This window comes from Leopardus geoffroyi, chromosome B2 (genome assembly GCF_018350155.1).
Source record: "Leopardus geoffroyi isolate Oge1 chromosome B2, O.geoffroyi_Oge1_pat1.0, whole genome shotgun sequence".
Classification (NCBI taxonomy): Eukaryota; Metazoa; Chordata; class Mammalia; order Carnivora; family Felidae; genus Leopardus; species Leopardus geoffroyi.
Genome location: NC_059332.1, coordinates 21,753,767 through 21,825,855, shown reverse-complemented (window position 1 = coordinate 21,825,855; position 72,089 = coordinate 21,753,767). Strand labels below are relative to the sequence as shown.

General features: G+C 43.8%; 1 long non-coding RNA gene across 1 annotated transcript; it reads right to left on the bottom strand.

Annotated features, from left to right (window-relative positions):
* Nucleotides 1-21,763: 21,763 nt before the first annotated feature.
* On the bottom strand, nt 21,764-71,022 carry LOC123608073. Its single transcript, XR_006717073.1, has 4 exons — nt 70,832-71,022; nt 47,386-47,581; nt 23,779-23,835; nt 21,764-22,395 (listed from the first exon to the last, which is right to left on the bottom strand). It is a non-coding gene; the product is annotated as an uncharacterized LOC123608073 (long non-coding RNA).
* Nucleotides 71,023-72,089: the final 1,067 nt, after the last annotated feature.

Below are 72,089 nucleotides of genomic sequence, written 5' to 3'. Positions count from 1 at the left end.
CCCACAAATCTCACAAAGCCATGGCCCACCCATCAGGGAGGGGTGTTCCCACAGAAACTGCAGCCTATGACCCAATTTAAAAGAAGAAAAAGAAGAAGAAATTTTGTGGGAAAAGCAAGAATGATGGAAAGACCTGTTATTTTTTCTTTCTAACTAAAAGGAATAAGCTTAAAGCATGTTAGCCTTGGATAATCGTCACTAATACGAGTTTAAAGGAAAACAATGGTACTATTTTAATAGCAGATGACAACATTGAAAACCAGGCAAAAATTAGGGAGCAAACTAAAACAGTAGGACCTGGTTACCTATTATGAAAATATAATGTAAAGAATAATATTAGGTGGAATTATTTGAATATATTAAGGAAATGCTATATAAATCTAAGCTTTTATAGTTTATATGTAATATATAGCTTACAGAAATTGTCTTTAGTGTCTAGACTCATATAAATATAAGCAGATTTGATATCTTGGTAATAATAGTAATACATACCTCAATAATTCCTTTTACACCCAGTTTTAAGCCCCAATATCTCCGCAATTATAGTCATCTAATCTCTCCTATGTTTGTATCTCCATCTGACAAATTCATTAGAGACATAATTTCCCCTGTGTGATTCTGGGGGCTGTTGTAAGGATCTGATGAAATAATAGATGTGGGAACACTACAAAAGTTAAGAGTACCATAAAAATGATTATTCTAAAAGCAAAAACAGTTCATTATACTAGGCTTCTTACCAGGGGGACTGAGAAAACATTGATTTTCACAGGAAGAAGAAAATCTATACTGACCACGTTAAAGACCTACCACACCGGATTTCTCACCCATTCCCCCAGTGTGGATCATCTGTTCAGGAGGCTTTAAGGGGACATCGTGGTGTCAAATACATCGTAAAGTTCGTATTTAATGTACAAAACCTTTCCTTTGCAGCACATTGGACGAGGGTGGGAGAGAGTTAACCAAAGAGAACTGAAAATCACTCTGTAGCCTCTGCTATTATATGCACAAAGTTTCCTGCAAGTAGCAGCCAAGTTCCCGGAGAAGAAAACAAGTGTGTGTATGTGTGTGCGTGCCTGTGTGTGTTTGGCTTCATCATCATAAAGCCCTTAGGTATCCTGTGCCTTCATATCCTTCCCACCCTCCGAAAAGGGACAAAGCATCCACATTTCTGAGTGCAGGTCTCAGAAATCTTTGGGCTTCTGTCTGCAGTTCTGCCCAGTTATTAAACGGAAGAGTGGGGGAAGGCTGTAGAACCCCATTCCCCTGGCACCCGGGGCAGCTCGGCCTGAAGCAGGTGTGGCAGCGACACAGGTGGTTTGTTTTTCAGGGTCAGGTTGGCACATTTCTAGCCCAGGGCTCTGGGTAAATGTTTAGATTTCATTGTCAGTAGCATGGCGTTCAACTCCACAGCGTCAAAGGCAGGCCCCTGCATGCCACCCTCCTACATCCTTTGTCTCCTTGCCTGGCCTGGTGGGAAGTCAAGAGGTGAGAGAAGAGGAGAGAAAGAAAAGGGAGGGGTGGGGCGGGGCGGGGATGTTTTGCAGCGCCTCCAACTCTCCCCAAGAACCACTTTTCAGGCCCATCAAATTCCTTCCCCTTCTCTCTCCTGTGGGCTCGCCCTGCCCCAGCACTGGGAATCAGGCTTGTTTACACAGCTCATTATGCGCTCTTTGCAGTTGCTATAGCAACCACCAGGGGTCAGTTTATAGAAGGAGAGGAAGTTCACTTTTGGGGAGTTAGCTTTCCAGCTCCTGTGCAAAGCGCAGCTGAAAACAAAAGACCCAGACACCCATGGAGGAAACACATTGAAAAGTTTCCTATGAGCAGAAGCATCATTCGGAGCATAAAACTTCACTCAGCAATGCTTTCCTGCTGAAAGGGCTGTTCTAGAACAGCTGATAGGAGAGTGAAGGTCTCCCTGCATCTCCACATTTTCCTCTCCCGCCCTCCTCCCACCCCTTTTCCGTGTCTTAATCGCCCGTAGGCAGTCCTTAGTAGCTGGGAGAGCAAGAGCAGCGACTAGGGTTCATTTAGAGTAGTAAGTTTCATTAATATAATGTATTAACTGAGAATTAGGAAGATCTTTGGAAACTGTTACTACTCCCATCGTTCTCATGGGGAGGGAGGCAGCGCGCCACTGGAACAGAATACCTATCTCAAGGTCCAAACCAAACAAAATGGAGCCCCTCCAGCTATAGGGAGCGGGTTGGGAAAACCCCCAGGATGCCTTTTGACTAAAGGCTTTCCAGCTCACACCTGACTAGTTAAACTGATTTAGCAAATAAAAAATACAGGACGCCCAATTAAATTTGATTTTCAAATAAACAGTGAATGGATTTTTGTATAAATCCATTCCCCACAGTATTTGGGACACCCATATAGTAAATCTAACCAAATCCAACCCTACCCTAACCTTCTTCCTCACTATCACTGCCTCCAAAAAAAGTACAACAGATGAGTTCTCTCAAAAGCAAATCAAGTGCCAGGTGTGTCCATTTAGAATGATCTGCCCTTGGATTATCTTGCTGATCTTTAAAAAAAAAAAAAAAAAAGAAAGAGAAAGAAAAAAATGAAAGAAAGAGATTGTTTGCATATATGCAAGCAGTAAACCAGAGGCAAGTCAACCTACTAACAGGCAGATGAGTTTATTACCTTCCCAGATCCAAACAGCAGCATAAATGGCCTGATGGCTAAATAGAAAAGAATTCAGTACTGGGTATCTACTTTTACTTTTTTACCAATAGTCAAAATCAGCTTTCTAAAGAATAATGATTTTCATTTCCTTGGCAGGAAAAACATTTTTAAGGTGCTTTTTTTTTTTTTTTTTTTTTTTTTTTTGTAAATAACATCTGTTTCTGAGTGTTATATTGGGAAGTTTGAGTGGAGCAAAGCCCAGTAGAGCTGGTATACTGTCGCCCTCTGTTTGGTTCTTTGTGGTTTTGGTGCCTGTATGCACATGTCCATGGGGAGAAAATGAGGTTTGTATTTATCAAACTCACACTCCTCACAGCATGCCTTTGCTAAGAAGACTGTGTGCCTTCACCAAGGGAAGGCTGGCTCAATGAAGGTTCTGCTGAGTCTTGCAGAACTTCTGGAAAACCTAGACCACTAGTGGAATGCTATAACTCATGGCACCTTTACATCTGTTGTTTTTTGGTTTTTGTTTTAAGTTTATTTGTTTATTTACTTATTTTGAGAGAGAGAAAAAGAGCGTGTGCACGATTTGGGGAGGAACAGAGAGAGAGTGAGAGAGAGAGAAACCCAAGCAGGCTCCACACTGTTAGTGAGAGCCCAACACGGGGCTTGAACCCACCAACCATGAGGTCATGACCTGAGCGGAAACCAAGAGTTGGAGCCTAACTGACTGAGCCACCCAGGCGTCCCACCCCTGTTTACATCTGTTTTGACCCTAAATTCAAAAACCTAAAATTTAGGGCAAATAAATCACGACACATAAGCTTTTGTGAAAACAAAAGCAAATCATAGAAATGATACATTTGGTAAGGCCCCAGCCAACTCAGACTACAAAGGTTCCCACAGCTCTAAACTGAAACACGTAATTAAAGGAAAACTGTCAAGATAAACATCATGTACAATAAAAATGTTCTCACCTGTTGCTAACTCTGAAACTCTCAATACACTTTTCACCAAGAAAAAAACAATGTTATTTTAGAAGCCGATGCTTCAAGTCTAAAGCTTGAGTTCTAATCGTGTCTCTTTACTTCTGAATATGACCCTATGAAAGTCTGTGGCCAGTCTATGACTCAGTTTCCTCACAGGCAAAATGCAAATACCGGATCATTATTAAGTGCCCCTTGCCTAACTGAAGGGGTATTGTGAGAATATCTATAAATCACTCTGAGCCATTCAGACAAAAGGCAGGAAGTTATGAAATGTGATTATTTGCACTATTCATTTTCAAACAAGGAGCTTGATTTAGGAGTTGGAATCAGTCGAGTTTAGTTTTGTTTAAAGCACTGTGAAAGGGCTTAATTTTTGAAATCCTATTTTCATTTATTAAAAAAAAATAGTTCTTTACTCTTTTTTTTTAATCATTGTTGATAAATCCTACATTTGCAGCTCAAGCTGTCAGACAGTGTCTCTTTAACACCATTCAACAGCTGTTAAATGGGATAATCACCTGTTTATCCTCATGTCATTAATTCAAATGCTAATTGCACTCCAGACTCTGGCTTTTTTTCCAACTCAAGCCAGACCAAGCACCCAGAGCTCTGAAAGGATGCTACAGTAATCAAGGACCTCTATCTACTTACTTCCAGAAACACAGATGAAATGGCAATGTACATGCACGTGTGAGCGTGCACACCAGTGAATATGCTGCGTATAACAGTGAAAAATTAGAAATGACTTAAATGTCAAGTTATAGTAAAATTAACCAAAGTAAACAACCGTGGAATACAGCATTACACAATTATTAAAAGGATCCTTGTGGATATGGTTAAATAACAAGTTTAAAAATACCTACTTATTTATGGTGAGTGACAAAAATCGTAGGCAAAGCTACTATATAATGACAAACATGGGGGGGAATTTTGCACAGAAAAAGACAAAGAAGGGGCGCCTGGGTGGCGCAGTCGGTTAAGCATCCGACTTCAGCCAGGTCACGATCTCGCGGTCCGTGAGTTCGAGCCCCGCGTCGGGCTCTGTGCTGGCAGCTCAGAGCCTGGAGCCTGCTTCTGATTCTGTGTCTCCCTCTCTCTGACTCTCCCCCGTTCATGCTCTGTCTCTCTCTATCCCAAAAATAAATAAACGTTGAAAAAAAAATAAAAAATAAATAAATAAATAAAAAAAAAAGAAAAAGACAAAGAATATGTGGTAATCTTGGGACTAAAATCAATCACCATTCAGAGGACTAAGAACAAGGACAATTCTAGGGCTAAAGATACAGAAGTTCCTATTTTCTCTGAGCTTCAATTCTGGAGGAGAAGGACAAAATATACGTTAAAAAGTCAATACCCAAGATCTATTTATACAGTGATATCCTAAGAAAATTTACAAAGAGTTATGGGGTAGAGAGACCAAAGGGTCTGCTTCCATTTGGGTTGTTGGGGAGGAGACACTAGAGACAGTGAGAAGTCCCTGGGGCTGGAATAAGCTTGGCATGGTCAAGGAACAGATGGCAGATCCAAGGGTAGTAGGCGAAGGGCAGAGTGGTAGAAGGTTAGTTTGCAGAGAAAGGCAGAAGCCAGGTCATGCTGAGCAAAAGGTGCAAGGGTAGAAACAGAGAGACTAGTAAGCAGTCACCACGGGATCCTAAGGACAAGAAGGGGAGATGTGGACTAGGGTGGCAACCATGGAGATCAAAAGGGCTAGGTGGACTCAGGAAATGTTTAGGAGGTAGAACTGGTGTGAATTGCTGATAAGCCAGATTGGGAATGGGGGTACAAGGGTGTTGAATAAATAGAGAAGAATCCCATACGAATCTTAGATTTTTGATTTTGGGCCTTAACAACTGAACCAATTGTAGGACCATTTCCTGAGCTGGGAAAAACTAGCAAGGAGCAGGCTGGTGGTGGAAAACTAAGAGTGGCATTTTGGTCATTATGTGGTTGAAATGCTTATTAGATCTCCCAATGGAGATGTCAAGTAGTTACCTGAATTTTGATGGTATTTAAAGCAGTGGGTCAAGATGGAGTGACGTAGAAAGACCATGTAGAAAGGGAAGACATGCCAAGACTGAAACTAGAGATTGGGCTCCAGAGAAAGAGCCAGAAAAGAGATGATCAGTGAATGGGAAGGAAAGCTAGGGGAGTATGGTGTGCCAAAAACAAAAGAAAGTAAAATTATTTTAAGAGGGGCACCTGAGCGGCTCAGTTGGTTACGTATCCAATTCTTGATTTCGGCTCAGGTCATGATCTCGCAGGTTCGTGGGTTCAAGCTCTGCATTGACTCAGCGCTGACAGCTCGGGACCTGCTTGGGATTCTTTTTCTCTCCCTCTCACTCAACCTCTCCCCCCACTCACACATACACTACACACTTTCTCTCACAAAATAAATAAATAAACTTTAAAAAATTGTTTTAAGAAACAGGGAGTTATCAGCTGTATCTGATGTTGCTGAAAGTTTGAGAACTAGAAGTCAGCTCTGTTTTGGCAACAAGGTGACCCTTACAAGATCAAGTTCAGTGATGAATTCTTATCTTCTTATCAGCAAGAATGGGGTGAGGTAGTGGGTACAGTGGGGCCACAGGCCACATGCATGGGTTTTCCAGGGAAGGGGAGTGGAGCTATGGGGCATGGCCAGAGTTGTGTTGCTGCATTAAGAGAAGGCCGTTTGGGGAAATGGTTTTAGAGCTCAGATATCTTCAGGTAACAAAGTCCGTTCCAGTCATCATACTGAAACTCCAAGGTAGTTATTTTAGAACTATTTTTGAGTTAAGTAACATTATAAGCCTTTATGTTATTAATTAAAGTGACATACCAAAGCGATAAAAATTTCTGAGTATTCTAATTTACCCTTAAATTTAAAAAAACCTACTTAAATTATTTTTAAACGCTGTTTATCTTCATATGTAAGAGAGAATATGAAAATGGATTTAAACAAATGGATGGAACTTACAACTAAAGAAAAGTTCAGAAAGGGAAAATCATGGAGAATGTAATTTCCTTTAAGAATAAAGGAACAGGTTGGGGCACCTGGGAGGCTCAGTTGTGTAAGCAGCCAACTTCAGCTCAGGTCATGATCTCACAGCTGGTGGGTTTGAGCCCCACATTGGGCTCTGTGCTGACAGCTCAGAGCCTGGAGCCTGCTTTGGATTCTGTGTCTCCCTCTCTCTCTGCCCCTTCCCCACTCACACTCTGTCTCTCTGTCTCTTAAAAATAAATTAATATTAATTTTTTTTTTTTTTTTTTTTTTAAGAATAAAGGAGCAGGGTGCCTGGGTGGCTCAGTTGGTTAAGTATCTGACTTGATTTTGGTTCAGGTCATGATCTTCTGGTTCATGAGATCAAGGCCTGTGTCGGGGTTTGTGCTGACAGCGCAGAACCTGCCTGGGATTCCTCTCTCCCTCTCTGGCCAGTTTGAAGAATTTTTTAAAAATGTGTAATATAAGCAATGTGATTTTTAAAATCATTGTAAACTCTAGTTTTTTCTAGATCGAATATTGTTTGTGTTATTTTCAGGTACATTTCCATGCTTTGTTATTTTATTTTATTTTTTAGCCACAAGCAAGTCATAAATAAAGTTAGACGTTTCAAAGATGTCTTAATCATTAGAATGGAACAGTATTTTTTTTTAATTCACTTTAAAATTGACACATCTAGGTTATACTTCTTCCTGGGATTTAGACATCTACTTACACAAAATGTGTATTTCAATCACGTATTCCCTGCACACCTACTTGTATTCATGGTTTTGCCAAGGGGTGTGGAATCCTGATTGGTGTACAAATTAAGACTGGGAAGAATTTATGCTTCTGTATGAGGCAGTTTAAAGTAGTGCTAAAAGTACAAACTTTGCAAAAGACCATATAGGGTGTCATTCTTAATCACTCTACTTACTACTTGTGTGGTTTAGCCCAACTATTTACCTTTTTGAGCCTTGGTTTAATCCCTACATCAGAGAAATTATAATACCTAACACTTCAAGTTGCATAGGGATTAAATGAGATAATATATGGAAAGCTCCTGGACATGATCTGAGGGATTGGAAAATTCTCACCAAATTTGGGAATCTTGTCTTAGCCTTAAACTAAATGAAGTCCAGACTCTAATACCCTGCCTACATTGAGGGGAGAGACAGAACAGAGTGCTTGGCACACAGACAACATTCAGTAAACATTTGAAGGGTGATGAGTCAATTAACTGGCTAATTAATTAACATAACCAATGACTTTCCATAAATGAACAGCAAAATCACAATGCTTTACTTCTGCAGAGGTTTTACAGTCTCTCCAATGAATGAGTCATGTCTAGAGGGCCATATATTGCACAAGGAGGCATGGAAGCTAAACAGGGCAAAGGTTATGAGCTAAGGAGAAAGAGGTCTCTCTACATTTCCAACCTTTTTGTTCTTTCATCCAATTTGTTTTCAGTCAGTGCTCTAGGCTTGTCTCATTGGCTGCCCACTGCAGTCTCTAAAAAGGGAAGCCTTGGATACCATAATATTTCCACCACCATTCTTCCCACCTCCCCTACCTTACTCCTATCACCACCCAGGGTACCGGATGCCTTTGATTGAATAATGAGTCAAAAGCTTGTCAATCAGAGTCTCCCTCAAAATTTTCAACTGAGAGACATAGACACAACTGACAGATAATGATGAACTCTGTGACCAGCAGAGGTAATGTTGGAAAAGTCAAGGTTAGTGGCATTATTGAGCCACATTCACAAGGAGTAAACAAAGGCAGAAGGTAGAAAGAGAAACAGGAGTGTATGTGTTAAGGAAAAGCAAAGATGAGGAGTCATGTAGCTCCTACTCTGGCTCAGAGTCAGAGTTAGTCCAGGTCTTAGAATTGGGTCCTGAGCTCTAGAGGACCTAAACATTCACAGCTGTTAAGTATCTTCTCCTTTGGCGAGGGACATTAATCTTTGACACTGCTGGTTGGGTCAACAGGGTAATCTGAGCTGTGAAATGATATATTCTCTGCCCCATCATCTGGCCCATATGAAGCCTTGCTGTGAATATATTATTGAGCAATAAAATGGTAGAGCACAGAGTCAACCTTTCATATACTTATTCCCAATTAATTCATATTATCTTATCATGAGTTAACAGTCTCAGCTCCAAGGAAAGACAGTCACTTCAATAAATGGTGTTAGAGGGGTGCTTGGGTGGCTCGGTTGTTTAAGCATTGGACTCCTGAGTTTGGCTCAGGTCATGATCTCATGGTTTGTGAAATTGAACCTCAGGTTGGGATTTGCACTGACAGTGAGAAGCCTGTTTGGGATTCTCTCTGTCTCTCTGTCTCTGTCTCTGTCTCTGTCTCTGTCTCTCTCTCTCTCTCTTTCTGTGCCTCTCCCCCCCCCCTCAAAATAAATAAATAAACTTAAAAAAGTAAAATAAATAAATAAATAAATAAATAAATAAATGGTGTTGGGAAAATTAGACAACTACATGCAAAAGAATGAATGAAACTGTACCACTTTCTCATACCATATACAAAAATAAACTCAAAATGTAGTATAGGCTTGAATGTAAGACCTGAAACCATGAAATTCCTAGAAGAAAAGATAAGCAGTATGGTCTTGGACATTGGTCTTAGCAATATATTTTTTTTTAATCTGCCTCCTCAGGCAAGGACAACAAAAGCAAAAATAAACAAATGGGTCTATGTCTAACTAAAACCTTCTGCATAGCAAGGGAAGCCACCAACAAAACAAAAAAAGAACCTACTGAATGGAAGAAGATAATTGCAAATGATATAAGCAAGAGGTTAATATCCAACATACATAAAAAGGTCACATAATTCAATATCAAAAAACAAACAAACAATGCAATTTAAAAATGGGCAGATGATCTGAATAGACATTTCTCCAAAGAAGACATCCAGATGGCCAACAGACACATGAGAAGATGCCCAACATCACTCATCATCAGGGAAATGTAAATCAAAACCACAGAGAGATACCACATCACACCTGTCAGAAAGGCTATCACTAAAAAGACAAGAAATTACAAGTGTAGGTGAAGATGCAGAGGAAAGGAAACCCTCATGCACTGTTGGTGGGAAAGCAAAATGGTGCAGCCACCATGGAAAACAGTATAGAGCTTCCTCAAAAAGTTGAAAATAGAACTACCCTATGATCTAGCAATTCCACTTCTGGATATTTATCTGAAAAAAAATGAAAACACTAATTTGAAAAGATACCTGCACCCCTATATTTATCACAGTATTATTTACAATAGCCTAGATATGGAAGCAACCTAAATGTTCCTCAATAGATAGTGAAATATTATTCAGGCATGAAATCTTGCCATTTGCAACAACACGGATAGACCTAGAGGGTATTTTGACAAGTGAAGTGAATCAGACAGACAAAGACAAATACACAAATACCACATGATTTCGCTTATATGTAGAATCTAAAAGACAAAACAAACACACAAAACAAAACAGAAACAGACTCATAGATACAGAGAATAATCTAGTGGTTGCCAGAAATGATGGGTAAAATAGGGCAAGAGAATTCAAAGTTACAAACTTCCAATTATAAAATAAATAAGACACTGGATGCAATACACAGCATAGGAAATGCAGTTACGCGTACCGTACCAACCTTGTCTGGTAACAGGTGGTAGCTAGATTGATGGTGGTCATTACTCTGTAATGTATATAAATGCTGAATCACTATGTTGTACACCCAAAACTAATACGATATTGTATGTCAACTACACTTCAATTAAAAATAAATAAATAAAGGGGTACCTGGGTGGCTCAATAAGTTGAGCATCAGATTCTTGATTTCAGCTCAGGTCTCGATTCCAGGGTCATAGGATCGAGCCTTGCATCAGGCTCCACGCTGAGTGAGCATGGAGCCTGCTTAAGATTCTCTCTCTCTCTTCCTCTGCTCCTCTTCCCCTTTACCCTGCTCATTCACTCTCTCCCTCTCTCTCTAAAAAACAAAAAAAAAAAATAGGGGTGCCTGGGTGGTTCAGTCAGTTAAGTGTCTGATTTTCACTCAGGTCATGATCTCACAGTCAGTGAGTCCGAGCCCTGAATCAGGTTCTGTGCTGACAGCTCAGAGCCTGGAGCCTGCTTTGGATTCTGTGTTTTCCTGTCTCTCTGCCCCTCCCCTGCTCATGCTCTGTCTGTCTCTCTCTCTCTCTCAAAAATAAATAAACATTAAATAAATAAATAAATAAATAAATAAATAAATAAATATAAAAGAACCTATATAAAAATAAATAAATAAAAATTAAAAGCCTGAGCCCTGAAGTACTCAGGGAAACACAGCTGAAATTTGAGGATTTTCTGCCTTTTACTTGGGCGTATTTTTGCAATACTAATGTATCTTTACTTGATTTCTAGTTGTGGGTCTATAACAGCCCAAACCCGGGTCACCATAGCCATGCTGTCCACTTTCCATGACTTGTTCTGTCAGTGAGTACTCATTTCTCACATCCATTGAAGTCTTGAAGGTGCAAGAGCTATTTATTCAGAGAAGTCACATAGCATGTGCCAGAAACAAAATTGCTTTCTATGATATTTAGTCATAGAAAAGGCCAGGTTTCTTTCTTTCATTTTTGTATATATGTAAACTTAAATCTATCGAGTCTAAAGAAAGAAAGGAAGACTGTGCACAAATTCTATCACATTCTAAGTTTGCCTGGGAAAGTAAAAGCAAAACTCTACCAAGGGACGCGCACACCCGTGTTACACCGTGTTCATAACAGCACTATTCACAATAGCCCAAATGTGGAAGCAACGTAAGTGTCCAGCAGCAGATGAATGGATAAACCAAATGTGGCGTATACATACAATAGAATATCATTCAGCCTTAAAAAGGAAGGAAATTCTGACACAAAGGGACAAATACTGTATAATTCCACTTACATCAGGTACCCAGAATAGTCAAATTCATAGAAACTGAATGTAGAGTGGTAATTGCTAGGGGCCAGAAGGAGGGGGAGTGGGGAGTTAGTGTTTAATGGGTATAGGGTTTCAGTTGGGGATGAATAAAAATTTCTGTGGATGAATGGTAGTGATGGTTGCACAACAGTGTGAATGTAATTAATGCCACTGAACAGCACCTTTAAAAATGGTTAAGAAGGTAAATTTTATGTTATGCACATTTTAACCCAATTAAAAAAAAAAACTCCACTGGGGTGGAAGCATTAGCATTTTGCCGTGCAAAACCCTTTCCACCTACCCATATATATGGTCTTTATGATAGAGATTTTTTAAGTTTGCTTTTTTTTTTTTAATGTATATTCATTTTTGAGATACAGAGCTTGAGCAGGGGAGGGACAGAGAGAGAGGGAGACACAGAATCTGAAGCAGGCTCCAGGCTCTGAGCTGTGCACAGGACCTGACGCAGGGCTCGAACCCACAAACTGTGAGATCATGACCTCAGCCAAAGTCGGACACTTAACCAACGGAGCCACCCAGGAGTCCCTTAAGTTTACTTTTAAAAATGGAGTTCACATAGGAAAAGACCATTTCGGGAAGGGACAGAACCTCTTGCTTTCTTCTCTGGGCATAGAATGCCAGCCAAGTAAAACCATGGTTGAGTTAGAATCTGAACAGGGTCAGTTCATTTTGTTCCTTAAACTCAGTATTTCTCTTCCTCAAACTCCTCTCCATTTCATTGCCGGCACAGAGTGATCAGATCTCCACCCCAGGCCTGTGCTGATGATGTCTTTGGCAGGACTCAGGCTGGAGCTTCCTTCTCCCCCGAGGAGGGCACTGCCCAACTGGCAGCTGTAATGAAAGGCGTTTTGTTTGAGATATATAGAGTACAGTCCGACTCACATGCACTAAAATTGTCATTAATAGAGAGCTTTCATCACAATGAGTGTGAATGTTGAAATGAAAGGTTGAAAGGTTTCACAGTATTTCCTAAGGTACCATTTAAAGTTCCACTTAAAAGGGGTGCCTGGGTGGCTCAGTCGGTTAAGCGTCCGACTTCAACTCAGGTCATGATCTCGCGGTCCCTGAGTTCGAGCCCCGCATCGGGCTCTGGGCTGATGGCTCAGAGCCTGGAGCCTGCTTGGATTCTGTGTCTCCCTCTCTCTCTGCCCCTCCCCCATTCATGCTCTGTCTCTCTCTGTCTCAAAAATAAATAAACGTTAAAAAAAATAATAAAGTTCCACTTAAAAGTCTTAATCATTGTTGTTACCATTACTGAAAAATATTTTTATTTTACTGTTGATGATTGCTAGAAATGTATAATCTCTCTAAATATATAACATTCCTAAATACGCATGCTTCTTTTGTAGCCCAAATATAGTCCCAGGCTTTCAGCCTTTGATGTTTCTCTTTCCTTAGCAATCAAATAAATACACTCAAGCCACCATCTCATGCAACTGCACAGAAACCAGCCCCCTCCCACTATTTAGGATCCCAGGAGGATTTGTGCTCCGTGCACAAATATCAAACCTCTTTTTCCTAGAGATCATTGCCAACTTCCTGTTTCTGGGTCCAGGCCTCTTACCAGGTGCTGGGGTCCTCACCACTCTCAGGTACCATTGTCCTATACCTTCTTTCCCTGGGGGCCCCAAGCCTATTTATCCCTAGGACTGCCAGGAGGAAAACACAAAATTCTTATTTTGTTGTTTTCATTGGGTGGAAAATGCTCTCATGACTTAAAGTTTTGCTCCAATGGCACCTTCCTGATGAGGTCTGGCCATGCTATTTAAGATTACAATCCATTGTTCTCCCACTTCTGATCTTCTTACCCTACTCTCTTAGATTGTGCTTCCTGGAGCAAGTCTCTGAGACTGGCATGCAGGGGATTCTTGGAGAGTGCTCAGGAACACACAGCTGTAAGGAAGTAGAAAGGCAGGGTCAGAAAGAGAGAGAAGCTGGCATCCAACATGGCTGCCATTGAGGCTCAACCAGCCTTCTAGAGAGCTTCCTAGCTGGGATGGTCCTCAGAGTAAAGGGATGGGCCTTTGTATCTCCAGGTCAGTCAGGCAATTCTCCTGAGCTGCAGGAGATACAAAGGCCCAGACAATTCTCCTGAGCTCCTGGGTGAACATATCCTTGGGTGAGGAAATTTTCAGAGGCTGAGAGCAATTCCTGGTGAGGGGTGCATCTCTGACCATTAGCAGCTAATAATAATTCCAGCAGCTGGGGGATGGGTGCACTTTGGCTCTAAAGAAGGGTCTGGGCTGAGCACCTGCCATGCCTGCTCTACTTTTTGTTTTTTCCATGGCTCCCATCACCTCCTACCATGCTATATGAGTGCTATAACATCCTTACTCTTGCCTCTAGTGTTTATTGACTGTCCTTGCTCCCTCTACCACCACCCCTGCTACAATAAAGCTACATGAGAGCACAAACACCAGGAATAGTGCCTGGCACAGAGTTGGCACTCCATAAATATTTGTTAATAAATGAAAGGAGTCATATGTCTCAGGTTAAATGCTTAGATAAGACTCAGGGTTACCAGCCATCACTGTAGGGAAGGGAATGGAAGATCTTTTTTCTCTCTCTTTCCAGGGTAAATCTGAGGGGATTTTTTTTTCTCCTTCCTATTACATACCAGTGGTTTCTGTCCACTACCAGCATGACTTTCAACTAGTCACCTGGTTTCCCAGGGTCTTGCCCTCCTTACTTGGAAATGAAGTGAATTCCAACTCCTCTTCCTGTTTACTTATTCTAAGAATTTGTTGAGCACCTGCTGTTTGCCTGGCACTTTCCTTGTTATAATTTTTTAAATTCCAATTCTAGAATTCTGGGAAGGAAGTATAGCACCACATATAGCTTTGTACTAACCATTCATGAACATAGAACTATAGATCTTATTCTGAGGAAGAACTTTAGGAAGCAAGTTCTGACAATTTGCAAGAGCACATTCTAGAACTTACAGAAACACACTGTTAAAAAGTCTTCCTCTTTAATTCCTCCTGTCATAGTTAGTCTATGCATCTCTTTATAAGGAATCATTTTTCATTGAACTCTGAGTTTCTCTTAGGAAAAACAAAAGTTTATCTTATGAGAGCGCATCCGAGTATCTGAAATATAGCAGGCTCTCAATAAATGTTTGTGGAAAATAATTAAAGGGCCCAAGCACTTCTAGTTTTAAAATCTTATCCTTCAACATTCTCTTTTCCTCAATAAATGAACTTTGTTAAAATAATTAGGGGCACCTGGGTGGCTCAGTCAGTAAAGCGTCCAACTTTGGCTCAGGTCGTGATCTAGCATTTGTGAGTTCAAGCCCTATGTCAGGCTCTGCACTGACAGCTCAGAGCCTGGAGCCTGCTTCAGACTCTGTATCTCCCCCTCTCTCTGACCCTCCCATGCTCATGCTCTGTCTCTCTCTGTCTCTCAATAATAAATAAACATTAAAAAAGAAAACAATTAGACTATACCCAAACATTGCACTGATATGCCAGTATGCCAAGATAGATGCAGCAATATGCCAAGATAGATGATTAGAATCTTACTTTATGTCTTTAGAAAATTAATTTGATTAAAATTGTTTAACTAAAAAAAAAAAAAAAAGAAAAAGAAAAAGAATCTGACTTTGTCTTATGCATACAAAAAGAAGTCAGAAGTATCTATATTTGCTTGTAGATATTCCATCAAGTCTATAACTACTCTGATATAAGTGTTATTACTTTTAAAATGTGGTGGGCATTCAGTTTCACGTGAATGATCATGTGCAACCCTTGTAACAATTCTATAATCCATTTCACTAACAAAGGGACTGATGTACAGAGAAGTGGTTTGTCCAAGGTCACAGAACTTGGTAGAATCTGGATTCGTAGCTGGTTCTTTCTCAGTGCAGTGATTGGACTCCTCTATACTGCCAGAATCAATACTATAATTGATTCATGATATCCATCTTAAGAAGGAAGAGAACACTAATGGAAACACTAACGGGAGTGGGGGGAGAAAGAAAGGAAAACTTACATAGAGTGTTTTGAAAAGTTGAAGGAGGAAAAGTAACATTTAATGGGTATAATGCAATGCCTATGGAGGCCAAGCAGATTATCAAAATGATCAGTGGTAGGGGTGGGGGTGGGTGGGATGCCAGAGGAGGTTAGGGCCAGATGAAAATTCCATTCGAGGGCTCCTGGGTGGCTTAGCAGGTTAAGCATCTGAATCTTGATTTCGGATCAGGTCATGATCAGTTCATGAGTTCGAGCCCCACATCAGGCTCCACAGTGACAGCATGCAGCCTGTTCAGGATTCTCTCTTTCTCTCTCTCTCTCTCTCTCTGCCTCTCCTCTGCTTGTGTTTCCTCTCTCTCTCTCTCTCTCTCTCTCTCTCTCTCTCTCTCACTCTCTCTCAAAATAAATAAACTTAAGGAAAAAAGGAAAATTCCATCCTCAACTGAGCCATATTGTGTACTTAAATGATTTTTCCGTAATAATTGTCCTCTTTCTCTTGCTCATTTTGTAGGTACCTGCCACTAATTCAATGCCAAACTCAACCAGTTAACTAAAACTCCACATACTCTCAACCAGTTAACTAAAACTCCGCATACTCCACTAGGGTATTATATTAATCTTCTCTTGAAATCTTCTGGAGGCTTCTGATGACAAATTGAGACTGATGGCATTCTATGTCCAGGGTGCAGCTGTCTTCCCTCTACCCCTTTCACCATTATCATGAAAATCCCTTCCATCTTTTTTATGCATTTGTTCCCTCTTTTCCAGCAATGTATGTCTTCTTGTTTTACTTCCTTGTTTTGGAGACACTAATCCTCTAGTAGCTCCTTCAGTAGCAGAAGAGGTCAATGTTTTAAGCTTACACATCTAGAAAATGTCTTCATTATTCTCCCACACACTCAGTTAAGAGTCTGTCTCCCTGATTCTCATAGGTCAATGCTTTATTTTCATTTAGTATATTTCAGGAATATATTATAAATGTGTGGGTTCAATCTGTCATCTTAACGCTGAAGTTCCAACTAGGCATTTCTAACTCCCAGAACAGAGCATGGAATGCACACATTGAGCATTCCAAAGGTCACTGGAACAAGAGTGGAAGGGCAGGAGGCACTCACACATGAGATGAAAACCACACTATTACAACAAAGAATGGGGAGAAAAAAGGGGACCAAAAATCTCTGGACTGACTGACTTTCCCCTTACTCTTTTGTGCTCCTTCATCACAGAAGACAGGGGCAGCCCCTTCACCTGTTTCACAAGGTCCCTTAGTATTTTCCCAACTGCCTGGAGGTCATCTTCCCTGGTGTGGGTAGACAATCAGGTATGTTGGCAGAACTCTGTCTCTTACCTGTTGGAGTTTCTAGTTTTGCATTTGTTACTTCATTCTTGGAACTGAACAATAATTCTGCCATCCTAAAAGGCATAAGATGGATCTACTGGATCAGAGTAGATTACCTCAATCCCAGGATCCAGGCAAACTTGGCCCTAAGCTTAAACCACGGTCCTGCTACGATCGTTATTGGGCATCCAGGATTGTATGCAGGGATAAAATGGCGCATGAACCCTAAACTGCAAGATAGAGCAGTCAATACTTAACACTTACCAGAGATTTGTTTCCTCAACAAACATTTACTTTAGATACAAAGACCCTTTGATACAAACTACACAAGGTGATAAATGGAGTCCCTCAATCACTGTCACGATCATCACCAAACACATATACACCCACAATTGTTCATGACCCACTCAGTGTCTCTTTTCTTGGAGACAGAAAATCCCCTTAGGTGGGTTTAATAAAAATGCAAATTCCCCCTGAGAGTACTTTCAGAATGAGTAAAAAGAGGTGCCTGAGAAGAAAGAGAACCAAGAGTGAAGGACTGTGGCTCCCACAAGTCAGATGAAGAAAATGGTTTGGGGTGAGCCAAACTGAAAAGAATTCTGGGCAGGTGTGATGTTAACAGTTAAAAGGGACCCAGTGAACCTGCCTAAGAAGAGAAGGATGGAGGAAGTTAGACTCTTAGGCTAGTTTAGGAAGACTGCTCTGAGTGAGGAGAAGGGAACAGAAAGGGCTAGCAAGCACCAGATAGGAAAAACAACAACTCACTCGGCAAGCAGCAAGTAGCCAGTGAGAGAAATTCTTTCCTGCTCTTCCCCAACCCCTCATTCTAAAAGTAATTCATCCAGTTCTCTCTTCAGTTCTGGATTTAATTTTCACAGATTAGAAAAAACATCTCCACTTCCCATCTTTTCATTTTTTACTTTTCTCCAACTTAAAAAAAATTTTTTTAAACAATCATACAAGTTAGAAGAATGGTTCAAAAAATACTCACCCTAGCCACCTAGACTCAATATTCTTCCACATCTTCAGGCTGGAACCCTTTAAATGTGACCTTTTCACATAAATACTTCTGTGTACATCTCCTAAGAAAAAAGGTGTCCATCCAAAAATCCACAGTGTAAGAATCCCATCTAAGAAAATTCACAGCAATTCCCTCTTATCATGTAATACCCAGTCTACATTCAAATCTCTCCAATTGTTCCCACAATGCCTCTCAGAATAGCTGTTCCTTTTCTGTTCTTTATCATCAAATTCTTCTTTGTATTGGTATCATTTTGAACCAGGATCTGATCAGGGTATAAACACACCACATCTGATTGTTATGTCTCTTTTGACTCTTTTAATCTTTTAATATAGATCAATTCCCCCACTTTTTATTCATAATATTGATTTTTTTTTCAAAAGCCCAGGACAGTTTTGTAACATTTCCCTTATTCTGATTTGGCTGATTGTCTCATCGTACTGCTGTTTACCTTATACCTAGTCTATTTCCTCTCGGTTGAAGGATAGGCCTAGAATCTTGATTAGATTCGAATCAAACATTTTTGGAAAGAGAACTTCATAGGTAGTGTTGTGTAGTTCATGGGGCATCCTCTCCAGAGGTTGTCTCACCGTAAGGGCTCCATCAAGTTTGGTCACTTGAGTAAAGTGATGACCATCAGATCTCTCTGTTGTAAAAGGCACCTTTCCTCTATGCAATTAGTAGATGAGTCTGGAATCATCTGTTGGTATGTGTGAATATCTTGTCCCCCAATAACCCTCCATCCAAAGGTTTAGCGTCTATCCATGATCCTTGCTGATAATAATTATGACCTTAAAAGCCTATTGATTTTATTCAATGCCTAAGGGATGAGTAGGAAGGAGAAAAAGGAGTGTTGAGGGAAGGAACGGAGGACAAGGCCCACTTCAATTTGCACTGAACTCTTTTCAGTGTCATTCCGCCTTTAAGGAAATGCTGGCCTGAAGCAATGAGCAAAGAAAGCCATAAGCAAGATTCTGTCACTTTAGGAAGAAGTGAATGCATTGCAATGAGTCTAGACATCTACCTTTTGTTCTGAACTTCATCCCCAGCTGTAGTCAAGAAAGAACTAACAAATCAGGGGAGGTATGCCTCCATGCCCTCAAAACTAGGTATCTGGACTATGGATTTCCATACGACCAGGAGGAGGTAGTGACAGATCAGCAATCTGGACATCTTCCTAAAGGGCTTGTTTACAGAACACACTCAAAATAGCTATTTATCCAGGACTTGCAGTTCCAAATCTTTACTTCTTTCCAAATAGTATTCACCACACTGTCCAGAAACAGGTTTCTTTGAAAGAAACAAGTAGTCACTTTGTTGACCTGTTGAATACATGCATTGTCTTAGGTAAATTACTCTCTTTCAGAGTTTAGGAAATTAATTCTGTCCCCCATGAAGAGTTTGATGAATGCCTACATCAAAGAATATTTCACACCTACTCATATCTTTAAGTCCCTTCAGGTTATCTCAAAGCATATGTCTTTTTTTAAGACATCCAATCCTGAAAACTTTGTTCCAATTCTGGGGCACTCTGGTTCTAGTTAAGACAAGCAAGAACCTAACCCCCAAAACTGAACTTAAGAATTTACTTCAATAAACATCAGGAGCAAATACAGACCCTCTGGCAAAGAGTTTAAAATCTAATAAGAGGGGTAAGTCACATAGAAATTCTATGGTCCACAGTACACCATGAGATGTGGTTGGACATGGGCAGAGCTGTGAGGAAGACAGCCAGGCAGATCACCTCTCTGACTTGAGGAATCAAAGAAGGTGTCTCCTGGGGGGCTCCCCCAGGAATGGAAAATTATTCCCCACAGTATGAACAGACTCCTGGGACGTCAGCCAGTGCTGACTCACCAGGTAATTATGAAAGTCTAAACGTATGCTGCTCTAGACAAGTTATGGTTTCATGACTCCCTGGAGAGGACTATAATTATTTCAAGAAGACCATTTTTTTAATCCTATAGTTTAAAAAAAAATGTATTTTAAAAGGACACAAATTCAAATTTGCTTTAGTTTTTTTTTGTTTTTTTTTTTTTAATGGATGTATGATTTTTAAGAAGACAGAGAGAAAGGAATTATATTTTCAAGCTAACAGCAACAGGGTGCTTCAGCTCCTAATGGGTCGGGAATTTGGAATCACTGCTCCAGACAGCAGATGCTAGATAAAATGATGAATAAGCCAAATTCTTCAGATGCTTTTTTTATAAAGGACTATCGTGTCTCTTGCCAGTAATTTCACCCCACCCCTGCCTCCCAGCCTCCCGGGTCCCTACCATCTTTTAAGTCATGTCTTGTATGCTACCCATTACCCACAAACTAATTTCACACAAGCCTTGCATTTTCCTCCTTCAGAAGTGACTGCAGATTTGCCGGAGACTAATGTTACAGGGGCTCAGAAACACTCAACTAAACCAAACGTTTCAACTACTCAAAAAGGAGCTGACAAGTTACTCAAAACATACGAAATTTTCTTCCAATTACACAATTTCATTATCCATATCAGCAGTGGAGGATTTTAGGTGCTGGAAGCAAATTCTGACCTTAAAAAATAAAATTCAGGGCACCTGGGTGGCTTGGTCAGTTAAGCATCCGACTTCAGCTCAGGTCATGATCTCGCGGTTCATGAGTTCAAGCCCCGCATCAGGCTCTGTGCTGACAGCTCAGAGTCTGGAGCCTGCATCAGATTCTGTCTCCCTCTCTCTCTCTCTGCCCCTCTCCTGGTCATGTTCTCTCTCTCTCTCTTTCTCTCTCTCTTTCAAAAATAAATAAACATTAAAAAATAAAAATAAAATAAAATAAAATTCAGGGAGAAAAATGTCAGCCCCATGATTCTGCTACATCGTAAAGTTGTGCAATTATTTTCTAATACATAACTAATAATATTGTTTCTGATAATGATAGAAGAGAGCATCAGTCTCTTATTTAAAAAGTTTAGGTCTAAAAAAACTTCCTTTATGTTACAGAAGGAAAATTCTGCTTGAAGGGTCTATTCCTGTCCCTTTGATTATCTTCTTTCACTCTTCCCTTTCATCATGAAAAAAAAAAAAAAAACAAACCTGTGCCCTCTCTTGTTATGTATAACATGTGGCAAAGAAACAATGGGGCATAGTGGTTGTCCTATCCTGGCTACAAAAACAGAAGAGCTGATATAAAAAGTGCCCCTTCATTTTGGTGAAGTTTAAGGTCCATGACACTAACCACAATTTGACTACTGGATTTCCTGCCAGCTCTACCTGAAATATTCTTGCCATGAAAAAGGTCATTTCCCCTCTCCTTTGCCCCCAAACACAACAGAAGTGATCTGAAGAGCAGTCACCTTAGTACCTGGGACCATCAAACACAGGAGCATTGAATGAATGAAGGCGTCACATGTTAAAGATAGAGTAAAAATAATTAGGAAGAGAACAGCCAGAGAGAGGGCCCAGACTGAAAGCAATCTCCAAGGCAGTGATGTTGGCCTTCGTCCAATGGCTTTCTGTGACTTCTATCCCTAGTCACGTCTTTGTCATTAGAAGAAATGTGGGCAAATGTGAGGCTGTGCAGGTGGACCTTGCAAGATAGTCTGACAGAAGAGAGGACAAAGAAACCATGAAGCCACTACAAGAATTATAAATATTAGTGTAAATGATGTAATTGCTCGAAGTCTATTTATTAGAGGAGAGACACTGCAAATCGCTTAAAGGATGATTTAAAGAAATACAAAAAAATCACATACAATCTAGTACCTTTCTTTTTTTTTATTTTTTTTACATTTTTATTTATTTTTGAGAGACTGAGAGAGACAGAGCACAAGTGGGGGAGGGGCAGAGGAGAATGAGACAGAATCCAAAGCAGGCTCCAGGTTCTGAGCTGTCAGCACAGAGCCCGTTGCGGGGCTCAAACTCACAAACTGAGATCATGACCTGAGCTGAAGTTGGACACTTAACCGACTGAGCCACCCAGGTGCCCCAAATCTAGTATCTTTCTAAACTTGAGTTATTGAATAATTACTACTTGATCTAAATCTTTTTTTCTTCTGTTTCTGCTTCTAACTTTTCTGCTTTCTTTGAAGGTTTTAAAAATAAAAAGACTATCGGCACTTTCCTTTGTATATGCCTTGCCATAAAGAAATCCCTGATCTGTCTATAAGTGATCAGTAAGAACTTCCAGGAGGAGACAACATCACCAAGTTGGTCAGAGCCGAGGACCCCAGGTCAGGCTGCAGGGATCCAATGCTGGTACTGACCCTGACAAGTGGTTTAACCCCACTCCACCTCAGTTTCTTCATCTGTACAATGGAGACAACTAAAAACACCTGTCTCATGTGACTGGTGTGTGGATTGAATAATTCAGGTCAAATGCTTGGTACTGTGCCTGAGAGCAAATCAACAGTATGTCATTCTTTGGTGCTATTATGACCATCATCACATGCCTCCAGAGCAATCCCAGCTAATCTCTGAGCGCTGAGATCTTTCTCTGCTTCTCCTGGAGAGCTCTGCAGGAAAGGAATTTCCTCTTCCAGGGAGCTTTGGCTGTAAAACAAATACTGAATAATAAATAATTAAATAACAATTAAAAAAAGAATGTAGACATTTACACAATGGGCAACCATAGAGCAAGACTGGCTTCTTCTAATCCATAAATGTTTCCCCTGGCAGCTAGCTTTTTAAGAGTCACTTACTTTCCCACCATTTTAACCAAACAGAAGAATTCAAAAATAAAGTTATCACATGGTTTCCTTAGCATCCAAATTTAACTCAGTTGAAGGAAGGGAAAGAAGGAAAGGACTGAGAGACTTGATGGCTGGTTAGAAAGCGAGGAGGAGCATTCTTATATTAAAAATAAGTCCCCTGGGCTAATTCTTACTTAAATGTGTCTGTTCCATATACTAGATTTTTTTTTTTATTTCTTTGTCCAGTTCTTTTCTTTGCTTTTTCTTTTTTCTTTTCAGGTGTTTTGTTTCTTTAAGTAAAGTGTTTTAGGTTATAGTTCTGGGCTTGATATGCTTTTTTTTTTTTTTTTTTTTTTTTGACACGGATGAATCAAGTCTGCTTCAAAATCTGATTTTTTATCTATATGAGTTCACCAAATGACTACTCAGCATTAAACAAAAGGATCAAGTTAATACAAATCCCCACCAAATTAAACTCTTCTATTTAGTAGCAAAATCAACTACTTTCAGCTCTTGGTAGACAACCAAGCTAACATGGATCCCCATTTCTTGACTGATCAAAAAGTCCTGTCTCAGAGTTCCCAAAAGGTCCTTGAGGTTCACTAACTTTCCACATAGGGCTCACCTGAACCTTGGGTGACCCACCTCTCATGTGTACCCTCTAGAGTATCCAGTGCTTGAGTTCTCTCCCTACCCAAAACAAAATTGTGAAGGGTCTGGGGTATGGACCAGTTAAAATCACAACCGCTCAAGGCACAGCAGAAATGGGCAGAATTGCCAGCCACAGCACCTCCAAAGGTCTATCGTCCTTCTGTAGAATCATCTGTAGAATTAGTTTTACTTATATTGTGATTCTAAGCATTAAATCTTGCCACAAATCCTTTATTGCTCAATGTCTACCACCTGCCAAGAGGTAATAAAAAGTTGAATCAGATGCTCCTTTCTTAGGTTCCCAAGAGGTAATAATTTAAAATACAGATTATTCACAAAGGCTTCATTTTACTCCAAACAGAAATGTGGGAGTCAGTTTAGCTATTGCTTTTAATCTGTTTGGTACTGACATGGTGTGCTTCTCTCACTGTCTACTCATCACCTTCAGAAATGAAGTTCTTCTCATGTATCCTGGCCTTCTTAAGCAAGACAAAGTTAGGAAAATGCCTTAACCAAAGGATAATGCTGAAAAGATTACAGTAAAAAAGAGACTGAGAAATCAGTATATTAGCACTGGTGGCTGAGAACTTACCTTGCTAAATCCATCCCCACTAAGGTTGAGATGATAGTGTCAGTCTGACTGTCAGAGCTGTTCTTAGAAAAAAAAGCAAAAGGTTCAAAGCTACTTCCTAGAACCGATGGCTTTCAGATTTTCCCAGTTTCCAGTCAGAATATATTGACACCTTGACCCAATACCCAGACACATGAACTGAAACAAAGGTTTCATGAGTCAACACCTCCCCCAACTACAGGCAGTGCCCAGTGGTGTCTGCCAATTCTGCTTGATTTCACTTTTGAAATGTTGGTTGTGACTTAGCAACTGATTTCACTATACTAATAGGTTGCAGCTCACAGTTTGAAAGAAACATGCCCCAGAAAATCACCTCCTATGCTACATAGGCCAAGCCAAGTGCTTATGAGGCAAAAACCAATGTTCCAGTTCCCATTTTAGTCCCTGATTAAACACTGCTTCTCAATCACTGGTGTTCGAGAAAAAAGTTATTCTGGCACTTGCTGAAATGGTAAGGAAGACTTTATCCAAGACTGTTGCAGTAGAGCAGAAAGATGGAGCTCAACCCTGAGTATAAGAAGGATGAGTGAGGATTTGTTATAGCCAAGGAGCAAAGTGAGGGGTCCATGGATGGAAAATCACCAAGAGGAGCATCAAGGGTAGGGGATTACTGCTAACCTGACCTAACATGATTCTTGCTAAGAACTGGCTAGGCAAGCTGAGGACAGGATTGGGGCCAAGGTCAAGGCTGAGTTCAGAAGAGGGTTCAGAGAAGTCTGACTAAAGTTTGGTGAAAGAGAGAGTCCTTTTCACCAGCAGTGGTCAACAGAAAGATGGGCAACATTTTGTTATTACTATAAGAGGAGAAACCTTCAAAGCAGAAACTGAGGTGATCTCCCCGCAGGCCAGACTACCTAATAGCTCAAACATAGCCAAAGGGACTTCTAACCAAATCTCTGACATCCAGAGGTTTTCCTAAGATGACAGGAAAGGAATTAGGAGATCAGAAGAGGAGACTTCAGCAAATGAAAGATTTAATCAGTTTTTGAAAGATGGAAAGCAAAGAGGAAAATGGTAAAGATTTAGCAATTAGCTGCAAGTGAGGGTGTGCACTGGTGGGCAAAGGGGTACAAGAGCATGAGAGGTGGCCAGTCCTCCTCCAGAACCTGCAGCTGTCAGCCTTTGAGGAACCAGGCACCCAGAACGACAGGTGTGAGTCTCAGGCCTTGATGCGGGAGCAGATCGAAACCCTGAACATGAGCTGCTCAGGCCTCCATGTGCCCTTTCCTGCTCCTTTCTGCTAGCAACTACCCCCACCCCATACACAGTACTGTGCTCCTACCCACACCTCAGTCAGGGATGGGAGACTGTGCCCTGGAGAAAATTAACCTGGGATTCTCCAGACTTGGGGATGTCAGACACAGTGTAAGGTAGGAATAAGTGAAAATGGAGGGCTGGCCAAATTTTTCATCCATTTTAAGTTAATTTGTGTGTATGGTGTAAGAAAGGGGTCTTGTTTCATTCTTTTTGCCTGTGGCTGTCCAGTTTTCCCTACACTGTTTATTGAAGAGAGCATCCTTTACCCATTGTGTATCTTTGCCTCCCTTGTCATGAATTGACCATACATGCGTCAGTTTATTTCTGGGCTCTGTACTCTCTTCCACTGATCTGTGTCTACTCTTAATGCCAATACATACTCTTTTGATTACTATAGCTTTGTAATATAGTTTGAAATCTGGGAATGTGATGCTTCCGGATTTGTTCTTCTTTCTCAAGATTGCTTTCTCTATTTGGGATCTTTTGTGGGTCCATTCAAATTTTAAATTGTTTTTTTCTATTTCTGTGAAAAAAAATGTGTTTGCAATTATGATAGGGATTGTATCGAATCTGTGCATTGCTTTGGGTAGTATGGACATTTTAACCATTAACTCTTCCAATCCATGACCATGGGATATCTTTCCATTTTTTGGGGTGTCATCTTCAGTTTCTTTCATCAGTGTCTTATGGTTTTCAGGTCTTTACCTCCTTGGTTAAATTTATTCCTACATATTTTATTCTTTTAATGTATTGTAAATGTGATCATTTTCTCAATTTCTCCTTTTGATAGGTCATTGTTAGTATATAAAAATGCAACAGATTTTTGTATATTGATTTTATACCCTGCAACTTTACCAAATTTGTTTACTAACTCTAACACCTTTTGGCAGAGCCTTTAGGATTTTCTATATATAAAGTCATGTTGTCTGCAAATAGTGACGGTTTTGCTTTTTACTTTTCAATTTGGATGCCTTTAAATTCTTTTTCCTGCCTAATGGCTCTGGGTAGGACTTCCAGTACTATTTAGAATAAAACTGGTGAGAGTGGGACAGTGGGCACCCCTGTTTTGTTCCTGATCTTAGAAGAAAAGATTTTCACCATTGAGTTTGATGTTAGCTGTGGCTTGTCATAAAACAACTTTACTATCCTGAGGTATTCTGTTTATACCTACCTTGTTGAGGGTTATCATAAACTGATGTTAAATCTTGTCAAGTTTTTTTTTTTTCCTTTTCTGCATCCATTGAGATGATCATATGATTTTTATCCTTTATTTTGTTAATATGGTATACCACCTTGACTGGTTTATGGATATTGAACCATCTTTGCATCCCTGGAATAAATCCCACTTGATCAGGATGTATGATCCTGTTACTATATTGTTGAATTTGGTTTGCTAATATTTTGTTGAGGATTTTTGTATATATATTCATTACGGATAATGGCTTGTAATTTTCTTATGGTGTCCTTCTCTGGTTTTGACATCAGGGTAATGCTAGTCTCATAAAATGAGTTTGAAAATGTTCCCTCCTCTTCATTTTTTGGGGAGAGTTGAGTATGTTTTAAATCTTCTTTGAATGTTCAATAGAATTTACCAGTAAAGCCATCTGGTCCTGGACTTTTGTTTGCTGGGAGATTTTTGATTAATGATTCAATCTCCTACTAGTAATCAGCCTATTTAGATTTTCTATTTCTTCATGATTCAGTCTTGGAAGTGGTATGTTTTTAAGAATGTATTCATTTCTCCTAGTTGTCCAGTTTGTTGGTATACAATTGTTCATAGTAGTCTCTTTTGATTATTTTTATTTCTTTGATATCAGTTATAACTTCTCTTATTTCATTCTGATTTTATTTATTTGAGCCTCTCTTCTTTGTGAATATAGCCAAAGTTTTCTCAATTTTGTTTACCTTTTCAAAGAGTCTGCTCTTAGTTTCACTGATCTTTTCTATTGTCGTTTTGGCCTCTATTTCACTTATCTCCATTCTGATCTTTATTATTTCCTTCCTTATACCAACTTTGGGCTTAATCTGTTCTTTTTCTCATGCTTTTTGGTGTAAAGTTATATTTTTTTTTATTTGCGATTTCTCTTATTTATTGAGGTAAGCCTATCTCACTATAAACTTACCCCTTAGAAGTGCTTTTGCTCCATCCCACAGCTCTTGGTATATTACATTTCCATTTGTGTTAGGGTATCTTTATTTTTTCCTTTTTTAATTATTTTTTTAAATTTTATTTTCTATTTTTTAAAATTTACATCCCAATTAGTTAGCATATAGTGCAACAATGATTTCAGGAATAGATTCCTTAATGCTCCTTACTCATATAGCCCATCCCCCCTCCCACAACTCCTCCTGTAACCCTCAGTTTGTTCTCCATATTTATGAGTCTCTTCTGTTTTGTCCCCCTCCCTGTTTTTATATTTTTGTTTCCCTTCCCTTATGTTCATCTCTTTTGTCTCTTAAAGTCCTCATGTGAGTGAAGTCATATGATTTTTGTCTTTCTCTGACTAATTTCACTTAGCATAATACCCTCCAGGTCCATCCACGTAGTTGCAAATGGCAAGATTTCATTCTTTTTGATTCCCCAGTAATACTCTATTATACACACACACACACACACACACACACACACACACATCTTCTTTATCCATTCATCCATCAATGGACGTTTGGGCTCCTTCCATACTTTGGCTATTAATAGTGCTGCTATAAATATTGGGGTGCATGTGTCCCTTTGAAACAGCACACGTGTATCCCGTGGATAAATGCCTAGTAGTGCAATTGCTGCGTTGTAGGGTAGTTCTATTTTTAGTTTTTTGAGGAACCTCCATACTGTTTTCCAGAGTGGCTGCACCAGCTTGCATTTCCACTTTTCTCCTTTGATTTCTTCATTGATCCATTGGTTATTCAGCAGCATGTTGTTTAATCTCTACATATTTGTGGGGTTTTTTTCCAATTTTCTTCCTATAATTGATTTCTAGTTTCATATCTTTGTGGTTAGAAAACATACGTGATGTGATTGCAATCTTCTTAAATTTATTGAGACTTATTTTGTGAACTTAATATATGATCTCTCCTTTTGTGGCTTAATATATGATCTATGTCATGCACATTTGAAAAGAATGTGTATTCTGCTGCTTCTAGGTAGAATGCTCTGTATAGATCCATGAAGTCCATCTGGTCTAACATGTCATTTAACACCAATGTTTCCTCATAGATTTTTTGTCTGGATGATCTATCTATCAATGTGAGTGTATTATTAAAGTCCCCTACTATTATTGTATTGTTATCAATTTCTCCCTTTAGGTGTTCCTATGTTTAGCACTTAAATATTTACAAATGTTGCATGTTCTTGTTGGATTGACCCCTTCTTTATTTTTTATTAGTCTTTGTTTTAGAGTCTGTTTTGTCTGATACAAGTATGGCTACCCCAGCTTTTTTTGGTTTCCATTTGCCTGAAACATCTTTTTCCATCCCTTCACTTTCAGTCTGTGTGTGACCTTCCATCTGAAGTGAGCATCTTGCAGGCAGAATATACATTCCCTGACATCATTTCCACAGCCTCTAGATGTGTGATGAATCTGAAGCTTGCCCCTCAGGATGAAGCTCCAGGGCAAGAAAATAGGCCTTTTTCACATGAAGACTAGGGGTGCCTCTCATTCTGCTGTCTCTATGGTGCTCTGGGTGTGGTGGCCTGCCAAGAACTATCTCTCTGATTGTTGCAGACCCATAGGGCCCAGAAACACAATCCCACTGGCCACCATACCCAGGAGCTCAAAGGGCATCCCCTGTGCGGTCTGTACATGCCCACAAGCTTTGATAGCACTGCAGGAGTGGTATAGAAGCAGGATGCTTGCCTGATGGCTTGGGCAGTGCTAAGGGAGCAGCACAGGAGGGGGCACTCACCCAGTGGCTCCAGCAGGGCCAAAGAAGCAGTGCAGGGGCTACACACATCCACCAGTGCTAACAGATTAGAAGGAAAGTACAGAAATGACCCCCATTGGTGCCGGCACTAGCAAAGTAGAGGGGATAATGCAAAAATGGCACTTGTCAGCACCTCTGTCCTCAACCTGAGTCCAAGCAGGTTACTGCCCCTCTAAATGCTATAAGATTAGCAAATGGGGTGCCTGGGTGGCTCAGTCAGTTGAGTGCAGACTTTAGCTCAGGTCATGATCTCGCAGTTTGTGGGTTCAAGCCCCACATCAGGCTGTGGGCAGACAGCTCAGTGCCTGGAGCCTGCTTTGGAGTCTGTGTTTCCCTGTCTCTCTGCCCCTCCCCCACTTCTCTCAAAAATAAATAAACATTTAAAAATTAAGAAAAAAAAGATTAGCAAATGAATCTCCCTCATGTATGGTCTAGGCAGTTTTCAAACTGTTTTTTTGTACTGTGTCCCAGGGGAAGTGAGTTTGTGCATGAGCCCTTTAAGAATGGAACCCCTGTTCCCTGTGGGTCTCTTGGACATAGGTTTCATTGGTTTTCAAAGCCAGGTGTTTTGGGGCCTTGAAGTCTCTCCAGCGCGCGGGTCCCAAAGGTTGAGGTGTCTGAGGTGGAGCACAAACTCCTAACTAATGAAGGAGAAGCTCCTTATTTGTAAGGTCCATTCTGATTGTGGGCTGTGGCACCAGAAGTAGGGTTTTTGCAAGACCGCATCTCTCCTCTCCCACCTCTCTCCATGTGGTCGTTTAATCTTTTGTTGTGGAAGAGCTCTTCAGCTAGTTTGCAGGCCTTTTTTGGAGGGAATTTTCCCATATATAGCTGCAGGTTTGTTGTGTCCGTGGGAGCAAGTGAGTCCAGGATCTTCCTATGACACCATCTATCCTTGTCTAACCACAAATCAAGTAAAGCATAGAGTAAATACATTTTTAGACACATAAGGACACAAGAGAATTTACCTTCTGTGTCTTCTTTCTTACGAAGCTGCTAAAGGATGTGTTCCAGCAAAACAAGGGAGTAAATTAAAAAATAGGAAAATATAAACTCCAGGAAACAGGAAATCCAGAACAGGAGGGCCAAAGGGAAGTATCAGATAATGTTAAAGGAGAGTCCCAGCATGGTGGCCGGCTAACAGAGGGCTCCAGGGAAGGGTCTCTATGAAAAACTTGTGAAAAATAAAATCATAGTTTCTGAATTTTAAATAGAGATCTCATGTTTAAAAGAAATACATTATAAGAATATGTTCACCCGCCAGAGGCGGAGGCGTGTTGCACATCAATTCTTGACCAGAGAAAATCTCCTGACTTTTATTTACAGACAAGTACATCTGAAAATTGCTTTGTGCTTAGCTAGGCCTTGAGATGATTGGGCAGCAGAGATGAACCCTGTGGTCCTCAGCAGGTCAGAAGTCAGACCGTATAACTAAACGTCAGCAAACTTAAAATGCACTATTGAAGGGGTGATAAGACACACCTGAAAGAGGTCTCAGTTATTTGTTTAGTAAAACATTTATTCTCTACAAGTCTTCACGATATTTGCCAAGGACAGTAAAACCTTTAAGATCAATGAAACAATCCTGAACTGTTCGCATCACTTTGTTAGTGGGTTAGTTATGATCTTAATTTCAGAGTGCATAGATCAAGTTCTGTTTATTGTGAAGGCTGGCTTCCTTTACACACCTTCCCCCCCAAGAAAAAGATATAAAAAGCTAATAATGTTTGAGCCTTTGAGAAACAACAACTAAGGGCATTTATCAGATCTGATGAAGCAGGTAGAAATAATTACAGAAAACTAAGGCATTTTTTAGAAATAGGCAATTAAATGCAGGAAAAACAAAAATTTGTTCAGTAAAGAAAATGTAATCATAATTTATAACTTACTACTAGGCTATGTAGTCAACAATATTTATGTAGTTTAATAACAAAGTAAACGGGGCACCTGGGTGGCTCAGTCAGTTGAGTGTACAACTTCAGCTAGGGTCATGATCTCACTGTTTGTGGGTTCAAGCCCTGCATCAGGCTCTATGCTGACAGCTCAGGGCCTGGAGCCTGTTTCAGATTCTGTGTCTTCCTCTCTCTCTGCTCCTCCCCTGCACAAGTTCTCTCTGTCTCTCTCTCTCTCAAAAATAAAGAAACATTTTTTTTCTTTTTAAATAATGAAGTAAACAGTATATTGTGTGGGGGTGGGGAAGGGTAAGTGGTGTGAAACTGTAACACAGAAACTATTTTCAAAGTGTGGACAGGGCTTAGGAAAACAAAGATAGGGAAGTACCCTGAGCTAACAATAACAGGGGGTCATTGCCATTTCTAGGCCTGAATGTTCAAGGGCAAGGGGAGGGGCAATTATCAGAATCCCAGAGAGCAGCTGTGTAGATAGGGCTGTCTGCCAGAAGGGGAGGAGGGGTCCTATCCAGAAGAATAAAGATCTCATCTCCTTTACAACCCTCCAATCCAATCTCTTGTTGATGCCTCCATTAACCAGAGGCAACCCAAAGCCAGAGGATTAGGGAACCTGTGCACTTCATCCACAAAAGTCAGCCTCCCTGGGAACCGACTGGGTAAAAAGAGGTACATCTAGAAGAGGTAGACAGTGTTCAGCAGAGAGGTAAAACTTAATGACTAGAAAACAATAATGTCTAAAATTAACACATCAAAAAACAGTACCATTAGCCTGTTATTTAGAATTGAACTAGCCAACATTTTGAAAGTGGTTGCCTCTGGGTTGCCTCTGGAAAGCAGGAAAGCGATTGAGAGAAGGTGTACAAGAAAACACTGTTTTTTGTGATCAAGCTTAGAATGATTAGAGTTTTTAAATATTTGTTTCTATTACTTGATTAGAAATAAAAAATAATAAAATATTGCGAAATGTTAAAAAAGACCAATAAAAAAAGAGAGAGAGAGAAAAGAAAAGAAAGTAGGCATAAAGGAGAAGAAAAATGTACCAGCTTTGATTTTTGAATCTGCCTGTGGGAACCTAGGTAATCTTGTCACTGGGCCTCAATTCTCTCAGCTGAAAAGCAAAAAGAGTCCCTATCTCAGAGAGTGGTGGAGAGATTTGAATGACACAATATGTATAAAACATGTGACACAGGATGAGTCCTTAGCTAATCAGAAGGGGGGATACCCAGAGCCATAAAGAGAGGGAGCAAGAATGTTAAAGTCGCTAAAAGACAGTATCTTTATACTTGATTGAGTTCTGTATTTTACAGCTTCTCTTGAAACGTCAGCATCTAACAGAGTCTGGCTAATGTCAAGTTCTGGGTAAAAATCTGTGGAAGTGTTCTATCACAACACTGCTAGTGTTACTTTCTGCCTCTCTCCTTGATGTGATGTAATAGGACAAATCCAAGGGCCTTTTGATCTGGTTCTCAAGGTTTCACCTTGACCTTGACCTTGCAGTCAGTCTCAATCCCCTGATTTTTCCAGCTTACCTTCGCTGCAGCCCCCACCTACCTCCCTGCGGGCCCCCAGCCTACCTCCTACAGCCTTCAGTCTACCTCCCTGCAGCCCCTGCCTACCCCTTGCAGGCAGCCTCCTATGCCATGTTAATCCTTTTTGTATGTGGAGCTTCTCAGACTCGTCCTCCATCCCTAAAGCTTCTCCCCCAGCCTAAATATCAAGTTGTGTGCCCTCTGCACTCTGGAGTCTCTTCTGTGAGGTTGTGGAGCAAGTGGGGCTAACCCTTTAGTGGGGAAGGTCCATTAGAACAGCTCTGCTGCTGATGTTCCACCAATGGCTTCACAGCAGGAAACTGAGGCCCAGCGGTGCTTTTCTAACACAGTGATGGCAGGATTGACATACCACAGACAACATGAAGATGGTAGGATTGAAGCACCACGGATGGTAAGGAGAAGAGGCTCTTGTAGTTATGTCACAGGGTCAGTCAGTCCTGCCTTCACCTACTCACACTTGGAGAAATGCTCCAAGGAAGGGTTCTGATGTCACCTTCTTGCTGCTCTCTGGCTGCCCACACGAGACACAATGGTCTGGTTGGAGAAAACAAAATCCTTTGAAACTGGTATTTGTTAATATGTATTCACCAACGCAGGACACGTTTTTTGATGGCCTTTCAGTGAGCAGTCCTTCTTCATTGCTAACAGAGCCCTTAATATAGTAGTGACTCCTCCTTGTCAATGGCTGCCTCCTCTTTGCCATCATTGGTCCAGGAATATACATGTGTCCAGAGTCTACCTCCAGGAAAGATCTCTCTCCCTGATGAGAGAGCTGCAGGAAGAGGAGGCCTTTTGCTAAGGCCCTCCTTGCTTCCTGTCCAGGATTCCCAGGTGTGTGAGGCAATACAACCTCCAGCTGAGGCAGCCATCTCTGATTGGAAGGTGGGGTGTTGCTGACACACTGAAGATGGCAGAGGAGCAAGACAGAAAAAGCCAGACCCTCAATGAGATCAGCGAGTCACAAAACTGTCCCTGGGCCCCTCCTAATGGTCTAAGTTATTATTGGATTTTCTGTCACTTGCAGCCAAAACAATCCTAAATGATGCAATGTGTATGCCATTAATAGAGATAAGAGAGTAAGTTTTGTCTGTTTCATACTGTCTGAGTGAGTGTGGGTGTCTTTTTGTCCAAAACTCAACTCTACATTTGTACTTGGGGGCATTCTTGCAATGACAACTATTAGGTCTGTGAGTGGAATCAAAAAACTTGTACCATCAAAAGAACTGACATAATCATGCCTCACATTCACAGCCCAGATACTGCACATTTTGATAGACCACAGGGTCAATGTCACTTGCCTTCTTCCTAAGGCCAACAGACCTGATGCTACACTACATTCTACAATTATGAGTTACATGGCTCCTATGACGCTGGGAGATGTCTTCTAGAGAGGTGTTCCAGGCTATGTGGAAAAAGAGGAACATATCTCCTACCTGCCACAATGACAACAGACACTACAGAGGTGGGACTCACTGGTTGGTCTCTTTTGAGGAGAACCAGAAACCCTGCCAGGTGCCATCTTGGCCTGTGTTTATAGAGGGATGTTGCTTGCATTCCATCTTTATAAGATAGAATAAGTAGTACCATAGAAGGCTCTAGAATTTTGCAGCAGGCTTTGGAATTGTCGATTTCCTTCATAATAGGTGGATAATAGAAGGCACCTATGTCTTTCAGAGGAGGAGTTAACGTGAAACAACACAGCCAACCCTCTAAGAATAATGGAGACAAGTTCTCAAATGTCAGTGGGCACAAGAGTGACATAGAAAGTGTGTTTAAAATGCCACTTCTGACCCCCACACACAACTTTTCTCCCCCACAGTGAAGAAAATAACGTTGATCACTGCAAAACTTTAAGCGTGCTGAAAAGCAAAAAAGAAAGACAATTAAAATCACCAGAAATCCCCCTACTCTGAGAAAATTCACCATGATAATGTTGGTGTCTGTCCCTCTGTTTGCCTTTCTAAGCATTTATATACACCCACAAGCATTAATTTACAAAAAGTCAGCAAAAATGGTTATTATCCTAGATGCCCCTTTTTTTATATAAAAAAAAAATTCTTATTTATTTATTTTGCCTTTCCTTCCCCAGAAAATTAGTGTTAACATTCTGGTATGTGTCCCTCCAGACTTTCTACTTGTTGATGGAACTACACTAAAAACACTGGAACAAAGACAGTATTATTTTTGTCATTATTTTTATATAAATATGTGACCATGTTATATACACACATCTCTTCTTCCTGCTTATTTAACTTAACACTTCACATCAATTAGTATAGCATTAATTCACCCCTTTTAACAGCTGTATAATATTTCACAGCATGAATCACCACCATTTATTTGTTCATTGCCCCATCAAAATAAGTTTGAAATAAAGACCTAAATTTGAGACATTAAAACATAAAAATCCTAGGAAAGAGCATAGGCAGTAATTTCTTGGACACAGCCAAAGCAACATCTTTCTGGATATGTCTCCTGAAGAAAGGGAAACAAAAGCAAAAACAAACTGTTGGGACCATGTAAAAATAAAAATCTTCTGCACAGCACAAGAAACAATCAACAAAACTAAAAGACAACCACTGAATGGGAAAAGATATTAGCAAATGATGCATCCAATGAAGGGTTAATATCCAAAACATATAAAGAACTTCTACAAATTGACACCCAAAAAACAATCCAATTTAAAAATGGGCAGAAGACATGAACAGACACTTCTCCAAAAACGACATACAGATGGCCAACAGACCCATGAAAAGATGCTCAACATCACTCTTCTTCAGGGAAATGCAAATCAAAAACCACAATGAGATATCACCTCACACCTGTCAGGATGGCTAAAATCAACAACACAAGAAACAAGTGTTGGTGAGGATGTGAAAAAAAAAAAAAAAAAAGAACCACCGTTGGTAGGAATACAAACTTGTGCAGCCACTGTGGAAGACAGTATGGAGGTTCCTCAAAAAGTTAAAAATAGAACTACCCTATGATCCAGTCGCACTACTGTGTTTTTACCCAAACAATACAAGAACACTAATTCAAAGGGATACAAGCACCCCTCTGTTAATAGCAGCATTATTCACAATAGCCAAGATATGGAAGCAGCCTAAGTGTTCATCAACAGATGAATGCATAAAGAAGAGGTGTATGTATATACAGTGGAATATTATTCAGCCACAATGAACAAAATCTTGCCATTTGCAATGACATGGTTGGAACTAGAGACTATAATGCTAAATGAAATAAGTCAGTCAGAGAAAGACAACTACCATATGATTTCATATGAGAGAGAGAGGCAAACCAAGAAACAGACTTTTAATGACAGAGAACAAACTGATGGTTATCAGAAGGTGGGTGGGTGGGGGATAGATAAAATAGGTGAAGGGGATTAAGGAGTACATTTGTCATGATGAGCACTGAGTAACGTATAGAATCATTGAATCACTATATTGTACACCTGAAACTAATATAACACTGTATGTTAACTATTTGGAATTAAAATTAGAAACTTAATAAAAAACAAGGTAAAAGGCATAAAATAAAATAAAGTAAAATAATAAAAAGTAAATGAAATGCTGATTCTGGGCCTCCACTCTAGAGCTTTGATTCAGGAAGTCTGGGCCTGGGCCCAAGAATCTCCTTTCGAAATAAACCCACATGGCATTCGGTAGAAGGTCATCAGACCCTTTGAAAAACAGTTACAAATCACTGAAACCACAGATTATCCAAAAACTTCCATTTTTGGCAATGATCTTAACTCATCCCCTTTCTCCTTCCTTCGTGTTCTAATTTCGTCTATCAACTCTCTCCTTCATCCCTGCCTTCCCTCATACCCATGCACCTCTTCCATCTCCAAATCCTAAACCAGAATTACTAAGATGTAGTGAGAACTCTGAGAGTTATTTTAGCACACCAGAATGTATGCTTCCAGAAGTCTCTATGAAGCACACACACTCTTCCTCAGGTAAGCTCACATACATCTACAGAGCATTTTCCAGGGGCAAGGAAACCAGTGGTGTCTCATTTCCAGGGGCAAGGAAACCAGTGGTGTCTCAATCCTTTCTGTTCTCCAAGACCCTCTTCTGCTTCTCTTGCCTCCATTTACCTTCACCATTTCATGACTGTCCTCGGGAGAATCCCACATCCCTTATGCTCCTCTTGAGTTATCCAACCCAGACCCAAGCCTCACCCTCATTTTTCTTCACTCCCCCTCCCTTCTCATCTACATGCTTTCCTCTGTGGCCAATCTGATCTCAAAGTTCCAAATGTCTCCTTGCTGTGGCTGACTCCTAAGTCTCTCTCCTGGTCCAAGACCTCTACACCAACCAACCACCCCACACCACTACCTCCAACCCAACATGCCAAAACTCAACGCACTCCTCACCTGTGTTTCTGACACCCCTGGTTTCCCTGGTTCAAGACCTTGGAGTGATCTTTGACATTCCCTCTTGGCCCCACATTCCATCCTTTACCAATTTTTACTCACTTCTCCTTTCCTGTTTCTCTCTGTGTCCCTTTCTTTTACATCATGAGCTTTGTTTTTTGTCTTGACTTCAATCCTAGCCAAGGTTCTTTGGTTCCCAGAAAGAAATACCAGTCAACCCGAGGGGATTATTAAAAGGCACAAGAGGATCTCACAGACACAAAAATGGAAATGCAGCTGGACACGGAGTTAGACTCGGAAGGCTTCGGGGATAAGGTTGTTGCTGCTTCCAGCTCCTTTTTCCCTCTCGGGCCATTTGGTGCTTCTGTGGATTCCTTTCTGTAGACTTGTGCCATTGTCCAGCTTATCTTTACCTAGATTGTTTATGTCCCCAAATGATTGTCCCAACCCCTCATGTGCTCTGGAGACTAAATGCAGGCTCTGTCATTTGGTTCAAACTCTAAAGAGAGGTTTGATGGACCACTAAACCAGCCAGCCAGGAGATTTAACCTCTAGACTTGCCACAAATCCAGCTTTGATTCCAGCATCTGAATTAGTCCAGGTAGAATTATGGGTGTTAACACAGGTCTCTAGGTGTGCTCCTTCAGCAGTGTCTATTGATGAGGACCATTCCCAGACAAAGGGGTTGTTTGAAATGTACCCCACAAAGTCTACCACAGTGGTTCCCGGAAGCTGGGTTACAAACTAGTGGCATGCCCCAACCAAGTTTTTACCTGTCTGTTATGAAATTATAAAATGCTAAAAGTAACAATTGTGTGTGGGTTACAAACTAGTGGCATATCCAGAACCATTTTTTTACTGGTCTGTTATGAAATGAGAAAAGTAACGTGTGTGTGTGTGTGCGTGTGTGTGTGTGTGCATGCATGTGACCACATGTTGGGAAGAGGGATCATATATTATATAGGGTTTCAGATGTCCTTGTTGGAAAACATGGTCCTTTACACAGAGATAATGTCCTTTCTGCTTATAGAGGTTGACATGTCTTTGCACTTATGAAACGGTAGTGGCTTAGACGGTTGTTGTGGCTGTTTGTGCCGTTATTTAGAAAAATAAAATGTTGGGATGCCTATCTCAGTCCCTTAAATTTGGGGGTAAACATGGCTGGCTCATGAAATCTGAATGTCTTAGAAACATTATACTGTGTCTTGACTATTTGAAAAGCTTCCTACATGGTGTCTCTGCTTTCAAGATCTCTTTCCCACCTACCTTGGCCATCACTGTCAAGTTAATCTCCCTAAAATGTTTTTGAATATGTTTCCTTGTTGAAGTCTTCAAGGGCTTTGCAAGGATTATGAAATAAAATAGAAAGTCCTTGACCTCTAGAAACTAGTTCCAACCTGAGTTCCCAGCCCTTTCCCGATGCCCTCATCCACACCTGTCATGTGTTCCAGACAAGGCTCCTTCTTATCTTTCCTACCCCTGCCCCTTCCCACTGTCGCACCCTACTTTCCAGCCTACCTCCATAAGTCCTCTGATACTCTGGGCTAAACTGAATCTTTCCTGACTCTGCATCCCTTTATTAAAATATTTATACATTCTTAGGACACTTATTACAATCTGTGCCACCATGTGATATTTGTGCATTTCCTATATACCCTACTAATTGTAAACCCTTGAGAACAACTACCAAGCCTATGGAGCAAGTGTGGGGAAAGTGGAGACAGCACACAGGATTCAAAGTGTGGCTCTGTTCTGTGTGATTTTAAAAATGCCACTTGACTAGTATGAACCTCCATTCACTCATCTTTAAACTGGAGAGGATACTGTCAACTGCTCAGAGTCATTGTGTGGTAAGTGAGATCACCCATTAAAGTCCCCAGGCTGTAATCATTGATTAATAAAAATGGTGATTTTTTTTTCTTGCTTGAATACAGTGGACAGTCATAAAAGATTTGTCCATCTGAGAACCTCATGAATGAATACATCAAAAAGGAGGCCTATTTAGGGTCCAACAAGGGATCTCACTATAAAATTAATATTAACCTTTCTATGTGATTCATAATTTGCCTCTGGGGAAGGTTCCAGTAAAAGAGTTAAAAACATTTGAGCAGCACAGCACATGGGAAGAAGTGCCATGCTTTCCAAAGTGACCACCTCAAAGGACAACGCTCGGGTGGAAACATACATCTTGGCATGTTTTTGTTTTTGTTTTTGTTTTTGTTTTTGTTTTTGTTTTTTGTTTTTGTTTTTGTTTTTGTTTTTAAATACAGCTCCTCTCCTTTGAGGCCACACCTCATAAATGGACCTGTTTGGTTTTGACCATCTCTCTGTCCTTTGCTCAACCTTGATGGACTGGCTAATGACCACCTAAGTTGCTCAAAATCAGGCAAAAGATTGGGAGATGTGGAAATATCTGGATGAACCATCTACTGCTGAACTTCCTGTTATGTAAAAATAAACATCTTCATGAAAGAAGTCACTTTTTATTACTTTGCTGCTAAAGACATCCTAGCTAACACAAACACAAGAAGTGATCTTACCCCGGTCTTTCATACCCAGAAATCAGGCTGAGGGCACAGAAGGTGTTTCAGGATGTCCACAGGGAGAAAGATGAGGGAGAAGAAGAACATCGGTAGTCCTTTGAGCCCTGTAGCTCTGCATCAGCCACTACTCTAAACTTCATATAGGCCTAATCTCCCGTGGACCTCACAGCATCCCTGGGAGACAGGTGGTCTTTCTGAGCCGTTTACAAGCAAGAAAACGAAAGTGCTGAGAAGTTAAATCAATTGCCCATGTTACATGGTCATCAAGTGGAATGGTGGGATTTTCTCCCAAGCAGGCAGGCTCTAGGGTCCACCTGGTTTATCACTAGTAACAGAAGGTCCCTCCAGATGCCATCACTTGGGGACAATTGGGTCTGAAAGGGCCCACAGTCTTCACTTTGGGGCTCACTCCAGGGGAGATGGTGAACTAGCCTGAAATGCCACAGGCACCTCATCCGCACCTCAAACCCTCCTCACGGCGTCCGTGCCGCACCCCTCTGTGAACCCTGGCTTCCTCCCTGCTCAGCCCCCAGCCCCGCCAAGTTCGTCGCCTCCCACCTCTTCTTCTTTGGGACCCTGGGCTCCCTACTTTCTTTCTCGCTGCTGTACACAGTCCTACAGCCTCCTCCTCCTCCTCCTCCTCCCTCAAGCCTGCTCTTGTAGATGCTTGTATCAAGTCCATGTGTCGCCCCCTGGACATGCTCTAAAGGTGACACAGGGAGGTTGAGAAGAAAAATCAAACTGACACAGTTAGAAAAAAAAAGTGCAAAACCCCATATCCCTACTCAATAAACAGCCACTAAAATCACGGTAACTGTGCCTAATTTTAAAAGATGTGTTCAGGGGGCGCCTGAGTGGCTGTCGGTTGAGCGTCCGACTTCGGCTCAGGTCATGATCTTGTGGTTTGTGGGTTTGAGCCCTGCATCTGGCTCTCAGCTGTCAGCATCAAGCCCGCTTCAGATCCTCTGTCTCCCTCTCCTTCTGCCCCTCCCCTGCTCTCTCTCCCTGTCTCAAAAATAAACATTAAAAAATAGTAATAATAAAATAAAAGGTGTGTTCAATTCCATACATTTCAAGCTCACATACATTATCATTAAGATGTATTTAACACACTGTCTTTAATTAGAAAACTAAAACCTCACAAACACAGTAGCAATAGATTTAGAGGATTCCATTCTGAATATGGTCAAGGTAACAGAAGGTGCACTTTCCTACTTGACAAAGCACATCTCTGGGACATGGGTCACAGGATGACGTCTCTTTGCTTCCATGACAATAAGCACTGATTAGGTTTCTGGTGTGCTGAGGCCCCAGGGAAACCAGCTGACGTGGTGCTTGGTAAGATGATGAGAGATTTCTCTTGCAGAGTTCCCCCTCTCCCCAAAAGGTGACACAGCACTTCATAAACAATTATTACCACTGAGTGGAGGCACTGGGAAGTGGGTTGACAGTGGCAGCAACCCACTGTGACTTGGAGCTTCTGCTACTCAGCCGTTTCTCGGACATCCTTCTTGTCTGTCTCTGTAGGTAAACCACTCTCCCTCCACACTACGCACAAAGAATGCCTCCTTGAGCCCCCAGGACACAGCCACTTCTCACTGTATCTTGTAGCCACCTGGCTCACTGTGTGATCCTTCATTCTCAACTTCACAAGGAAGACCATTCGCTTTATTCATCCTTGGGATCCTCAACCTCTCCTTCAAAACTCAACATTGCAGCTGGCCAAAGAAGCTACTGGAAGTCCGATGAACTAATGAGGCATGGAGGGATGGTAGAGTGTTCCGCACTGGTGAGAACTTTTTGTCCACTCAAGGACTTTGCTCACAGATGGTCTGTGTTCTCGTCCTCACATCTCCCTCCCCATTTTGACTGTAAAGGAACATAGAGATGGAACAAGTCTCATCAATGATACAACATTCTTCCTTGGGTATTCCTTTCCTGCTGGGTAAAGCTTTTCAAAAACTGGCTTCTTGGCTTTTATGTGACTGGAAAATTTTGCAAGAACCAACTGTGGTTCTAAGGAAAGATTTCACTAAGCAAAGTGGAAGTCCTCCCATGGCTGCCAGCAGACTGCCAGCAACTTCCCCTATGGCACCTCAGGAGAAGAGGAGGAACCCTAACTGAGCACCAGGACGCTGACCTGCTATGCATCTTGCCCCACCCAGGGGAGAAATGTGTAAGAAGAAGGTCTGGGCCAAGAGCCCCAAGGCTTAGAGAGAGAGAGAGCTGCCAGAGGGCCTACCTTCACAGTTGCTGTTTCCCCTGCTTAGATGCCCTCCCCAGTTTCTTCACCCCCCAGACATTCAGTTCACTCCCTAAGGGAAAACTCTGTGCCAAATGTCACCTCCTCCAGAAAGTCTTCCAGGCATCCTTCCAGCCTGAATCAACCACCCTTTCCATCACTTTCCCCAGAAGCCTTTGTTTATAGCCGTATTATACTCTGTATATTGTTCTATTTGTTAGCATTTTAGGTCTTTCTGTTGGACAGCAAACCTTTCGGGTCATTGATTGTTATCTTAATCATTTCCTTCCCTCTGTGTACCTTTTTCCTCTCCAATCTTTCTCTCTGCCTTTCTCTGCCTCTCCATCTGTCTGTCTCTGTCTTCCTGTCTCTGTCTCTCCCTCTCTCTCTCTGTCTCTGTCTCTCTCTCTCTCTCTCACACACACACACACACACACACACACACACAGAGCATTGCTTGTCCCCAGAACTTTTTGAAAGAGCCTTTTGAGCAGCCCAGAGAATCTCTTCTCCACTTCCACAGGGAGGTGTGACTAATTCCCTCCAGTGCTTAAAGGGGAGAAGCGAGTTTCCAATTCTATCTGAAACATAAATACTGAGCTTAAGCCACACCAGTTCTGACCCCTTTTATGGCACAGGAAAATATTCCTCCTCTCTGGGACAGCTGCATTTTCCAAGTCACCTTTGAAAATAACACTCACATTCTAAAAAATTAGAGTAGCACTTTTTATTTTTATGTTTATTTTTGTAACTCACTTTATGACCATATTATTTGCTTACAATAATGGGACTCAGCGCCGTAAGGGTGAAAACCAGAAAAGCCTTAGAGAAATATTATCCACCCCTGCCAATTTACAACTGTGGAAATCGAGGCCATGAGAGATAAGGTGACCTGCCCATGGTCACTCAGCCAGCTGGTGGCAGGGCCAGGACTTGGGCCAGGCCCCTGACCCCACAGAGTGCTCTGCTCTCTGATTGGGAGTTCAATGGACAGTGGGTTTTGTTTGGGGTTCTATTTTTTTTTAATTTTTTAAATATCTTTATTTATTTTTGAAAGGGGAGGGGGAGGGCAGAGAGAGGGGAGACACAGAATCTGAAGCAGGCTCCAGGCTCTGAAGCTGTCAGCACAGAGTCCAACACCCGCTGGAACTCAAGAACCAGGGGATCATGACCTAAGCCGAAGTGGGATGATTAACCAACTGAGCCTGGGTTTCCATTTTAAAAGCAGAATTGACCATGTCAAATTTTACAGCACTCTCAGGCCTCAAGATTCAACTACTGGAATAGAGACAAGAGACTGGAAGGGAGGCATCACTTCCCTGCCTAAGCGGCAGAGCGCGGGCCCTGGGGCTTGGCTAGAAGCTGGGGCCTGCCACAGCATGCTCCCGGCTGCCTGCCCCCACCCTGATCCTGCAGCGCCCTGCTGCCAGCAGCCCCGTCCTGCGGTTTGGACAGCTGGGCTGCGCTCAGTTACATGTGGGAATTCCCTGATCTCCGGGACGACAAAAGGGAAAGGGGGGATTGGATGCCCCTTTCCTCGCTCTGCAGAACAGCCCTGCTCCTGCCCGACCCAGGACCTGTGCCGAGGGGTAGCGAAGAAAAAAAAAAAAAAGAAGAAGAAGAATACAAACTGGACAAAAGGCGTTAGTGTGTGGTTGAAGTTTGGGGCTGGGGAGAGGGGGCGCCAAGAGCCCAGGCTCCAGGGAGGAAAGGGGAAAAGGTTAGGGAAGGGCCTAGAAAGAAGCGCCACCAAGAATCAGGGAACCACGGGGGCTGAGGAGAGCCGAATCTGGGCATGAATGAAGGACTAACCAAGTAGTGACAAGGCCCCGGCTGCCTTCCCCTCCCTTCAGTCTGGAGCGACGCCTGCTTCACTTCATCCAGCCGAAAACTCCGCAGCCTGGGGGTGGGAAGGCGGAGCGAGTGGAGGGAGGGGACGGGCTCAGGTGGGCAGCTGCGCATGCGCAGACAGAGCTGCCGGCGCAAAGCCAGTGCCAACGTCTCAGAGCCCTTCTGGCCACCTCGCTTCTCATCACCCCCTTACTCCCGGCTGGCCACCTCTTCTCCGAAGCAAACTGACTCAGTGCAGCCTAATCCTCCAACTCCCACCTGACATGCTTCTCCCAAAACACACCTGGGAGAGTGATGACCTCACTACCTCTTTTCACCGAAATCCCTCCCTTCTGTAACCACGTCTGTAACCACGTCTGCGTCTGTGCTCAGACCAGACCCTGTAGACTCGTGGCTCAGTTCCGCCTATGCCTGCAAGGGGAATTGCAGAAACTCACCACCTCCCACCTTTCTTTCCCACCCGGAGTCACTGTTTAATCCACATGGATGCTGGGCCCCTTCACTGCCACCTCTCCCCGAGAGCATGTCACCCTGACAGCTCCTGGAATCAATACAGAACCCACACCAGGAGGCTGCTGGGGTTCCTCAGGATTACCGGAAGCTTGTGACAGAGTGGTCATCATCACCTGCATGCTCAAGATGTCCTCTTAATCCTTAGCTATGACCGTGTTCTTTGTTGGGGGGAAAAAAAAAGTCAAAAGATATTATTCTTCAATATAAACTTTTTTTCTTTAATTTATTTTTAAGTTTATTGTTTTGTTTTGAGAGACAGAACACAAGCAGGGGAGGGGCAGAGAGAGGGAGAGACAGAACCCCAAGCAGGCTCCGCACCATCAGCGCAGAGCCCAATGCAGGGCTCAAACTCACCAACCATGAGATCATGACCTGAACTGAGATCAAGAGTCAGACAATTAACTGACTGCGCCACCCAGGTGCCCTTCTTCAATATACAATTTAAAGGGAAAAGATTTGAGGGAATACCAAGGGAAGGTGATGGGGTGGGAGGGGAAGGAGGTAGAAATGAGGCTATGGGGGAAGTTTTAGCCAAGGTGCTATTCAGAGAGGGCAGTGGAGAAGGGCCTGCTTGGAGACAGCCGTTCTGAGGCTATCGAGTGGCACCTGGAAAACCAGGCCAGCCCTGGGGATGGGGGGCTGCCTCCCACAGCATCAGTGCAGGGATCCCCTTGGGAACTGAAGGGCGAGGCGAGGCTTGCCCTGAAGGTGAGTGTGGTGGCTGACAATGGAGACCATTGTGCACCAGGCCTGATGCTTTCACACTTTCTCATGTCCAGCACAGCACCCACCCACCTGGCTCCTGGGACTGTGGCAAACACCGATACACAAAAAAGAAACTGCAAACCCCCATGGTCTCTCCACTGAGACTGCAGAGGCCCCACGGTCCGGCCAGGATGCACAAACATCCTTCATTGGAATGTAGCTCAGAGGAGGCACGTACTGGGCATTGCTGGTGTTAAATTAGCACGCAAGTGCTGGTCCTCATACAGGAGGCAAAGTGAGCTGCTCTGGTCCCAGGAACTGGGGCAGAGGGGGCTGGGAAGAACAGTGCCTCAGGATATGCCAGGGCCTTTCACTACAACCCAATCAGGTCTAAGTAATACCCTCATTTTACAGACAGGGAAACTGAGGCTCTGAGAGCCTCATGCCAACCTTGCACAGTACCTGGGGCAGCTGAGATTTGAACCCCTTCTCTTTGCATCACCTGTGCTGCCCTCCAGAGGGCTCAGCAGGCAGCTTCTAGAACTGTGTGGGAAGAAGGTGGGAAGGAAGGCCAGAGCCACCTCTGGTTCACAGCTCCTTCACTATTCCCACCCCGACTCGGGCAAGGGAAACCAAGAGAGTGCAGAATCTTTTCCTGGTGGCCAACACACCCAGGACACGCCCAGGACATGTCCCAAGGTTGCGTGGAGGCTTCTCTGGTGACAGCATCAAGGCCAAGGCCAGAACCAAGTGTCTCACAGTGCTGAGACACACAGTGGAGCCAGGCTCCTCCTTCGGGGCAGGAGAAAATGCAGCAAGATGACGCACGAGGCTGGGCTGTCTGAGGAAACTGGGTGGTTTCAGTTCACACAGGTTTGGGGTGGCACCAACTAGTTTCAGTTCAGGACCAGCCAGGTGGGGAGGGAGCCTCCCTCCACAGTCTGGCTCAGTCCCGATGCACGATGCACAATGCGAATGCGCGTAGGGGAGGCCAAACCAGCCCATCCTGATCAAATGTCTCTGAAGGGTCTGTTCTCCTAGGAGACCAAGTGCCCCCTGGCAGAGGGGGAGGGGAGGCTCTTGGTTTGACCTTTAATGTCCTGCAAACTGGATCCTTTTTGTGTCTCCCTGGAAGCCTCTCAGACACAAGAAGGGCCATTTCAGAGTGCAGGGGAGCCACAGAAGGTCCCGAGGTTGATACCAGACTGACGGAGTAAATCTGGAGCACGCGAACCTAGAAGGAACTCATCTGATTTCCTATCTAAGAATGTGGGAGGAGAAGGAGGCAGACTAAGCATGAAGTATCTAGCTGGCCAGGTTTTTGTTTTAATTTTTTTTTTTTTACATTTATTTATTTTTGAGAGACAGAGAGAGACAGAGCATAAGTCGGGGAAGGACAGAGAGAGAATGAGACACAGAATCCAAAGCAGGCTAGCTGGCCAGGTTTCTAGGACAAGGGGCAGGGGATGATGAGGTGCAGGCCAAGGTCAGCATGAGGTGTGTGCAGCCCTGGCTGGATGGAAGTCCTGCTGTCAACAGGAACCCACCTTCTTGCTCATCTTCGTCTGCTGCTATTAAAGAGCTTGTGGTATCCATAGAAACTAAAAGAGCCCAGTCTGAGGGGTGGGGATCCTCCTGCCCCTGTTTCTCTTTCTCCGTTCACCCTCTCATCTCTCCCATTGCCCTGCTCCCCCCTTTTTCCTTCCTCCACATCTCTGTGTTCCCCTGGAATGCTCCCCACCGGCATTCACCTATCCCTACCTCTCTCACATCCCAGCTCATGTCTGTTTAAAATGAGGACCCACTTTGGGGACACTCTGCTGTGCTAACTCAGGGCCTCTCAACCTTGGCCGCTGTGGCACAAACTGCCAATTGGCCCTAGTAGTCTGTTTTTTTAGCTAATTTTTAAAAAACTTTTTCACTGTATATTTATTTTCCAGAGACAGAGAGAGACTGAGTGCGAGTGGGGGAGGGGCAGAGAGAGAGAGGGAGACGCAGAATCCGAAGCAGGCTCCAGGCTCTGAGCTGTCAGCACAGAGCCCAACACGGGGCTCAAACCCATGAACCGTGAGGTCATGACCTAAGCCAAAGTCGGACTCAAAACCGACTGAGCCACCCAGGGGGCCCCTCTTTTAGCCAGTTTTTAAATGGTCATAAGACCACCAAGAATAAAGATGACACTTTGTATCTATGTGTGCTGCTAGGACTGAGTTCTGGCCAAAGGGAGGTCAGCAAGGGTGTCATGTGCGAACTTTCCTTTCATCTTCCTTGTTAGGTATAGGGACACGATGGCTGGAACTCATGCAGACATTTGGGCCTGTGGAATATATCACAGCCAGTTTATGTATCTTCCGGATCTGTTCAAGCAAACTTTCTCTGCTCGACGCCGCTAATAATCCTCTGAGAGGATCACCTGACCTCAACCACATTCTTGTAAGTCGGAGAAGGGTTTGGATTTTCTAAAGGGAGGCCAGTTGAATTCCATGCCATCTTGTGGCAGAGGTGAGGGTGCCGTGACATTTCACCTGCTTGGCGGGGCCGGGCCCATTGTTGTGGATGTTCCCGATTCCTCATGTTGCCTGCAGGTACAGCCCAGCAGCACATTACTTCATGCCTCCCGTCACATCCCTTTTACCTCCTGCCTCAAGGCTTCCCTGTTGCTGCTGAGGAGCAAGACACCAGAGGACCTGCTTACCTGAGCGGGGACACTGTCCTCCAGGCCAGGCTCTGTTGTGCCCTGGATGAGATGGGCAGGTAGAGAGCCCCACTGACTCCTAGTCACTCACTGGGCTCTACATGCCTGGTTCTGCTGCTGTTTGGAGATCTGGCTTTCCCTTGAAGAAGATGCCAGACAGTAGCACCTCGAAGTCCAGGGACCCTGCGAAAGTCAACTTTGACCAAAGGGAGAGAGGACCAGTCAGACAAATTCTTCTCCCTTCCTCCTCCCACATTTCCTGGTCCAAGCCCCGATCGACCTTTCTGGAAACATCCCACAAGACCCAACAGTTGGCTGCATTTGCAAAAAGCTGTGATGAACTTAGTGATGCAGTCCTTTGTAGTTCACCCTGTCCACCTCTGCCTCACTCTCCTTCCCCCTCCATCTTGCTTCCTGGGGCTGTACTCTCCAATAAAGTGTGAGTGCCTTTGCTTTTGCCTCAAGTTCTGGTTTCTGGGGAACCTGGGCTAAACTAGGGAGACACATGGGGGATGGTAAAGAAGCAACGTGGAGGGATCCAAAGCCCTGAGGATTGTGAGACCGTCATCCCCCTCAGTTTTTATCTGACAAAGATCTACCGTATTTAAGCTACAACTATTTTGGTGTTTTTTTGTGGGGTTTTTTTTTTTTTTTTGGTCACTTGCGACCTTCCCCTAATAAATGCAGCTGCTCACGACAACCACTTCTGAGCTCCAATTCCCTGGAGCAGTGCATAGCCCATCATTAAAATATTTGTGTCCCTCTCTCTTCATATTTCACTGTCACTGGCGTTGACTTATTTTGATCCATACAGCACTCCTATGAGGCAAATAGAACAGGTATAATTATTCCTTTCTATTTGCCACCTTTCCCACCCAACTCCCTCTTAAAAGGATAAGGAGATAAGGAAATGGTACCTCTTAGAAGTATATGATTTGCCTAATGGTGAGAACTAATAAGAGAAAATCTGGCTTGCAGGCCATTAAACCAGACTGCACCACCATTTCACCCCTACCCTTCAGAGGTCACACAGCCGTGGAGTCGGCAAATCTCCTGTTCTCCTTCCAGGCACACCAAGGACTGCCTTTCCTTCCCCCTTGAAGTTAGAAGTGGCCTTGTGTCTGACTGAGGCCAAAGCAATGCCTGCAGAGGTTGTCTGTATGCAGAAAGAAGCTCTAGAAAGCAGCGATGATGCACCAGGCATTTTTTTTTTTTTAATGTTTATTTATTTTTGAGAGAGAGGGAGACACAGCATGAGCGGGGGAGGGGCAGAGAGACAGGGAGACACAGACTCCGAAGCAGGCCCCAGGCTCTGAGCTGTCAGCACAGAGGCTGACACGGGGCTCGAACTCACGAACTGCTTGCTCATGACCTGAGTCAAAGTCTGACTCTTAAGTGACTGAGCCACCCAGGTGCATTGTTTTTACATCTAGCCTGGGGACCAGTAGACCCAGGGAAGGTGCTTACTCTGAAGGCCCAGGTATGGAGCAGGGCCCCAGCCTGCTCACAATGGACATGTAATGAGAAAGAGAAGTAAACCTTTCAGATTTTAAGCCACTGAGATTGGGGGATGCTTGTTCACTGCACCATAACCCAGCCCAACCTGACTAATACACACATTAAAGGGGCAGGTCGCATCCAGAGATTTGGGCTCATTTGGATTTGTTTCCAGAGGGGACAAATCAAAGCCAGTATTATTAAAATGTCAAAGATCTTCTCAAATTCTGACAACTCTGAGATCCTCAGGAGGTTGTGTCTGTTAGTTGAAGCATTTGCAGAGAGAGTTCTGGAAAACCCTGGAGATGAAAGCCAAGGACGTGCTTCCATCTCAGTGCTGACAGGCCTGCACCACACAGAGCCATTTCCGGGTTTCTACCGTTAAATGCAACGGCTTCCCTGCCGTAACCGATGGTCGGGTTAGACCTTCTGACTGCCCAGAATGGGTTTTTAAAAACTGTCTTTGTACCTTGCGAGGAATTTATAGTTTTATCCTTGAGAAGAGACAAGTGGCCCAACAAGGGCAATGAATATGTCTCGTGTTCTCCAATTCCATGAAGAAGCCCTGCCCTCGGAACCCCATCAGCTCCCAGGCCATTCTGCCCCCTGGGTGGAGACAGCTGGAAAAGGGAGAAATGGATCCATTCCTCTTTAATTTTTTTAAATGTTTATTTATTATTGAGAGACAGGGAGAGATAGAACATGAGCAGGGGAGGGACAGAGAGAGGGGGAGACACAGAATCCAAAGCAGGCTCCAGGCTCTGAGCTGTCAGCACAGAGCCCGATGTGGGGCTCAAACTTACAAACCGTTAGATCATGACCTGAGCCGAAGTCAGACACTTAACCGACTGAGCCATCCAGGCACCCCTTAGATCCATTCCTCCTTAAAACCCCTCAACCTATCTGGAACCAGCACAACTCCCAGAAAAAGGGTCTACAGATTCCCTTTCCAGTGACTATGGACGTATCTGAGGATGAGAAGAGAGAATCTGACTCCATGGGGAGCCAAGCAGCCCCAGCACAAGCCCGCCCTTTCTTGTGAAGCCACGCCAACATCAGGGTTGCATTTCCTATCCAAACCCTTGGCCCAGGAGTATTAAACACTTTGAGAAGGACGTGGAATCATCACTCAAAACAGTAAGATGCCAGCTTCTTTTGAGCGCGTGATCTTTGTGAAAGCTTTGTGCGCAGCAGCTCTGTTTGGAGCTGACACTGGCCCAGCCCAGAGCCCCTGGGGCAGGTGTCTTCCTGCCCAGCCCCTGTGCGTCACTTTCTCATTGTCTGCACACCTTCTCCTGTCTCTCTCTGCAGCCCCTGAGGGCTCCTGCAAGCCCTCCTTCACGCAGCAGCTTCCAGTCACTTAGCTCCATCCTGGCCACAAAATCTCTACCACTTAATTACATAACATAATGTGTGATGTTTCATTGTCCCACCTTATGGTAAATCACATGGGACAAGAATCAAGCCTTGTTTCCTCTTATTTCCATGCTCTCCTCCCCACAAAGATTTTGCTGGGGTCCTGATAGTTATTCACCAAGTACTCTTTCTGCTTCGTTTCCCGTGGAGGTTGAACCCAAGGCTGTTTTCTAATCTTAATTTTTTAGAATAGATGTCAAGGGTCAAAGCATCAACAACCTACTCTTCGCAAAATAATTTTTCTGGGTATTGTTTGCTGCCAAACACCAGTTCACCAAAAGACTCTAAACCTTTTTCTTTGGGGGGGGGGGGATGAAATGACCCACATGCCTCTGAGTCCTTGGCACTGAAAGTGTTTTGCAAGCTTATCTGAGTGTCCAAGGAAAATTAAAAGATCTTTCCAAGACTAAAAACATCAAAACTGACCAAAATTCAGAAAATCTCTGAAAGAAAAGCCCACACACAGTTCCACTACCTCTGTCCTGAGCCACTGTCATCTGTCATCTCTCAGCTGGATTATCGTGAGAGATTCCAAGTTTGTGTCCTGCCTGACAAGGTTACTCCCCATTTTCTACCTGGGATAGTTGACTGGTATGATGTGTTTGCTCTACAATACAAATTTCACTGGGCAAGACCCCTCCTGAAAATCTGTCGATGGTATCCAAATTCCTTAGCATATCATATAAGACCCTCACCACTTGCTCCAACCCCAACTCCCACCTTCCCCTCCCCAGAGACCAAGATTTATTATAGGACTTTGGCAAATGTCCTGGGCTCTCTGACCTGGGGTCCTTATGCTTCACACTTTACTCAGCTGGAATGCACTCGCATGCCCTCTTTCTTACACTCCATCTCCATTTAGAAATCAGCTGCCTCCCTTGAGCCTCTAGAGCTTCCAAGACAGAGTTAAGAGCACCCACCTCCTCCCACGTTATCACACTGACCAGGGAAGCCTGCTTCCTCACCAATGCCTCTCCTTAGACAGAGGGCTGGACACAGTAGAGGGACAACCTCTAGCCCATATTCACCCAAGTGGGCACATCCAGTCTCCTGTGCCACTTTCACTCTTGTCTCCTTCTTTGGGGAAAAGGAGTATGGGGGGGAAAAAGAGCAGTCGGCTCAAAAGTAAAGGTAATTTTCAGTAAGGTAAAAAAAAAAAACAAAACAACAACAACAACAACACAATACAAGAAACAGTAAGAAAGAGAAAATAATATCACCAAATACATTAGGTGGACTTACATCAATGCACAGTTGAGTTATCTAACTGGGCTGAGCCATAAAGAGTGTTTGAAAAAGAAATAGATATGATTTCAGTAGTTCCAGGAATTCTGGGCACTAGAGGAAAATGGGACATGTCAACTTCTGCCCCTCAGTTCAGGGCAGGAGGGTGGACTGTCTTGGTCTGCAGACCATCAGGGCAGCTGGAAGGCCACTGACAACTCTTCTACTCTTGGGTTGCCTGTTAGTCTCAGACTCTCATACCCTATTTGAAAAACTATTGCCTCCAGATTTTATTTATTTTTATTTTAACTACATTAATCATTTGTTGAATTATGTTCTACATCAGACCAGACCAGTGCTTTCTTGTGTGTGAGGTACAGTGGATCGTGGAGACTCATGTGCATTTCGTGGGGGAATACCAAGGATATGCCTTTTTAAAAAATGTTTATTTATTTTCAAGAGACAGAGTGTGAGAGGGGAGGAGTAGAGGGAGGGGGACAGAGGATCCAAAGAAGGCTCTGCATGGACAGCAGCAAGCCCAACAGGGGGCTCAAACCCATGAACTGTGAGATCATGACCTGAGCCAAAGTGGGAAGCTCAACCAGCTGAGCCACCCAGATGCCCCAACAAGGATATGCCTTTAATGAAAAAGTGGATGAAAGCTTAGTGTGCCCCATATTGAAGGCCTCCTCACACCACCTAGAAATTGCCTGGCCCATCAGCTACACCAACCAGTAGGCTCATGAGGACAGTAAGTGTGTTCATATAGCTCCCTGTGTTTCCAGATTCATACTGGGGGTTCATACTAGTCTACTATGTTTAATCATACATACTAGATGCTCACAGTAACATCTATTTAGAGTTGAAATTTTTGTTGGTTGAATGAGATAGTTAATTACAAAAGGATGAGTAAATCAATGGAGGAATAAAGTCAAGGAGAGATAAAGAATTGAAATCCAAATTATAAGCCAAGAGGAGGCTTTGAAGTGTGATGGAGGTTCTGTTAACATTGTGGAAGGTAAGAAATGCTGCTGTGAGCCTGGCTGGAAACAGGTACTTGGGTGACAGTGTAAATAAAAAGTATTTAATTGCATCAAATGTCACAAGGACAAGAAAAAAATCAGAGATAAATTCAGCAGACCTGCTCTACCCCATTAAATTATTAGCATCAGAAATAAGCACAAAAACAAGACATTCCTCACCCAAACTGTCTTGCTCCATAGCTACTAACAATTTGGTAATCATCAAGGTGTCAAGACAAAAATTTTCCATCTAGTCCTCAAAACCTGCAGGATCAGAAACCACTCCAGGTGTTTCAAACAGAAGGAATTTAATATAGGGAGTGATCAACAAAATATTGGAAGAGCTGAGAAAATGAGGAGAAAAGGTAAGGTTATCCAGAGATAAATAACATTAGGAATCTGCTACCAAGTCTAGGGCTGAAGTCAAAGATTAAAAGTAGGATCACCAGAGCCCACAGGGCTGCCCCCAGTGGCTGCTGGAGTGCCTGCCCCTCACCACCCACCACTGCAGTAAGCCAGGATCCCACATTCAGCTGAGGTAGTGGGAGCTCAGACCCCAAGCTCTCCTCCTGAGGCTGCCACAGTTGTTGAAAGTGCACTGCCTGGGCAGGAACCAAAAAGCCCCAATTTTGCTGCCACTGCCACTTCCAGAGGCAACAAGACAAAAAGTCTTGTCTCCTTCCAATCACAGGACAGCACCTGCCATGCAGACACTGACAGGACCCGAAATGACAAGAGAATCTGGACAATGTAATTTGCAAACTTCAGCTTCTGCACTACAGAAGGGAGCACAAAGGGGTAGGAACAGAGAGAAGTGGGACAGGTCCTGGGCACAACCATAGTGTGGGGGTCTCCAGGTTCTGTGCAACAGATGAGAATGTGTGTGCACACATGTGTACACCAGTATAGGTAAAGGTGAGTGCACACACACACACACACACACACACACACACACCTGTGTCTGAGAGGCAAGGGATTATTATTAAATTTACATGCTCCTGGTTCAGTCTAGACATGTCTCAAAACAACTGCTTCAGTTATGTCGTTGGGCTAAATAATAGCATCCTAACCACCCAGGGAGATGTGTTGCCTCAGTCTAGAAATCACTACTCATTAACCCAACTCCCATGGGCCAGCTGGTCCTTTCTGGGCCTTCCAATAGCTCAAGTGGAGGAAGCATGAGGGTTCCCTATGCTCATGAGGAGTGAACACACAATTCGTCACTCCCAGTTCCCAGAGCACTTTTACTATTAAAAACAAGTTATCCCCTGAATACCATTCAGGGGATACCATTATCGCCTGAATAATGGTATATTCAAGGGAATATACCCCTGCACAAGCAGGGAAGAGACAGAAAGAGAGGGGAACAGAGGATCCAAAGCAAAGCAGGCTTTGGGCTGACAGCAGTGTGATCCCAAAGTGGGACTGGAACTTTCAACCATGAGATCATGACCTGAGTGGAAGTCAGATGCTTAACCCACTGAGTCACCCAGGCACCCCTCCTCCCAGTACACCTTTGAACCTGAAAACATCCAAGAGAAATTTCTCCTCTGGAGACTTTATTTTTTTTTTTTTCAACGTTTATTTATTTTTGGGACAGAGAGAGACAGAGCATGAACGGGGGAGGGGCAGAGAGAGAGGGAGACACAGAATCGGAAACAGGCTCCAGGCTCTGAGCCATCAGCCCAGAGCCCGACGCGGGGCTCGAACTCACAGACCGCGAGATCGTGACCTGGCTGAAGTCGGACGCTTAACCGACTGCGCCACCCAGGCGCCCCTCCTCTGGAGACTTTAAATTAAGATACATTTTGGGGCACCTGGGTGGCTCAGTCGGTTAAGTGGCCGACTTCGGCTCAGGTCATGATCTTGCAGTCCGTGAGTTCGAGCCCTGCGTCGGGCTCTGTGCTGACAGCTCAGAGCCTGGAGCCTGTTTCAGATTCTGTGTCTCCCTCTCTCTGACCCTCCCCCGTTCATGCTATGTCTCTCTCTGTCTCAAAAATAAATAAACATTAAAAAAAATTATTAAATTAAGATACATTTTGAAATAATAAGAACTTTTAAGTAATATGAATAAAAAATATTATTTTTATAAATATTTTTAAAATCCCTCCCTAGAAATCTTTCTAATGACAAGGATGAGGGCACTAAATGGTCTCCTGAGGATTTTTATTGTGCTTTCTTGGTTTGGTTTGGACTGGGGTTTTGGGAGGGGGCTCTCTGGTTTCCTTTTTTTTTTTCTTATTTTGAAATAATTCCACATTACAGAAAAGTTGTAAGAGTAGTACAAAGAACTACCATATCCCCTTCACCCAGATTACCCCATTTGCCCCCTCTCTCTCTTTCTCTTTCTCCCTTCCTCCCTCTCTCCTCCCCCCGCCCCATCTCCATTGGTTCCCCTTCTGAACTATTTGGAAGCAAGCTGTAAACCTGATGCCCCATCCCTCCTACATAATCCCGTGTGTATTTCCCAAAAGCAAAGACACTCTCCTGCATAACCACAGTACAGTCATTTACAGCAGGAAATGGACTTTGATAATGGCGCTGGCTTCCAAACCAGAAACCCCATTCAGTTTCCACCACTGGTCCCCGCCATGTTACCTTTCCCTTTCTGGTTCACAACCCAATCCAAGATCATGCCTTGTATATAGACTCCATCAATACAGAAACCACACAGCCTTTTTTTTTTTCTTTTTTTGCCTCTCCTGTCCCCTACAATCTCAAGAGCATGACCTTTCATTCTTTAGTTGAGCCCCAGCAGGGTCAGCCCAATCTTTCCTCCCCAGCCAGCCTCGGAAGTGACACCAGCTGTCCTGGAGCACCTCTGGGGCACCCTGGGCCCACATGTCCCACCTGCGGTATTGTGCTCTTGGTCTGCTGGCCAGCTGGGTGGCTGGGTTTTTCCCTCATAAAATCAGTCCCTGCTTTCAGTCAGTAAGTAGCCAATAGAGTTTTGTGGGGAGACCCTCCCAAACAGTGCTTTGCTTTCCAATCACAAGGCACTGGTGCCTTTCTCCCCGTGTTCGGTTCACACCCCCTGCAGATTCCTTTTAAACTCTCACAGCCCAGGCGTGCCTGGGTGGCTCAGTAGGTTGAGCATTCAACTCTTGATTTCGGCTCAGGTCATGATCCCAGGGTTATGGGATTGAGCCCAGCCTTGGGCTTTGCATTGAGCATGGAACCTTCTTAAGATTCTCTCTCTCCCTCTGCCCCGCTGGCCCTGCAAATAAAAAAAATAAAATAAACTTAAAAAAAAACCTCTCCTGACCGGATTTGGCCAGCTGTTTGCCTATTCTGCTGCAAGAAAGCCAAGCCCAGGATTTCCAGACACCCGGATGCCAGTCCCATCTTAAGCTCTCTGAGCCTCAGTTCCCAGATCCAGAAATGGGCCCTAAATGGGCCCTAAGGACTTCTTAGTTTCCTTCCAGCCTTGGCACCATCCACCTTCACTTCTAATGCTGCCTGGAAGCCCCAGTGTCTGCACTCCCATTGGCTTTTTGGCAATACCCCTGGGGAAGAGGTGTCTCCTGGAATCCTCCAGTCCAATGGGCAGAGGAAGACAGCAGGAGCTTTAGTCTTAGGTGGTGAATGGCCACATGACCTCTGACCTCCCACCTTGCTGAGCCCCCTCTTGGAGAAGGATTGTTATACCAGGGGCAAGTCCACATTCTCATGCAAATGATCATAGCTTCTATGGCAAGAGAAGAGGCCTTCACTTCACTCCTCTCCCTGTCTGCTTAGAAAATTAAAACAGAAAGAAAGAAAAAGAGGGAGAAAATAGATTGGCAGCTCATTGCTGCCCCAGGACAGGAAGGGGACAGGTAAAGGGAATACTTAAAGGGGTTTCTTCTTAAATGTTGAACATGTTCTAAAATGGACTGTAGCAATGGTTGAACACCTCTGAATATACTAAAAACCATTGATTTGTGGGCTTTAAATAGGTGAATTTTGTGGTACGTAAATTATCTTGGTAAAGCTATTTCATGCACGCGCACACACACACACACACACACACACACAGACTGATGACAAGAAAGCACCATCAGAGAACTCTAATCTCTCCATGTTGATGGATGACACTGGAAGATCATCCAGATGTGGCCCCAAGTGAGGTCAGGTGAGAGCCAAGAGGTGTTGGAGGAAGGGAGACACTCAAGTTGCAGGGGTAGGGGGTGGGGGGGTTAGAGCTGGTGTAAAGACTGGGGGGGATGGGAGGAGTCCCCTGAGCAAAAAAATGTTACTCCTCCCCAAGTGGGCAGATGTGGCTGTATTAGTCGATCTCAGGGCCTTAACTGGTATATCGGCAACAGGATAGTCTCACCCCAGATTAAGTCGTGCAAGGATTTCCGGCAAGGAGAGGACCTGGGATCAGGCTGCCCACCACCCCTCTACCCTGCCAGCTCTAGAAATAACCCCTCTATCATCAGGTGATCTCAAGGATTCAAGGAAGTGAAAAGTAGATCCTTCTCCAAATAAATGATAGATGCTTGGTACATAGATACATCAATGATATATGATAGATGATAGATAGATGATAGATAGATAGACAGACCTTCGGTTGATTCCAAAAATAATATAGTGAGGTTATCACAAGGAGTCAAAAAAAATCATGTTTTGGATCTAAATTTGACAAATTCCCAGCTGTGTGAGGCTGACATGTAACTTATGTGTACACCTCACTTCCTCGTCCATAAAATGGGCACAGAAGAGGTTCTTGCTTCATGGAGTTGTGCACATTAAAGAAGAAAATGAACATGAAGCAGTGGGTCAAATGCCTGATACTCAGCAAATATTCGCTATTACCAGTTTTCATCTTTATCTTTTTAAAAAAATATTTATTTGTTTTGAGAGAGAGGAGAAAGAGTGCGTGAGCACAAGCAGGGGAGGGGCAGAGAGAGAGAGGGAGAGAGAGAATCCCAAGCAGGCTCTTTGCCTTCAATACGGAGCCGGATGTGCGGCTCAAACCCACAAACTGTGAGATCGTGACCTGAGCCAAAATCAAGCGTCAGACGCTTAACTGACTGAACCACCCAGGCGCCCCTAGTCTTTATCTTATCATGAGTATGAACTCCCTGTGCATCTAAGGAAACCAAGAGCCTAAAAGTGAGGGCTGTGATCCAGATCTGCACCCTGACAGGCTCTGTTCTGCAGGCCATGCACGGACTTCTCCCTGGGAAAGCATTCACCTGAGGCTGTCAGAATAAGCACTCCCACCTCAGCTGGATACAGATGTGGGGGCACTGCAACCCTGACACAACACAGCCTGAACGGAGTAAGTCAGAGATTTGAGGTCTCATTTTATAGTACCCAACCTCTGTGAGACACTTTCACAATGGCTGAACGCGGCTCTGGGGGCAGTGGTTCTCAATCAGGGACACTTAGGGGCTAGGCACTCAACCTCCCTTTGGATTTCCACCCTCCACTCAGAAGTTCCTGATGCCTGACTGGGAACCAATATGAATCATGTCATTGCGATCTGGAGTCTTTTCCTGCTACAGAAAGGCAGAGAGTATAAGAAAAAGATGCTTTAGCTTGGAAACAGCAAGAGAAAGCTCTCTCTACAAAAAGTACCCAGGGCCAGGAGTAAAGACAAGGAAAGAGTTTCCTAGTGACTCAGAGGCTGGGCCAAGGTCTAGGATGCCTTGATTTCAATGGGCCCTTTGCAGGTGGACGGACAGGTGAGGTCAGAGTCTGAATCTGAAGCCTTTTCTGGAAATGAGACACCTCCCTCCCTCTGAACTCATTTCCTCCTGGGCTTTATTCAAGCAGGGGTTTCTTTTGAAATAGGAGAAGCTGGGCACCCAGGGTGGGACTGGGGGCCAAGCAGGTCCAGTCACCAGCCTGCAGGCTGCCAGGAGTACAGACAAGGTGGTCTTTTAGCCTCCGGGCAAACGTCTGTGCTGCCTTATCTCTAGGTGAGCACAGGGGGGATCCCGCAGAGGAGGAAAGGACCTGGTGTGGGCAGGGACAGGAAAATAGCTCAGCTTTGGGTGCACAAGGCACGCCCTCATCACCAGCGTCACATCTTCTTCCCAGCCCTCAGATATGCACACAAAGCTGGCATTTAGAGGAACCGTGCACACACCTCAGAAAGCAGAATTGGGCACTCTGGCTTCAAAGGATCCAGCCTCTCCTTGCAAAACAACTCAGCTCTGAATAGCTGTCTGGTACGTCTGTCTCTTGAAATGCCCAGATTTGGTTGTTCAAATGATGAAATCTTTATCAGGCAACAGGACCACAGCAGAATGGCTCATAAGCTGGTGGTTTATAAAACCAGTATCTTTGTCTTTAATTACACTCATTGTTATGCTCAGAAATTAAAGGAAAAGCACAACAAACCGAAGATAAAAGGTTGCCTTTTTATACCAATATGTGTTCGAGGACTTTTAGAGCTAACTGGCAAAGACCAGAAAAGGACCAGGCACATCCCATCATGAGGCCTGGGGCACCTGATTAATTAAGTAAATGCAGAAAACAACAATTCTCAGAAAACTTCTCAGGAAGTTCCCTGAGAAGTGGGTTCATTATTTTTGTATCCCAAAAGCCCAGGGGTGAGGAGTCCCTGATGGGGGGAAGGGGGGTAAATTTGCCCCAAAAATCACTTAATTAAAGGAGGCAGTGAAGTCGGTACTCAGCAGCCTCAAGTCTGACTTCCTGGCTAAAAATGGGATCTGCTGCTTATTGCCTCTGTGAACCAGTCGGAGACTCAGTTTCTTATTCTGGAAAATGGGCATTGCAAATTGTACCTGTGTACTGTTATTACACAATAAGTATTAAAAACAGTGCTTAGAAGATGTGGAAGAACTCAGTGTTAAAGATGACTAGGTCCACTTTCCTGAGGTTACAGACAGAGAAAATGAAATGCAGAGAACTGGGACTAACATACTTCAGACTCCAGTCCAGAACCCTAGATCTCGCGGCTCCCAGAATAGCGGGTTTGGAGTTATTATTAACCAATCAAAAGACGCGTAGGTGGCAATACTTTTTTTCCCCTCCGTTAAAGCGGGGGTTGTGGCAAAAGATGTGGGCTCTAGTCGGCTCAGGCTGCTCAGAGATGCATCCTCAGCTCCAGAGGGTTGGGAACTCCTAGAGATGGGGGTGTGTGTGGCCACAGTGTAGACCTAGCACCACTTGCCCCTGCCCTGGGCTTTCTGTGGCATTCTACCAGGGAAAAGCAAAGCATGCCACACTGAGCTTATTGCGTTCCAGGACAGTCCTGTAGGGTAATGTAAGGCTAGAAAAGCAGAGAGATTTGCCCAAGACCCCATGAAGGATGAGTGAGTAGCTAGGGTGGCATTCGACCTCTCATCTCCTGGCTCTAGGTATGGTGTTCTTTTTTGTGGACCACAAATCCTTGACTTCCATGCCATGGCCCCTCAAGGAGAAGGAAATGCGGGGCAATGTGAGGCGGAGGGTCCAGGAACAGAGTGAACTTGGCTCTCCTACAATTAGAGAAGAAAAATGTCTGCTGTGCTGAGGTCACTTGGGTTTGCATAGACTATTTCGAAAGGATCAAGTGATTTAAATATTAGTAGTATGCAGATCAAGTCAGTTAACCCACAGGCCAAATGGGGGCTGACCTCACTACTAAAGGACACAGGTTTTCGGGGACACAAAGAATAAAAATGGGAAATGTATATTCTTATAAAATGTAGTGAACCAACGAAAGTCCTGATCAAATAATATTTCATAATATTGAAATATATTTCATAATATTTGGAAAGAATTGTGAAGGAAAAAGTTCATGCGTCTCCTGAATTCCATGACGAGAAAAGAATAACAGTGACACTCTGTTACCTGCTAGCTCAGAAGATGGTTTCCTCCATTGTTCCTTCCTTCCTCTCCTCTTTCCTCTCCTCTTTCCTTCCTTCTTTCCTTCCTTCCTTCCTTCCTTCCTTCCTTCCTTCCTTCTGAGGGTCATTAAGCAATTATTTATGTACTCAACAAGTGCTACAAATCTCCATTGACCACTGAGAGATTCACTAGGTGAGGAGACAGAAGAGGCTGGCCCTAGTGGACCAGCATTCTTACATTCCTGCCACATTTTTATTGAGTGCTCTACTACACAGTGATCCCTGAAAAAAAAAAAAAAAGTCATTTCATACTAGCTACAATTTTCCACTCTACAAGTATTCCTAATTTCACAGGGATTTCTCCATAAATACTCACAAATCCTCATTTGCCTCTGGAGAAACTAAGGCACCATAAAATCAAACAGAAATAAAGTGACATAATTCCCATCAGAGAGCAAGTCAGTGGCAGAAATAAGTATAACAACAGCTACAATCACAAACATGGTAAAAGAACCCAAGTTCAATTCAGAAATAAATGCTGGGATGCTTGGGTGGCTCAGTGGGTTAAGCATCTGACTCTTGATTTTGGCTCAGGTCATGATCTCATAGTTCATGAGTTTAAGCCCTGCATCAGGCTCCATGCTGAGAGCATGGAGTATGCTTGGGGTTCTCTCTCTGCCCGTCTTCCATTCACTCTTTCTCAAAATAAATAAATATTTAGAAAGAAGGAAAGAAAGAAAGAAAGAAAGAAAAAAAGAAAGAAAGAAAGAAAACACTAAAGAATCTAATCTACTCCCATCCTACTCAAGACTACATACACCTTATCTCTGACAAAAGGTTGTCCCACACATTATCATAAATTTTTGTTCTAACTCCATCAGTAAAACTAACATTTTAACTGTGGAGAATCTCCTAAAATACTACACGGGTGCACGTTTGTCAGTTTTCCTAGGATAGATGTTAACTGTAAGACCAGTCATGAACACAGGACTCCTTCTGTCCTCCTCCATTTAGCCTTGGATCATGAGAAATCTTGGTTCCTAAAATGCTAACAGGTCAGGGAGCAATAATGGTTTTTTGTGCTGTGTTGTTCAATACCATGGAAGGCAAGCTGTCCAGGGAATTTTAAAAAGTTCAAAGAGATTCAGTTGGAAGTTGCTCTCAAAGGACTATTACTTTTCAAGATCATACGATCCCAGAAGAGCATTCCTTTGCAACGCTAGCCCAGGTGGCCACCTGCACTTTTTTATTGTTTCAGAGTAGTTGGAAGAGGCACAATGGCAGAGACAGAGCATGGTGGAAACTTTTCACATTGCTTCATGGAGTCATTCGGCTCTGTCACCTACAGAATTCCTCCTACACCTCCATGGAATGCAAAAATAACGTGAGCTGGGAAATACATAGCATTCCTTGGTCAATGCTAATGCCCCCTTTGGGATGTTTAGCACACACATTACTTTACAGAAACCTGTTTAACTCTGCTTAGTTCATCACTTTCTAGACTTACTTGGTCATGGAAATCTTTTTCCTCTAAAACCCATTAACAGATTTAATAAAGATTTAATAGAACCTCTTGGATTCTATGAAACATTGCCTAGGAAAATCTTAATTGAGTCCAAGCTTCTCTCTCTCTCTCTCTCTCTCTCTCTCACACTTTGTACAAGGATCTCAATAAAATACACCTAGCTCACGAAAGGTGCACAATGTTAACTGAGTTAATGAATGCATTGACAAATCAATGAATGAGTAGCTCTGTGGGTTTACCGTTAAGGTCTCACGCACTCCAGGGAAAGCCTTGGCAGCAGTGAGCCTGGCACTCACCACCTACTCCTTGCCTCCAGATGGAGAAGCTGTGGGAGGGGCTGGAAAAGGCCCCCTGGAAATGCAGGCTCACAGTGCTGCAGCCACCTCTGTGTCCTGCCAGCCTAAAGGCAATGTTGCCAGTACTTGAACTCTGGGCAGGGCAGAGGAAGGCAGAGGAAGCGCTGGAGCCCTGGGGTTTAACATGGGATCATGTTGCCTTAGACTTTGTCAGTGACAGGGGAGTAGAAGCCTGACAAGCTCGGCCATCTGGTTGGGTCCCATCACCTATCAAAAACAGGATCTGATATTTGTGTAGCATGGAAAAAAAAAAGAAAAAAAAAATGATTGTGCTGCAAGTCCACAATCCCTTATCTAAAACCGCTGGGGCAGCTGTGTTACAGAATTCAGAATTTTTCTGATTTTTAGAAAGATAATGGGGTGTATATACCCCATATTGTATAACAACACTCACAGAGGAGCACTGCCCCATATGCAAACAGTATTTCTGCAATGAAACATGAAGATTCATGATAAGGGAGATAAATAAAGCCTATTAATAGTTTCAAGTCAGTTCAGGTCAGATTTTGTTGGCAAGTGGTATTAGGTATACAAAATGCTTTTGGTTTTCATAGCTTTCTGGATCTTAGGATTGTAAATAAGAGATGGGAGTCTTTAATGTACTTCTTGCCAGAAAGACACTTGCCATGAAATAAAAGGGGTGCACAGTGAGTCTGAGTTATAAATCCAAGGACTTCTCTTTACAGATAAACCACACTGCCAATGCATCACAGAGCTTTTATTTATAAACAAAATATTCCTCAACATTTCATTTCTGATCAAAATGCTTTGGACTTAGCTTTAATGTTGTTTGCTTTGATTTGGAATCTACTCTAGAGGGAATCCATCCATTTTTGCCCTTGAAGGATTCACAAGAACTTTAAGCTATTTTAACTACAATAAGGAGGGGCCCGAGAAAGAGGGGGTTTCCAAGGCAAAGGATTGAAGACCAATAGTTTAAGGAGTCACCAGTAAATGTCCGAAGTCACCAAAGTGCCTACCATTTGGTGTGAAAGTGATCACATGGTTTTTAATGTGCCCAGTGGCAATAACACAATGATCCATTTCTCTCCGTATATGAGTTGTGAACTCAAATACCAGTCTTTGTGACTTCCAGCTTCATGGCCTCAGATTCTAACATAGAAAGGATGGTTAAATGCAGACTATCTCCTGTTGTAATTCACAACACAATCAAGTATTATTTGCCTTAATAAATAAAATATTAATGCTAGCCAACATGAGGTACTTATCCACAGGGCTAATCAAACAGTGACAAGTGTCCCGACTTCAAAATGGTTGTCAATATCCATCTAGTACTCAGATCTCCATTGAAGTATAATACCAGAGGATCCGGCCTACAGAATAGCTGTAGTATATTCACTGGTGTCCAGGCAAAGTTGTAGCACCAAGATTGTATCTTCTCTGCCTCAGGCCATAGGTCCACTTACATATAGTAGGTATTTTGCAAAATCAAAGTGCAACAAAGGCTCTCAGGTAATATTTGCTTTATGCCTTTACTTCAGACAAGATGGCACCCAACTGTTCAGGCCCACCTCGTTCACTTCTGTTTTCAAAGATCTCCCAACATAAGAACCACCCATGCCAATAATCTATCCTGGGTCTAAAGTCCCTCAATGTCAGTTTGTGCTAATTCAGCCCCAAGTTCCTGGATAATAGGCCAATTATGTTATGTCACTAGAAACTTAGACTCACCAAACCACTGAGACTTAATAACCTCAAGAAGGGAATTTCCTAAATCTCATATCCAGCTGGGGATTTAGAACAATGAGTTCCTCTCCATTAATCTTTCATTCCTGTAAATGCTGAGGGTGTCAAGAATGGTTGTGTGTTTCTCTCTAGGTCTTCAGAGGTGAGAACCTTGAGGCAGCCAAGTGGCTACAGGACATGATGCCAATAGTGAAGGCCACCTGCGTCCAGCTGCCAGATAGCATTTGGTTCTAGCAGCTGGGAGGTAGAAGCAAGGACAATCCAAGGACCATAAACAGAGGAATGGCATGCAGCTCCCTGGGCAGTCAGAGCTTGCTCAGAACCCAAGGGGAGGGAAACTCAAACCTGAACAACTCAGTGGCCAGAGACCCTATGGTTGATGCCTAGCTCTCAGAGTAGGAAGAGACACTCCTACTCTCTGGGGGATGGTGACCCAATATGAAGTGCGTACACAAAGGACCTATGAGTGTATGTTGGGTGAGGGTAGGGCAAGGACCCCAAAGAGAAGGCAGCCCCTCCAGGTACCATTCTGCAGGCAGCCCACACAAAACCTTAGAACAGCATCTGGCACACAGTAAGTGCTTAATAAATAAAAGTGCTCTCTTGGTTTCCTGTCCTGTATCTCCAACTACCATATTCTTTTTTTTTTTTTTTTTCAACGTTTATTTATTTTTGGGACAGAGAGAGACAGAGCATGAACGGGGGAGGGGCAGAGAGAGAGGGAGACACAGAATCGGAAACAGGCTCCAGGCTCTGAGCCATCAGCCCAGAGCCGGACGCGGGGCTCGAACTCACGGACCGCAAGATCGTGACCTGGCTGAAGTCGGACGCTTAACCGACTGCGCCACCCAGGCGCCCCTCCAACTACCATATTCTTGACTTCTCTATCAGTTGAGTGTCTCAAGTTCAACCACTTTTCCTTAGAATGTGTAGAAATCCCTACACCAGAGCGCTGTTGCAAAAGAATTGGTTTTAAAATAATAGACATTAAAAAAAATTCATTTATATAACATTCTTGAAATAACTGGGGCACCTGGGTGGCTCAGTTGGTTAAGCATCTGACTTAGGATCAGGTCATGATCTCACAGTCTGTGAGTTCAAGCCAGGCATTGGGCTCTGTGTTGACAGCTTGGAGTCTAGAACCTGCTTCAGATTCTGTGTTTCCCTTTCACTCTGCCCCTCCCTTGCTCATGCTCTGTCTCTGTCTCTCTCTTAAAAAATAAATAAACACTTAAAAAAAAAGAAATAACAAAATTATACGGTTGGAGAACAGATTAGTGGTTACTAGGTGTTAGGGATGGAGGAAGGTATAGCGGGATGGGAGAGATCCTTGAGGATGGACCAGTTCTGTACTTTAATTGTGGTAGTGATTACAAAAATCTACCACCTGTTTAATGTGATAAGACATTAGATGTGTGTATAAGATGTGTGTGCGTGTGTGTGTGTGTATCACACAAGTATACATACATCTTATCACACACACAGGCACACACACACACTCACATATATGACTACATGTAAAACCTCTGAAATCTAAATACATTTGGTGGATTGCACAATTGTCAGTTTCCTGATTTTGATATTATGTCTAGTTCTGCAAGATGTTACCACTGGGCAAAACTGGAGGTACATGGGACCTCCTTGTACATTGTTTTGCAACTTCCTGTAAATATATCCATAATTATTTCATAATCAAAAAAAATTTTAATGATCGAATCCACATGAGTGAATTATACATAATTTGTTAAACTATTAAGACAAACATAAATATATGTGTAGACAAACCAAATAACATGCACTGTTTTGTTCTGCTACTCATTTTCTAAATATCCTTCACTAAGAGATTGGGAAAATGCTTATCCAGAGCCATAACCTTGCAAAACACCCTGCGTATTGTAGTCACCGTGAAGAGTACATTCTGACGTTGGGCAGTACATAACCTGTGCACTAATCCACAGCACCTGCTTTTAGCCAACTCCCACAAAGGGATGTATATCAATGGCTGATTCTTTTCTTTCATTACCTTGGTTTCATGATCTATTTCTGTATCTCAAACTGCTCTACCTTTTAAGTCAGTCTAGATTAGAATAATCACAATTTTGTAACAGCATTGATATTCTGATTACATAGAATTCTGTTTCTCAGTCTACTTGCTCCAACTTCAGATATAAAAACAGAGTTTCTACTCATTTATTCAAAGCTTTCTATGGGGTACTTACTATGAGCTGTAAAGATTAATTCTCTGTATTGTTATGAAGCATAATCACTAGATACCCATGCAATGCTCCAGTTTAGGCAGTTTCTTCTTCTTTACTGGTTGCTCTGCAAAATGCATTCTACCTGGAAATGGCTTCTCTCCATCGCTCTGGTATAGATCTAATTACCTAACTTATTGGCAGGAAGAGAGCTTCCAGAGTGAAAGCTACTTGAAACAGGACTCCCCGCTATGCAGAAGGTGATTCTGTATTTCATTACAAGGTAGACCATCAACTGTGGCTGGTATCAGGCTTTTGTCGTTCATCCATTTCAACCTATTGATGTGTGGTTCATTCATGGTTATGCTGTTCACAGCGGGGCTGGTTCCACTGGTTCCAGGACGAGCCTTGTGCAGACTTAGGGAGGGGGAACAGGTGGAGGCAGGGGAGTAATGGGCCAGAGTGAAGAGGTGGTTGCAAGGGTAACATTGAGAAGAGGTGAGGCAGGGCTCCCCTTTGTCCAGAAGGGTGGGGCAGAGCAAGAGCTTCCCCTAGGGCATGGAACCCACACCAGCACAGGCTCTTTCCTGATGTGTTCCTCCCACCCCTCATTTCCCATCAGACACAGGTGCAGAGGATGCACAAAGGCTACTTTCCTGAGCAGCGAGTTGGGACAAAGCCAACAGGTGATCTCAGGGTTTGGCACTTTCCCTGTGCTCCTGCAAACAGACTAACCATGAAGGCTTGATGAAGGTTTAGAGATGAACGACAAAGGAGCGAGGCGAGGCGGGGCTGACCTTCCAGCTCCAGGATCCAAATGTTTTCCTGGAGCAACTTTGATCTGAACGCACACACATTCACTCACACACACGGGATTACCAGTCACCAACTTCCCACCCCCACATGCAAGCCCTGCTCCATCGTGGGCCTGAGCCAGGAAAAAGGCAGCACAGAAGAGGGGCTGAAATATTCATCCTTTCTCAGCCTTTAGAAAAGAACATAAAAGGGGCGCCTGGGTGGCGCAGTCGGTTGGGCGTCCGACTTCAGCCAGGTCACGATCTCACGGTCCGTGAGTTCGGGCCCCGCGTCGGGCTCTGGGCTGATGGCTCGGAGCCCGGAACCCGGAGCCTGGAGCCTGTTTCCGATTCTGTGTCTCCCTCTCTTTCTGCCCCTCCCCCGTTCATGCTCTGTCTCTCTCTGTCCCAAAAATAAAATAAACGTTGAAAAAAAAGAAAAAAAAAGAAAAGAACATAAAAAAGGAAGAGAGAGAGCTGTCTGAAAAAGGAGATTTTGCCTGAACTCCACTGACCTTGCCAGTAAATAATAAAATGTTGTGTAATTTTTAAAGAAGAAGAAAAGAAGGGGCGCCTGGGTGGCTCACTCGGTTAAGCATCTGACTCTGGATTTCAGCTCAGGTCATAATCTCACAGTTTGTGAGTTCGAGTCCCGCATCGGGCTCTATGCTGACAGTGCAGACCCTGCTTAGGATTTTCTATCTCTCCCTCTATCTCTGCCCCTCCCCTGCTCATGCTGTCTCTGTCTCTCTCAAAATAAATAAATAAACTTAAAAAAAATTAGGAGGAGGAGGAGGGGAAAAAACTCCACTAGCCCTTCACCATCAGACAAGTTTGAATCCTAGCTAAGTCATTTACTAGAGATGTGACCTTGGGCAAGTGACTTTACCCCTCTGTGCCTCATCCTTCTCATTTGTAAACTAGAAATGATGATGGTGATGATGATGATAGCAACCTCACAGGAACTGGGGAGGTTTGAAATGGGGTTAATATATGGGAAGGCACAGAGCAATGCCTGGCAGAAGGGAATGCTCATGGCACGGAGAGCCCTCTTCATACTCCCGGCTCCCACAGAGACTCAGTTTTCTCTGCTTCTTCCTGCATTTGCTTTTTTCAAGGTCCCTCTCAAGCACTTTCCTCCCCATCCTTTTTCCCCCGCTAAGAGGCAGCCCCATCCCACAATTAAAAGCATAGCTTTGGATTCAACTCCTCGCTCCCCACATCCTTGCTTAGGCAATTGCTGGCCTCCCTGTGCCTGGGTTTCCTCACTGCAACCCGTGTCCTACAGCCTGCCTCTTGGACCTAGTCACAGCCTCAAGGGCCCAGTGATGGAGGAAGTGCCCGGCATTTCCCGAGGAGGAACTCAGCAAACAGAGGCAGCCCACTCAGAGCTCCCTTGCACCGCACCAGAGTCCCCAGTTTTGCTGTCACTCTTGGTTGCCCCTTCCATCCTTCCATCGTCTGCACCACATTAAGGTAGTACCAGGAGTGGCCATGTCATGGGCATTCATTGCCTTCCCAGCACTGTGCTACGTTTCTCCCTGTAATCCTGGAAAAAACCCATGAACTAGCACCTGCTCTCCACCTCCAGAGCCCCCTCTGCCTTTCCCAAGACAACGAGGGAAGTTAACAGTGTGTTGCTGTGAAGATCAAGAGAGACAGATGATGCACCGTGGGGAGGCAAGAAGACAGAGTAAACGATGGAAGAGCTGTCAGTGAGAGGACCTCCCTGTCCGGCCTACCAAAACTGAGGGGTTTTCCAGGACATGGCACTTTCACTGCTGAGACTGGGAGTGTCCTGGGCAAACAGGGGTGGCTGGTCACACCAACAGTCCAGCCATCCATAATGTCCAGGGTTCCCGGAAAATAGCCATTGCTGCTGTGACAGTGGCTCAGAAACTGAAGTGACAATTTTAGGAAGGTAGTTAACTTTGCTGAGCCTCAGTTGCCTCACCTGTAAAACAGGGCTAACCACGGCCACCCTTCTTACAACACTGTCATTGAGAAGAAAAGGGATCTAGCGAGTCACACATGTGACATTGTGAGCCCCCATATGATTGGCCGGGATGCAGCCTTGTCCCCCAGCCAGCTGCTGACCCTGGCTGCCCACTTACTCTCCCCAAATCTCAATGGCCTTGCCTGTCAATTCGATTAGAAAGCAAGGTTAAATAAATTACATAAAGCTGGCCTTCTAATTTCAGGCCCTCAGTAGACACAGACCTCTCCCTCTACAATATTCACCTTTTCCAGTCTTTAGGGAAGAAGAAAAAGAGGAAGGGAGAGAGCAGGTGGAAAAAGAATACTTTGCCTAGACTCCACTGACCAGGACTTGTGGGTAAAGAAAAGGTTGTATAATTTTTTTAAAAAAAAGGAAGAGATCGAAACCTGACTCAGACTGGCTGGAAAACCCCAGTACCCCCTGCCTTTACCACCAGACGAGGAAGTCTCAGCCTAATGATGGTGGAAGGGATTTTGTGAAGGACAGACAGGCACAGTAGAGAGGGGGACAGAAGTGCCCCAGCTTTGATCCAGTGCTTGGATCTGAAATGTTGGATCACCATGCATGCGTGACTCCCATTGGCCTGCAGAGCATAGAAATGTCTGGAGGGGTAGGGTGAGGTGGAGCAAAGCCACCGTCCTTGCTTTGCAAAGGGCAGAGAGCCCAGGCATCTCTGTGAGAGGATTTGGCCCTGTTCCACATATTGTGGCCTCTAAGCCCTGGCTGCAAACTCCACACCACTCCCGGACCCCGGTGTCCGTGGCCCCAGTGCTGGGGGCGTGTTTCTCTTTTCCCCTTCCAGGCTATCGTTGTCTGGCCTCGTGAAGGAGGAACCGTTCTGGCAATGGTCTCAAAGGCCTTTATGTGAAGGTCAGTGGCTCCCATGTTGCTATTTTTTAACATTTATTAAATGCCAATGGCATGCTGAGCTCAGGAGAAAGCAGAGGTGGATAGGGTGGGCAGGCACGAACTGTGCGGGAGATAAACAAATACGCTGCATTCCAGAGCTCTGAGGGAAGATGCCCCTCAAAGCCCAAAGCTGCTCTCAGCTTTTGTCACCTTTAGGGGCCTTCTCAGAAATTTGCACTCCAGTGCTCAGGGATAGGATAAATCAGAGCCTAGGGATGTACTGGCTGTCACTGTAACCGCTTGGCCACCAACAACAGCATTGCCAGCCACTTCCCAAATGGCATGTTTCGCCCTCATGGCCCTTTTGGCTCCCTCCACTCCAGGCACTCAATGATAAAAGAACAGCTGGAGGCAATGAAGAGCCCACAGTGTTCTTCCCAGTTGCCCGAACCTGGAGCTCTGCCTGTGCTCTCCCCCAGGTCTAAGAGGGTGGGGATTTAATTTGAACCAGAAGGAAAAATCCATCACTTTGGAATGGGTCATTAGAGCTGGGGGTACAGGGACCAGGCTTGAAGGACGAAATCCATGATTTCCACGGCCTTTAATCTTGTAGCTCGCCCTCACCCCGTCTCAGTGTGCACTCCCCTTCCTGGGCGCTGTACGGACACACACGGGGGGGTAGGGGGGGCTGGGGTGGGCAGAGGGGCAGCCCCTGAGCTCTTACATGTGCGGAATAACAGCTCTGGGAGGAAGCTGGGTCAAACCCCAGCTCTACCCTGACTTGGGACAAGTTCTTTCTCCTCTGGGCTTTAGTTTCTCCATCTGTGAAATAAAGAGCTGGTATGTGATGGGTTTGAAAGGTCTTCAAGCTCTAGTATTCACTCAGCGGCCCCTCTTCTGGCAGGAGACGCAGGTGGAATATGAGGGTGTGTTGGGAGGACTGTCTGGAAGAGTCTGCTGTGAGAAATACTCTTCCACGTCTCCCCATCTCATTACTCACTTGCTTGACCTTGCCACATCCTCTCGGTTTGGCACCCGAGAACCCCACCCCCCAGCACACATCCTTGCTCACCTTGCAGTGTGTCACGGCAGCCGGGGCCAGGGAGCCGGGAGTGTGCCTGCAAGTCATTGCCCATCGCCCCTTCCCCAGGTGCCACAGCCAGGAGTGGCCAGCTCGTCATCTGTTCCTAAGCCTGGGAGCTCCTTGAGTTACAAATCGGAGAGGACATGGAAATTGAAACAGGAGAAGCCGCGAGCAGGGGCCAGAGGGCTCCTGGGCCAGCTAGGGAAAGACAACCCAGGCCGAGCAACCACATTATTTATTGGTGCTCTTGGGGAGACATATATGGTTAGGAAAAGAACCTCTTCATATCACAAGACACAGTCCCGCTGTTGCGGGGCCGGCCAGAGCGCCACCAGACTTACTCAAAGACAAGTGTCAGGCGTGGGAAGTACTGAACAATCGCCTGTGGCACCGAGGTTATTTTTTCCCAAGGGCTTCACAGGATGCGGGGATCTGAGAAACAGTGTTCCATTTCACACCAGGGAGGGAGGCACCCCCACTGAAGGAGAAGGTCTTCCTGAGGGCCACCCAGGCCGGGCCCCCCAGGGCTGAGCCAGAGTACTGTCTCAGGGAGCAGGCTGTGCTCCTGGAGCAGGAGCCTCGCTGTCTCTACTCAGGGAAGAGATTAGAGCAGCCAGGGCCAGGGATATTTTGAGAAACAAAGGGAATGAGCCCCCCAAAAAAGCCCAAAGCTTTCCCACTACTCCATAAAATACCACCCTGAGCCGCAGGGAGGAGAAGGGGGTGGGGTGGGGTGAGGCTGTAGGGGGAGGAGGAGGAGAAAGGCTGGCCAATTGGAAATGATGTCATGTGGCCACAGCTAAAAAAACACTGGGCTGTTGAGTGCTGGGGCATAAATGCCATGTCAGTTGCTGAGCTGGGGAGTGGGTTTCACCAGGTTGGATCGAGTGGCTGCTTTCCTGGAAACCGGGCTTCTGGTTGCTAGGGCTGATAAGGCTGGGAAATGCTACCCCTGGCGTTCATGGGAAAACACTTTGACATTGAAGAAGAGCTGGGACGTGTTTACCGTTGAGAAAAAACAGAGCAGCCCTGGCTTAGTGGCTGCAGCTACCAGCCCCGTGGGGACTCAGATTACTGACTGGGGGGTGGGGGGTGCAGCCGGCCAAGGAATCAGATGGTAAGCGGTCCTGAGGATGCAGGACGGACATCCCCAGAGGTCACACCACCTAATGTGGCTCCGGTGCACCCTGTCTTCTCCCAGTGTCCCCATGGATCCAGCCTCCGCTCCGGATGGCCACAGGCCTTC